General features: G+C 33.8%; 4 protein-coding genes and 1 pseudogene across 10 annotated transcripts; 4 read left to right on the forward strand and 1 right to left on the reverse strand.

Annotated features, from left to right (window-relative positions):
* The first annotated feature begins 20,374 nt into the window (after positions 1 to 20,374).
* LOC100802558 (uncharacterized) lies at positions 20,375 to 23,625 on the forward strand. Its single transcript, XM_006604146.4, has 5 exons — positions 20,375 to 21,021; positions 21,094 to 21,261; positions 21,487 to 21,952; positions 22,418 to 22,507; positions 22,595 to 23,625. The coding sequence occupies exons 1-5, from the start codon at positions 20,716 to 20,718 to the stop codon at positions 23,389 to 23,391; spliced, it is 1,827 nt and encodes a 608-aa protein (XP_006604209.1). The 5' UTR covers positions 20,375 to 20,715; the 3' UTR covers positions 23,392 to 23,625.
* Positions 23,626 to 33,769: 10,144 nt separating this feature from the next.
* LOC102666608 (uncharacterized) lies at positions 33,770 to 39,174 on the reverse strand. 2 transcript variants are annotated; one of them, XM_006604148.4, is made up of 2 exons: positions 37,279 to 39,174; positions 33,770 to 34,290 (listed from the first exon to the last, which is right to left on the reverse strand). In XM_006604148.4, the coding sequence occupies exons 1-2, from the start codon at positions 37,654 to 37,656 to the stop codon at positions 34,258 to 34,260; spliced, it is 411 nt and encodes a 136-aa protein (XP_006604211.1). In that variant the 5' UTR covers positions 37,657 to 39,174; the 3' UTR covers positions 33,770 to 34,257. The 2 variants fall into 2 exon arrangements, with proteins under 2 accessions (XP_006604211.1, XP_006604210.1); XM_006604147.4 differs by having other exon boundaries at positions 37,284 to 39,173.
* A 7,227-nt stretch (positions 39,175 to 46,401) lies between these two features.
* Positions 46,402 to 49,716, forward strand: LOC100527087 (putative GRF zinc finger protein). 6 transcript variants are annotated; one of them, XM_006603612.4, is made up of 6 exons: positions 46,428 to 46,964; positions 47,070 to 47,249; positions 47,874 to 48,083; positions 48,184 to 48,310; positions 48,727 to 48,807; positions 48,899 to 49,716. In XM_006603612.4, the coding sequence occupies exons 1-6, from the start codon at positions 46,647 to 46,649 to the stop codon at positions 49,633 to 49,635; spliced, it is 1,653 nt and encodes a 550-aa protein (XP_006603675.1). In that variant the 5' UTR covers positions 46,428 to 46,646; the 3' UTR covers positions 49,636 to 49,716. The 6 variants fall into 6 exon arrangements, with proteins under 6 accessions (XP_040868313.1, XP_006603675.1, XP_006603676.1 ...); NM_001399877.1 differs by having other exon boundaries at positions 46,521 to 46,964; positions 48,718 to 48,807; positions 48,899 to 49,695; XM_006603614.4 differs by having other exon boundaries at positions 46,710 to 46,964; positions 47,864 to 48,083; positions 48,718 to 48,807.
* A 763-nt stretch (positions 49,717 to 50,479) lies between these two features.
* On the forward strand, positions 50,480 to 54,352 carry LOC100775805 (calcium-dependent mitochondrial ATP-magnesium/phosphate carrier protein 3). Its single transcript, XM_003553939.5, has 5 exons — positions 50,480 to 50,792; positions 50,919 to 51,366; positions 52,710 to 53,501; positions 53,588 to 53,678; positions 53,786 to 54,352. Exons 2-5 carry the CDS (start codon positions 50,994 to 50,996, stop codon positions 53,961 to 53,963), a joined length of 1,434 nt encoding a protein of 477 aa, XP_003553987.1. The 5' UTR covers positions 50,480 to 50,792; positions 50,919 to 50,993; the 3' UTR covers positions 53,964 to 54,352.
* A 1,261-nt stretch (positions 54,353 to 55,613) lies between these two features.
* LOC100803615 (ARS-binding protein 1-like) lies at positions 55,614 to 57,275 on the forward strand (annotated as a pseudogene).
* The last annotated feature ends 14,814 nt before the right edge of the window (positions 57,276 to 72,089 follow it).

Consider the following 72,089-nt stretch of genomic DNA (forward strand, 5'->3'; position numbering starts at 1 on the left):
GTTGGTCATGTTGAACGCTCTCGAGGCTATAAACTTTACAATCCCACCTTAAGATCCTTTTTCGAGACGGGAAATGCGAGATTTCTTGAGGAAGTTGAGTTTGAGAAGGAAGAGAACATAAGGAATGTTGTCTTTGAGGAAGAACCTATTATTTACAGTGATCAAGTCCTCGTACCTATTATTGTTCAAGACATAACTCCAGTAATAGAAGACAATGCTCAAACTATTGACATTGTTCCATAACAAGACAACAATGAGGTTCTCCCTCAAATACCTTTAGAGAAACCTCAACAACCTCAAGAAGTGTCATTAAGGAGATCCATTAGAGAAAGGAGAAGTGTAATCTCAAATGATTATATTGTATTTCCCCAAGAACATGAGGATGGTGTTGGTTTAACAGAGGATGATTGATGAGGACACAACTAAGGGCAAGGACCATGAAGCACTTGAAGAGCCCATGACCAGAGGCATACTTAAAAAGGCCCAACACAGTGATGAGGACGCAACTAAGGGCAAGGACCATGAAGCACTTAAAGGGCCCATGACCAAAGGCAGACTTAAACAGGCCCAATATGTCATAGAGAGAAGGCTGGTCATTTGTATAGTTGCCATTGATGATGATTGAAGACCCATGTTTCCATAATTTTTATTTTTATTTTATTATTTAATTATTGCAATTAAATAAATGAATTGGTGGTTGTGGCTGAAACCTATGCCTTTTCAGTTGTACCAATTTATTTCGTTTTTAGGGTTTGGTGAACTATATGTATTTTCATCAAAATGAATGAAGGGACTTTTGGCATTCTTTTCAAATACGTGAGAAAGCTTCTCTCAGGGTTCCTGTTGAACCAAATTCTGACTTATCAAGGTTGATTCCTTGTGGCGTCACCGTGACTTATCTTCCATCTCTAGAAGTGGCGTCCCTCTCCGTCAACAATTCTGTGTCAAACGTTCCGCCCCATAAGATTCACATCAATGATCCAATCAACTTCTGTCAAGCTATGCGCAGTTCTAACTCTCAAAAATGGATTGACGCCATGAAGGATGAGATGAAGTCTATGAAAGACAATGAAGTTTGGGATCTAGTCGAATTGCTTGAAAGTGTGAAACCTACTGGTTGTAAATGGATATTTAAAACCAAGAAGGATTCAAAGGGTAATATCGAGAGATATAAGGCTCGTCTAGTTGCTAAAGGCTTTACTCAGAAGGAAGGCATTGACTATAAAGAAACCTTTTCTCCAGTATCTTCAAAGGATTCTTTTAGAACTATAATGGCACTAGTAGCTCATTTCGACTTAGAGCTACATCAGATGGATGTCAAGACTACGTTTCTAAATGGTGACATTGAAGAAACGATTTATATGGTGCAACCAGAAAACTTTGTGTTAGGTGACTCAAAGTCCATGGTATGCAAACTAAAAAAATCCATCTATGGCCTTAAACAGGCTTCTCGTCAATGGTATTACAAGTTCCATCAAGTCATTACCTCATATGGTTTTGAGGCAAATGTACTTGATGATTGTGTATATCATAAGTTCAGTGGGAGTAAATACATATTCTTGGTATTATATGTCGATGATATACTGCTTGCTAGCATAGATATAGGCTTCTTACAGGAGACCAAGAGATTTCTAGCGAAAAATTTAGAACAGAAATATCTTGGGGAAGCTTCTTTTGTGTTAGGTATTAAGATACAACAAGATCACTCTTAAGGTATCCTAAGGTTGTCACAAGAGAGCTATATCGATAAAGTACTTGATAGATTCAGCATGTAAGATAGTAAACCAAGAGATACCCCAATAGCTAAAGGAGATAAATTCAGTCTCAAACAATGCCCCAATAATGGCCTTGAAAGAACTAAGATGTAGAAGATTCCCTATGCGTTAGCAGTAGGAAGTCTGATGTATGCTCAAGTTTGTACTCATTCCGACATAGCATTTGTCGTAGGAGTTTTGGGCAGATACTTGAGTAATCCTGGATTGCAACATTAGAAGGTAGTGAAACGTGTAATACGTTACTTGAAGAGAACAAAAGGCTACATGCTCACTTATCAGAAGTCTGACAATTTGGAGATCATCGGGTACTCAGACTCTAATTTTGCTGAATGTCAAGACAACAAACACTCCACTTCTGGATACATATATATGTTGGCTGGAGGAGCTATCTCTTGGAAGTCTACTAAACAGACTCTTGTAGCTTCTTCAACCATGGCTGCAGAATATTTATTGCTTGTTTTGAGGCATCTAATCACGAGATATGGCTGCGAAACTTTGTCACTAGTTTGCCTGTGGTCAATGGCATTGAAAGACCATTGAAAATTTATTGTGACAATAACTTTGTAGTTCTTTACTCCAACAACAATAGGAGTACAACCAAGTCAAAATTCATTGACATCAAGTTTCTGGTTGTAAAGGAAAGAGTTCATAATAGGTAGATTTCCATAGAACATATAGGGACTGATTCCATGCTAGCTGACCCACTTACTAAAGGTTTGGTACTTAGAGTTTTTCATGAGCACACTGTTCATATGGGTGTAGTTCCTAACAGTACCTTAGTTTAGTGAGAGTCTCATTTATGTTTTATATCTTATGTTTTCCAAATATTTGTATTATTTTGATTTTCTGTAGAAATAAAGTTGATGTTTATCATTCTATTCTGAGCTTGTTTTGTGTGCAATATTTATATTGCACTTTGGATTGATTTCTATAAAGAATAATAAAGTTTGGACTAGTTGGAAATAAACATGATTAAGATCACATTGTATGTAATTTCCATGCCGCTTATTCATATTTGATCTTTTTCGTCGAGTATGAGTAACAGTAGTATCATTGTGGCTTAGTCACACTAAATTGTGATGAAAATTGCAATGGTTTCCTGTTGCTATATGAGATGGACTAGATTGTATAAAAGGAGTCTAAAAGTAAATAACATATGGTTACACGCCTAAAGAATTTTGTGATATAAATGTTTAAGGTTAATATGAAGCCCAAGTGAAAAATTGTTAGAAATTTTATAATTCTTAATTAATTAATATTGGCTACATATTATATTATAACATTTATATTAGTTATTTACATTTAAATGGGTTTAATATAAAGTGATTTAATTCAATGAGCCCATTAGACTGCCAATAGAAAATTGATATAGGCTTAATGAGAAGAAGCCAGTTTGGCCCATTAGGGGATAATGGGAATCCTAATAAGTTAAAACATAAGGCATGGTTATGGTTCCCAAGACACAAAAATCAAGAAACAGTTTCTTCTCTCTCCATCTGAAGAGAAAGCGAAGGTCCCATAAGGAAGAAAATGATTTAGTTGAGGAAGGTCATTAAACCAATTATTCGTGACCACTGTAAGATTCCGCTGCGTGTTGATCAAGCTTTATGGATTCAGATATTCCTTAAAACCTCTTGATAATCTGACGTAATGTGTTTTGGTACTCATTTGTTATTTTATAAGGTTTATTAAAATTCCCAACGGCTTCCACCTTTGGAGCAAAGTCACATAATTATTATTATTACTTTTCCTTGGTTCTTTACAAATTCAACCATAGTCCACATGTCCTTGCAATCATTTTTCCTTAACTATAAAACAAACCGTTTTAGTATGGATCAAAGTAACGATTCTACTTTTTTTAGCTATGGACCACAATCATAATAGTATATAGGGTATAGGAAAGACATCTTATAGGCTTGCTTTGTGTCTTTCTCGTTCATCTGCATCAACTCAATGTTAAATTCATCTCAAGTTATAATCAATTTAATAAGTTGAATCTAAGAAATTTGTTTGTGTTAAAGTTATATATATATATATATATATATAATGCCTTCTTTTCTCGATCACCGAAATAAATTGACAGTAGTTTAAGCATATAGACTTTGAAAACTGAATTTGACGAAGAAGTTGTGTGTGAAATTCTCTTGATCTTATTGCAGGTTCTTGTCCAATAGGTTGGCTTGGCCGTCTTCTTTTCTTCTGTCCAACACAAAGTTTGAAACTCCCCACACCTAAGCCATTTTTCTGCTGTGAGTATGATTTCGTGAATTTTATGTGTTTGTGTCCACTTTGATTAGCTTCATTTAGATTGATTGATTCTGTCTCCCATGCTTAGGCGTTTTCCCGTCCTATAATCCAATAGCTAGTCCCAGTAAATCACAGGTTTGTTAGAGAAAATCAATAATGTCAAAGGCATAGAGAAGTGGTCTTGGAAAATTCCCTTACTATGGAGAATATATTCTTTGAGGAGGAGAAAATGATATTTGCTCAACTCCCAGACAAGTATGTCAAGACCGAAGCTTTGCTTGAAGCATCAAACCAGCATAAACAATTGCTTTGTGAACAGGTCAATATTCTCAAGACCATGCTTGATTTATAACAAAAACAGTTAAAAAGTTGTGAGTTGGAGACCTTGAAGATAGAGACTCGTCTTGGTGATCAGAAAAGAAGAATATTGAAGACTGATATTGCATTGAAGAAAAGAGTTGAACCAACATAAGTGGCAAGGAAACCTAAGTGAAGAAAGACAAGCAAAGCAAATTGCAGTTAAAAACATTAGAGAAGGTTGAATTTGAATAGAAAATTGTTGGGAAAACTCAGACTTTCCCGCTTCGTGAAGTTAAGATAGACACTTAGTAATTAAAGGTAGTAATGGGAGCACACGATTATAATTCTCTAATATGGAGATTCTTCCACTATACAAAAAGATAGTAGGGTTACAAGGATGTGTTTACAAAATTGACTCACTCTATGGTGGCTCACTCAAGCTTGAGGATAGAGATTTCCCAAGCTATTTATCTTCTCTCTCAGAGAGGCTCTCTACTTGGATTGACTCATTCTACAGTGGCTCACTCAAGCTTGAGGATAGAGACTTCCCAAGCAATTTATCTTCTCTCTCAGAGAGGCTCTCTACTTGGATTGAGTCACCCTATGGTGGCTCACTCAAGCTTGAGGATAGAGACTTCTCAAGCTATTTATCTTCTCTCTCAGAGAGGCTTACTCAAGTTTGAGGATAGAGACTTCCCAAGCTATTTATCTTCTCTCTCAGAGAGACTCTATACTTGGATTGACTCACTCTACGGTGGCTCACTCAAGCTTGAGGATAGAGACTTCTCAAGCTATTTATCTTCTCTCTCAGAAAGGCTCTCTACTTGGATTGAGTCACCCTATGGTGGCTCACTCAAGCTTGAGGATAGAGACTTCTCAAGCTATTTATCTTCTCTCTCAGAGAGGCTTACTCAAGCTTGAGGATAGAAACTTCTCAAGCTATTTATCTTCTCTCTCAGAGAGGCTCTCTACTTGGATTGACTCACTCTACGGTGGCTCACTCAAGCTTGAGGATAAAGACTTCCCAAGCTATTTATCTTCTCTCTCAGAGAGGCTTTTTCTCACTCTAAGAAATGGATTCACTCTTGTCTTGGATGGATAGGAATGAAGGCTCCTACCCTTATTTATACTACTCCACCTCCACAATGAATGGTGGAAATTACTTGTATCCTAGGGTGGAGACTAATTCTCTAGAATGCTCCACACATTTTAGGAGTCTCTACACTCTTCTACTCTCTTCCATACTTTTTCATAAGGTTCCAGAAGGTTTCACACATCTCTAGAATATTTCAGAGGTTTCCACATTCTTCCACAAGCTTCTAGAGAGTTCTACACTACTCTAGAGTTCTCCAGAACGTTCTAGAAAATTCTACACTTTTCCAGAAAGCTCCAGAATTTTCTAGAACCTCTCCAATTAAGGAGGGATCCCAACAAATCTCCCCCTCCCGACTTAATTGGGGGGTAGTAGCAAACCGGCTCCTTGGATACCTTATGTCAATGTGCTTTGGTCATCATGCAAGGATTGCTTCTCTTCTTGCATGGCTCTTCTCCACTCCACCAATTCATAGGTGTTATTCTCATGCAAGGATTTCATCTCTTCTTGCATGGCTATTCTCCACTCCACCAATTCATAGGTGTTATTCTCATGCAAGGATTGCATATCTTCTTGCATGGATCTTCTCCACCACCAATTCATAAGTGTTATTCTCATGCAAGGATTTCATCTCTTCTTGCATGGCTATTCTCCACTCCACCAATTCATAGGTGTTATTCTCATGCAAGGATTGCATCTCTTCTTGCATGGCTCTTCTCCATTCTTCAATTTTCTAAACACATCCTTGAACATGTCTCCATCATGAGTGACGTTATCCTCTATCTTGAACTGCACGAGCTAATGACGGCTCCGGATGAACCTGACTCTTGATACCACTGTTGGGAAAAACTCGATGGGAGGAAATACCGGAGAGATTCCTAATGTGGGACTTCACCTCACACTTGTAATCCAACACATCTCCCCCTCAAGTGTGAGTCTCTTCCACATGGTAGCCTCCCCCTTCGAGCGAAAGTCATCATCCACGAGTATAGCCATTAGAGCCTACATGCTCTAGCTACATGCGGTACTTGCACCGCCGCTCCATCTGCGGGACACGCTGCCTGGACTCACCACCAGGAAGACTTTCGATACAAGGGATCTCCAAGGCTGAGATCCATCACCGCCATCTTACTCGTCAGAGCCGGTCACCAAGTCGAACCATCTGGCTCTGATACCACTGTTGGGAAAAACTCGATGGGAGGAAATATCGGGTAGATTCTTTTACCCGATGTGGGACTTCATCTCACACTTGTACTCTAACATATCTCCCCCTCAAGTGTGAGTCTCTTCCACATGGAAGCCTCCCCCTTCGAGCGAAAGTCATCATCCACGAGTATAACTATTAGAGCCTTCATGCTCTAGCTACCTGCGGTACTTGCACCGCCGCTCCATCTGCGGGACACGCTGCCTGGACTCACTGCCAGGAAGACTTTCGATACAAGGGATCCCCAAGGCTGAGATCCATCACCGCCATTTTACTCGTCTGAGCCGGTCACCAAGTCGAACCATCTGGCTCTGATACCACTGTTGGGAAAACTCAGACTTTCCCGCTTCGTGAAGTTAAGATAGACACTTAGTAATTAAAGGTAGTAATGGGAGCACACGATTATAATTCTCTAATATGGAGATTCTTCCACTATACAAAAAGATAGTAGGGCTACAAGGATGTGTTTACAAAATTGACTCACTCTATGGTGGCTCACTCAAGCTTGAGGATAGAGATTTCCCAAGCTATTTATCTTCTCTCTCAGAGAGGCTCTCTACTTGGATTGACTCATTCTACGGTGGCTCACTCAAGCTTGAGGATAGAGACTTCCCAAGCAATTTATCTTCTCTCTCAGAGAGGCTCTCTACTTGGATTGAGTCATCCTATGGTGGCTCACTCAAGCTTGAGGATAGAGACTTCTCAAGCTATTTATCTTCTCTCTCAGAGAGGCTCTCTACTTGGATTGAGTCACCCTATGGTGGCTCACTCAAGCTTGAGGATAGAGACTTCTCAAGCTATTTATCTTCTCTCTCAGAGAGGCTTACTCAAGCTTGAGGATAGAAACTTCTCAAGCTATTTATCTTCTCTCTCAGAGAGGCTCTCTACTTGGATTGACTCACTCTACGGTGACTCACTCAAGCTTGAGGATAAAGACTTCCCAAGCTATTTATCTTCTCTCTTAGAGAGGCTTTTTCTCACTCTAAGAAATGGATTCACTCTTGCTTGGATGGATAGGAATGAAGGCTCCTACCCTTATTTATACTACTCCACCTCCACAATGAATGGTGGAGATTACTTGTATCCTAGGGTGGAGACTAATTCTCTAGAATGCTCCACACATTCTAGGAGTCTCTACACTCTTCTACTCTCTTCCATACTTTTTCATAAGGTTCCAGAAGGTTTCACACATCTCTAGAATATTTCAGAGGTTTCCACATTCTTCCACAAGATTCTAGAGAGTTCTACACTACTCTAGAGTTCACCAGAACGTTCTAGAAAATTCTACACTTTTCCAGAAAGCTTCAGAATTTTCTAGAACCTCTCCAATTAAGGAGGGATCCCAACAAAAATTAACTGTTGAACAAAACTTAGACTTGGTTCCTTATAAGGTGCTTTTAGTACGATTCTTCAATAAGAATTGAAGTTTTACCTTGGAAATTTGTGTAACAAAGCTTTGCCATAAAGATTAACACTAGTTACCGAGGTAAACTCCAATTTTAATTAAAGAACAACACATAAATGTATATTATGAAACTTCATCTAAGTGTTATCGGTAGGCTTTTGCTTGTAACATTGGCAGCTTGGTCCATGTAATTAATCCTAAAATCTTTTATATTTTGAGATGCTTTCCAAAGTAATTATTCTAGGGAAAATACTGTGTTAAGTGACACAAGTTGCCCAAATTCTTAAACCCACCTTGATTAAATGATAAAAATAATTACTTTGGAAATAATATTGTATTTCACAAAGAAATCAAATGATAAAAATATTGTTAAAAAGAATAATAATGGAAAATAAATAAATCAATGAGACATAAAAGGATTGGATGGACAAAGTATGATGTTCACAATTATCATTAAAACTAAAAGATTTGTTGAATTTTAGGCAGCGTTTGGGTAATGAGGTATCAACATAGTTAGGATATAGTTCATTTTGTGTCCCTCTCCTTCCTTTTTATTCTAAAAAAATTAAAAACAAATATAATCATATCATTTTTTGAGATTTCAGTAATAAAAAATACAATTATATGTATGTTTTACATTTTTAATATCTTTTTATTGCTATAAAAATAGTTTTATACCAATTAAAATAAACATTTAATTATTATTTAAATTTATTTTTTATAATTTTATAAAAATACCAGTCCAATTTACAAGATATTTATTAGTTATTTTGTAGTAAAACTTAATTTGGATGGAGTACATCTAATTAATTCTTTAATCATTTCATTTTTTTAATGACAATGATTTCATTCTTTTGAAACTTGTACTAACGCGTATTAAAAAAAATTAATTACATATTTTATCCTTTATTTTTTATTTTTCACAAATTTTGCTTTCAATAAATTAATTTGACATATTTTATCTTTAACTTTTAAAATATTTACAAATTTTACCTTTTCTTATTGAGCTGACGTGATATATTGGCATCAAAGTAAAAATTGGGATTCAAATTCGCAAAAAAGTAAAAAGTTGGAGAAAAAAAATTGTCTAAAAGTGAAAAATTTAGAAGTAAAATTTGCCAAAAAATAAGTTGAGGATAAAACGAGCAATTATTTTAGTATGACACGTTAGCTCAATGACGGAAGATAAAATTTGTAAATATTTTTAAAAAAATAAGAGCAAAATGCGCCAAATTTAATTGTAGGAAGTGAAATTTGACAAAATATAAAAAAATTGGAGGTAAAAAGTGTAATTAAGAAAAAAAACTTGGTAACAAGTTTCTTATCTCTTTTTCAATTTTCAGAGTAAAACATATTCGGTAGACATGGCAAGAAAACCCGTATCCATAGGTACCCGTCCGAATTCGTTCCGACTTTGACGGATAATACCCGAGTTGACCGGGTATGGATTCGGGTTAGGATTTTCCCCGATAACCAAAAGTCAAGTACGGGTATGAGATTATTAGATTCGTCCCGACCTCGAACCCGAACTCGCCCCGCCACTTAAAATCTTTAAAATTTTTGCATAATTTAATCAAAAGGCATAGAATTTTTATTGCTAGTTAATTTTATTTTAAATTTTTTACATAATTTAATATTATTTTCTTAACTATTTTTGTAGACACATGCGCTATAATAAATTTATTGATATATAAGTAATTAAAAATAAATATTTAACAATCAATTTATTTTTTCTAAAATCAAATTTTTAATATTTTTTTACAAAAAAAATATTTTTCTAATTTGAATGGTGTATGGGACGGGGTCGGGGATACCCGATATCCGACGGATACGAGGATGGGACAATAAACTTAAACCCGTCAAGTATCGGGTACGGGTATGAGGATATGTTGGAGAGTCGGGACAAGGGATTGGGGAGACAATACCCGTACCCGTCCCACTCCATTGCCATGTCTAATATTCGGTGATCTGTATTATTTTTATTCTTATTTATAAAACATAATTACCTAATTTATTAAGATTACAAAAAATAGTTATTTTGACTATATTTGGTAAAGCATTTCAGAAGCTTATAAGCTCATTTGATTAGCATAAAAACTATTTTGATACACAGACTTATTTTGTTTGTGAATTGTCATTGTCACACTATTTCTTAATATTAAAAATTATTTGAATCATATCAACTTTACAATTATTTGCTGAATTATTTTTATTTTAATTATATAATCTAATTTAAACAAAATTTCAAGTATATATGATGAGTTTTAAATAAAATATTTTATTTGTATCATGTTTTGTGGTCATGCAAGCGAAAGATATATACATCCAAGTTATTTTTGTATAAATAGAAAAATAAATGTTAAAGAAAATTATAAAGAAAAAACACTTTTTATTTTTTGTTTTAAAATAATATTATTAATAAAGTATTTAAATGTAAACAAATATTTTAAACAATATAATTCTAATAAAATTTATTTTATTTTATTTTACCTTTTTTAAAAATGAAAAAAAATTAAGTTTAAACAATAAGTAAAATCACCAAATCTTTACCATTTTCTTATAATACAAAATTAAAAAATTATTATCCTACTTTTTAATAATATAAGTTATTAAAAATAAATTCAAATGTAAAAAATATTAAGTATTTCATTTTACCTCATTTGATATTTTTCAATTAGTGTTACAAAATTTCAACAACTAAATAAATTAATTTACAAGCTTTCCACTTGGCTTCTAACTTTTCGACTCTTAACTTATAACTTATAAGCTTTTAATTAAGTTTATAAGCTAATTTTACTAAATATAATCTTAATAGTTAATTTGGTTTGATAAATTTATCTTAAATTTACATTTTATTTTAAAAGAGTAATAACATTTTAACACCCTTTTTTTTTCTCCATCTCTTTCTTCTTATTAAATCATATTACCTATCTTAGATATACTTTATACTTTTCTTTCTTCTCTCTCTTCTTTTCTCGAAGTGTTCCATAAAACATGAATCTCTTTTTATTTTTTATTCTTTTTAAAAATGTCATTATTATTAATATTTTTTTCTCTTATGATTCTCAATATAACCTCTTTTGTCATTTAATTAGGAGTATTTTATTTAAAAATAATTAATATAATTAAATATGAGAAACATTCGCCACTTTTAATTTTTATCTTATAAAAGAAAAGAAAATGAAGGAGTATCTTCTATAAGTTTTATAATATGAACCTTCTATACACATCCAAGGGTCTAAAACTTGCAGAGATGCATAGAGTCGCTTGGGCTGGTGAAACACAAATCACGTAAGAGAGAGAGAATTCTTTTTATTATTATTTTCTCTCTTCTACATAACTTTGGGATCACCGAACTTTACGTAACTGAACTCTCCATGTTAATAACTCATTTTTTTCAAATTCTAACCGGTGCCCATAAAATAATGATATTGATTAAAGAATTAAAAAAATATTTTTATTAGAATATATAAAATTATGTTGTCTATAATTTTTTTTAATTTTTCTATCATTTTCATAATAAATATTTTTTATTTTTAATTTCTTAATCAATATCTTAAAGATTTAATTTTTAAAATTCTTTATTTTTATCTCTTTGTAGCACGCACCCTATAAAGCAAGAAAGAATTGTGCAAACCAGACGTAAACATGGCTCAGGGCTTCTCCTTCAACATCTGAAGTTGATATTCCCACAAACTGCTCCCATTACCTTGTGAAACGAATGAAACAAGATACCTGCTACGTTTGTAACCAACGAGGACATTGGTCCTGGTACTGTCCTTCTTCCAAGTCACCCAAGCAAGATTCAAGTACCCCCTGAAACTGAAATTCCAGCAGCAACACTGTGTTAATGCATCTTGTTCGGCATCTTATGTTATATGTATAATGCTTGTTTCATGGCTTCCTGTTCTCATCCTAATTCAAATCTACTTATTTAACTAAGGAAATCTGCTTAGTTAAGCCTTTTGCTCTCTGTGGAGACAAAAGAATAATGTTTAATAGTTTGAATATGCTTTTATTTTTTCTAAAATGAGTTTCATTTTTTGTCTTTATAATTTTTTTTCTTTGATTTCTATCTCTCGAAAAGTTTAAATCATTGTTTTTTTCTGTATTGTTATGTCACAATTGTTAACTATTTATGTGTTTAACACTAGGTCATGTAATAATTTCACGTGACACCCGCTAGTGTTTGTGATATCATGTTAACATGAGGTATGTCTAATTTTTTTCTAGATTCATAAAACAAATGTTACTTTTCAGTGCGATCTCAGTGTCACTTAGCACACCAATAGACAGCAAACCTCACCGTCATTCTATTGGCGTACGTTTAACATGAAACTTCGATTCCCATGCTTACATACCTCAGCGGGAACACTATTACATTGTTTATGTAAGAATCCACTTAACGATTTCAGTCAAAATAATCAATATTTTTGTTGAAATATATGACTAGAGTTTTTGGTTTTTTTATACAGGATGACTAGGGTTAAATATCACATTTGTTAAACAAATTTTTTTAGTGCCTTTTCAAAAATATGAAATATGATTAAACTAAAAGGATAATTTAATGAAACTTTTTAATTTTCTTTAAATATTAAATAACATTCTCCTATTACCAAAAAAATAACATTCTCCTTATTTTGAAGGGAAAAACTATTATAAAAAAAGTATGGCTATAATGAAAAGGATGAAAAATAACTTCTTACATATATTTTTATAGTTTAGAAAGAGATAAAAAAATAATTTAATTTTCAATATATATATATATATATATATATATATATATATATATATATATATATATATATATATATATATATATATATACTATCAACAAATAAAAAGTCTTAATAAAAATGATTTTAAAGATAATTATATATTCAATAAGTGTGTATGGCTCAATGGGCACACATACTTATTTTTCTTAGTTTGTAAAGAATAGCATGAATTTGATTTTTAGTTTGTAAAGAATAGCATGAATTTGATTTTTGCATAACACATCTTTGAAAATGAATAAAAAAAATTTTAAGTGTAATTAAATTTCGAATTAAGGAATAGTGTCACAATAAATTCAATACTTTCATAATTTAGAAAGAGACAAGAAAAGAATTTAATTTTCATTAAAAATATTTTTATATTATCAACCAATAGAAAGTTCTACTAAATGTGATTTTAAAGATGATTATTATACTCAATAAGTGTGGTTTTGTGGGTTCACATGACGAATATTTGTCTAAATTTTTTTCTCACTAATATTATTTATAATAGTGACAAAAAAGAATTACTTCTAATTAGACTTTATTCCAGTATGTCATGGTTTGGAAAAATAAAAAAGCATTTTTCAATTTTTGTGGGATGTTTTCAGATCCGAAGAAGAGAAAAAACAAATAAAAAAAAAGACATGTGTAAAAGAGTAATGGTGAAAGAATAATGGTGTTAATGCATCAAATCTTTACAATAAACTATTCATAAGAAATTATACACTCAAGAGATGCGAAAATAAATAAAAAATTAAGATAAGAGAAACATTTTTTTTGAAGAAAAAGGAATAAATCTAAAAAAAATACACAGATTTTTATCTCAAATATATCCATCAAATGTGAATGTTAAATATGGACTGCAAACATAAATCTCTAAATCAAGGAATTACCTTCTGATTTTTCAAGTCATGTTCATGATTCTTTGGATGTGTCTTAAACGTTTATTCTTTTGATGTGTCTAAAACCTTCTCATAAAGCTCATCGGCCTTGATGCTTTCGTGAATGAGGAGGGTAGCGTCACCACCGTCATCGACGATGAGGTTGGGTCCTTTGCTGAGGCCCAATCGAGGGCACACTCGGTGCACCACCAGTACTCTTGGAGGGTCTCCCTCTTCCAGGCAAAGACGACAACACTGTCACAAGCAGTAGCGGCGACGTCGTGGTCCTAGGTGGAGAAGATGTTGCAGGAGCACCGACGGACTTCGGCCTAGGAAAGGTCATTGACCTTGTACTCGAGACCACTTGTGTGGTTTTCTCCACCAACAAAGCCATGGTTTACGCGCTGAGAAAGAAAGAAAGAAAGAAAGAAAGAAAAAAAGAGAGTGGAGTGGTGAGGAAAGGCTCTGGAGTCGTGGAAGACGAAGACGAAACGAAAACGACAGAATGTGATATTTTGAGTGAGGCTAGCTAGGGCAGAAATAAAAAGGGGGTGTATACACTAATTTTAAAAATGGGTATAGAAAGACCGTCTTTGAACACTCTATTTTTAAGACGTTTTTGATAAAGTCGTCATAGTTCATTTCTTGTTATTTATAAAATTGCCACTGCTGAGATTCTAAGACGGTTTTATGATAATCGCCTTAAAAAGTGTGTCTTAAAAAATCATTTTTTTTAGTAGTGAGTTGTCATTGTAATTTTATTATTAGTGACAAAAAAATATTTGTCACAAAAGACTTGTCACTAATACTTATATATTTTACTTTGATATTTTAAAATTGTCACTAATCCACATTTTAGTCAAGTAGTCAACATTGTAAGAACCAAACTAAACAACTAAGCCACCTTTCTTCCTTGTAAATTAAGTGACAATTAATTTATTTACATTCTATTTATGTTATTAATTTACATATTGTATTATTGATATTGCATTATTAGTATTTTATCATTTATATTTTTTAGTTATATAATCTTATTTATTTTTTATTTCATTTATAAATAATAAAACATAAATAAGATCATATAAACAATAAAAATAAATAAAAATATAAAAAATATATATAAATAATAATATATAAATAAAATATAAATAAGAAAGCATAAATAAGATAATATAAACAAGAGCATATAAATAATAAAAAAATATAATGTTAAAAATAGAAATAATAAAATGTAATCAATGAAATATTGGTTATCTTGTAAATGTAAATTTTAAAATTAATTACTAGTCATGAACACGAATATTGATCAACATAGTACATTGTGTTCATATCTTAGATAAGTAATTAAAATTACTTATGATGCTTAAAAAACCTTAAAATATTAAAATCTTTCAATTATATATTTGATATCACATGATCTATTCAAACTTCATCAATTCCCTTCCTTTTCCTTACCACCTATCAGCGGTGGATTTGAGGGTAGTTAAAATACTACCTACCTTTTAACATTAGCCTATTAAATCAATTTTTTTATCTATTATTTCTATCAAACTAAAAATATAAATTAAAATTTTAAATTTGATTGTATTCATAGAATTTTTTATTTAAAATAAATATCAAGAAACAAAAGTATAACTTTCACAATAGCAATTATTATAGCAAGCAACAAACATAATATATGATTAAAAAAATACTACAAGTAACTAATAATAAAGTTTGGTGTACAAAAAATAATATATACAATACTAATAATCATCATCATTATTATTAGCTTTATCAATATAATTACTTTCTTCATCTTTTGTTAAATCAATAATTTCGTCATCACTTTCTTCTTCTTCACGGTCAACAACTCCTGAATATATCATCAGTTTTCCATCAATTATAGGTCGGACTAAATCATTCCTATCCAAATACAATCCTCGATCATTATCTAAGGAATTAGATGTAAAGGGATTGAACCAATATCATCATTTTTTTTACAAGCCTCAAGTGTAGCTTTCTCAAGCACATCATACAAGTCTCGAGGCTTTGTTTTTTCAACAACTAACCAATCAGGATCTTTGATATCTTTAACATAATATACTTGTTGAGCTTGAATGACCAAGACATATGACTCATTAGTCGTGAGTAGTTTATGATTATTATTAATGAGAAATAATCCATACTTGTCTATCCAGCATCTAGTATCTGATCTTGGAGGACACATCCCACCAATCACATTTAAACAAAACAATGTTAAGACACCAAAGTAATCTAAATTACGTGCATTTTTATCACCTTTAACTAAAACTCCACTATTTTATGATTTCAAATGCATATCATAATCCTTTATATTAAACCTCCAACCATTTATAAGATAACTTGTGTATCAGATGTATCAAGTCCACAAGCTAAGTTATACAATGATTCCTTCATATTTACCAAACTTCATACATTTCTAATAAGGTAATTAAAAGAAAATACTTTTCTTCTTCCAATTCCGAGGCAGTTGAATCTTTTCTCCCCTCTTTCTTTTTTTCATATTTACCAAACTTCACCTAACATTTTAAAAAAATAATATTAGAATTTGATATAAAATTATATATATATACATATATATATATATAAACCTATCTGTTCAACGATAACGATATTCGATCTTTAAAAATTTTAAATTAGAATTTCACTAAACTTATTTATAACTATGATCATTTTTCACCTAATAAAATAATAACTAAATTAATTATTAAAAAGTTCATTTTATTTAAATAATTAATATTACAATAATTTTGCATTATCTTTTATCTATAACAATATATAAAGGAGATAACATTTTGTGTAATCACTTTGTGTCCACAATTCTACACTTATTCTATCCTTTATAACTACCCACTATTAATTATTTTTTCATATTTTTTTAAACAAAATTAACTTCTTATTTTTCTTTCTTTTTATTTTATTATTATTATTTAAAAAATTTAGAGAGGCACAAGGTACCTCTTCTCTCTTCACTAGTGTCTTTTAATTTAATTTATATGTTATTCTTCCATCAATATTTAAAAAATTGAATTTTGAATGAATTTGAATTAATATAACTAAATTTGACCAAATAAGTAAGTTTAAATTTTATTACGCTAACAATATATATTATGGCTAGAGAGTTAGTATAATAAGTAAGTTTAAAATTTTATTTTCACTGAAAATATTTAAATTTATTGATTATATAATTAATTGTAATTCTAATTATTATAAAATTTTTTAAAAGATAAATTTTTGGTTAGAGTTATCTTTTATCATATAATTAATTATAATACTAACTATTATAAATTTTTAAAAAATTTCAAATTTTGGTTAGAGAGTCTTACCTTTTATTATATAATTAATCATAATTATAACTATTATAAAATTAAAAAAAATGGTTTTCAACTAAGCCAAATAATATTGTGGGATCTATATAGGTAATCTCATTTAATGGAATAAGATTTTGTTGTTATTGTTATTATTTGTTGTATTATAAAATTTAAGAATTGAATTTGATTATGTAATTCACAAGTTAAAATGTAGTTACGTTAATTTTATAATTTTATTTGAATGACTGTCAACTAAGAAATTCATATACATTGTAAATGACTATCAATCAAAATTTAGGGTAAGCAATTAAAAATATTAACCTCATCAAAATATTGATATTGTTCAATTATATCATAATGGACAATGGTTTACGGGTGGATTGTTTTTCTTTATTGTCATCAAATGTTTTTACATTATTTCTCCAAAAATGATCATGTGACAAAAATCGACCACTTCTCATATAAGAAAATTTTCCTCCATTTAGTAACCATAAAAACCATGTATCCATGTTACAACAAGGACAAGCATATCACCCTTTAGTGCTCCATCCTAATAGATTTTCATATTCTGAAAAATCATTAATAGTCTATAAAACTGATCCATATAACTTGAACATTTCTTTGGTTGACGCATCATATGTCACTATACCTTTCTCCCATAATTCCTTCAGCTCTTCAATTAAAGGTTGTAAATACACATCAATATCATTTTCAGGATTCATAGGACTTGGAATAAGTAGTGACATCATGAAAAAGGTTTTTTCATGCACATCCAAGGCTATAAGTTATTAGGAACTAAAACTACTGGCTAAATAATGTTTGAAGGGCTCATAATTCCAATTGGATTAAAACCATCACTAGCTAATCCAAACCTTACATTATGTGGATCTGCAACAAAAGATGAATATTTTGAGTCAAGAGTTTTCTAAGTAATTGAATCAGCTGGATGTCTCATTTGCCCATCTTCAATTTTTCTATCTTTGTGTCACTCATCTGTGTAGCAATTTGTGAAGTCATGTATAACCTTGGTGCTAGAGGAAAATATCGCAAAACCTTGTGGGCCAAATTTTTTATTTGGATCTTTATAACAAGAAGTAGTACAAGTTGGACAAGATGTAGATTCCAAATAATCAACTCGGTAAAGGATGCAATCATTCAAGCAAACATCTAGTTTAACATAATCTAGCCCAAGTTCACAAATAAATTTTCAACCCTCATAGTAAGACACATGAACTTTATTTCCCTATGGAAATGCTTTTGCCAACAAAGAAAGCAAGACATCAATTGCTTTCCCACTCAAGCCAAAGAAACATTTGATATTCAATAGTTGAACAATAAATGATAGCTTAGAGAAGTTCTCACAATCGGGATATAGTTCTTGTTCGATGATAAAAAAAATAGTTTAGAAAACTTATCTTTTTCTTTGTTCACACTATTAGTGTTTGTGCTAGTTGTATAAGTTATTTCCTCAGCTCCTGTGATGTTTTCAATATTCATAGCACTTCCAAGATCATGTAACATATCACGAACCCCATCATTGCAATTATTTTGATCATCATCATCAAATTCATTAGGCTCACTAATCACTTCTCCATGATGCTCCCATATAATAGAGTCCTTTTTTATCCCATTTATGATCAATTTTTCGTACATAACTTTCGGACCACAAAAAAGATCATACTATTTCATTTAGTAACTAGTTGTGACAAAAAAATTGACACTAATAATATTTGGTCATTAATTATTTTGTCATTATAAAGTCTTATCGGACATTGGTGATGATTATATAAAAATACAAGTGACGATATTTGTTTTCACAATAAAATATTATTTTTTTGTGACAATAAAAAATATTGTCACTATTATAAGAGTGACTCACGTATTAGTAATGACATCGTCACTAAATTTACTGACAATTTTTTAAGTTTTTAATGACAACTTTTTTCATCACAAAATATATATTTCCAACGGATAATAAAAATGACATGAATGGTTACAAAAGTTTCATAATACATTATTTGGTGGAGACAAGAAAATTACAGTGAGTGGAAATAAAAAGGATGAGTGAATATAAATAATAAATAAATTAAAAAGTTAAAAGTGTTCAATTGAATAAAAATAAAGAAAAGACCACGAGAGAGATACAAAGATACATAAAAAAAAATTAGTGGGCTTAAATATAATTTTGATTTTCTTATTTCTTAATATGTAATTTTGGTCAAACTTTCAATATTGTCTACACTTTATTCTTTTTATTTTGGTTCAATTGAATCATAAATCTAATATGTTTATTTATTTGTAAAAAAATTATTAAGTAACATCAAGAAATAATTTAATTAATTAAATTATAAAATATAAAAGAAATAAATGTAGACAAAATAAATTATTAGACCAAAATGAAAAAATTCCTATAAAAAGTTAACTAAATATCTTTATTTTGAAATAGGGGATGCTATATTTGGCAAACTAGTTGAAAAGCTAGCCGAAAGTTAAAAATATAGTTGAAAAATGAAAAAATTAATTGGTAGTTAAAAGTTGTTAAGCTAACTAATTAATTTTTTTAAATTTTTACTAAAACTATATGTTGAAGTAGTTAAAAAATATAAAATAATGGAAATTAAATAAACATATTTTTATATAAATTTCAAATTTATTTTATGGATAAAAATATATTTTGAGGTGTTATAATTAGTTTCACAATTAATTTTAAATTTTGTAATTTTTATTTATACATAAATCATTTCTATTACATTTTTAGTTTTAATTTTTATATATTTTGCATATGAAGTATTCTACTATTAATTTTATACTATATCTTAAAATATTTTTATTCAAGTTTAAAATAAAGTTAAAAAAAAACACTCAAGCAGGCATTATGTTTTTATTATGTTAATTGGTGTAATAGTTAAATAAATCATTCAATATAAAATTATTTTTTTAAAAATATAACATTTATCATTATCAATTATATGAAGTGTAATGTTGAAATAATAAGTTAAATATTATAAATAATAAAATGATTAAAATAAATAGTATAATATAAAAAACATATGAAAATTAATAGTGCAGTGGTTCGAATAAGTAATATGAAAATTAATCTAATCATCAACCCAATAATACTGGATCAATAGATTAAAAAAAATCTAATCGGTAAGTCACTTATTAACATGATATATTTTATTAATTTTTCAATTGATAAAAAAAATTAAAAGTTATTGATTTGTGGAAGGTAACTTTAAACTTAATGGTGAAAAAAAAATAGATAAACTAAAATTATATTTATGTCAAAGTAGTATAGTGAATTGCACTCATTTATTTTTTCTCTCTGATTTCCACAAAAGAACCGTATTAATGTACACCAAAAAAAGAAAAGAAACCCTCTTCTCCGTCACTTTTCCACCAAAGTCAGCCAGCCGTTGCCCTATTTTCTCTCATTTCCAATTGCAAACCCTACGAGCCCGGAAATCCGAATCGGATACTTCACCCGTGTACACAATTTAGCCAACAAAAACTATTGGACCAAAATCAGACGGCTCGTATTTTAAATCTGATTTATGAGATACAACATGAGCCCTCTGATATTCATAGTACACTGTACACTTCTATTAATACTAGAAAATTCCACTTGTGCCTAGTCCATCATCATATACACAGCACCAATCACTCTCTTCACTCTGCATTGGGAAGAAGCAAAACAGAGCAAGAAAGAAAACGTGTGATCATGTCTTTCTCACATTCCCCTTCTTCATCATCTCAAGCTCATAGTCCTCAGAGTAACCCTTTAATCCCCGCAAACTGCTGTCTAGAACTTGGCAAACGAATGCAGCAAAGCACTTGTCACAACTGTGATCAACGAGGACATTGGTCTTATTACTGTCCTTCCAAATCCCCCAAAACCAAACCTTTCTCACCCGGAAAAGATTCCACTGTTCCCTCCAACAAGAAGATACAGTGCCCTTGTGGCCATGGCTCTTGCGTAATCAAATCACGCTATGGCAGGGACTACTATGCCTGCCCCATCAAAAGGGTATGCTTCTAACACTTCCAATTTTTTAATTTTTCTTTTCGTGGTTATTATTTTTATGATGATGATGTTTAGGGGGAAAAATGTACTAAAGAGGTTGTTAAGTGGTGCAATGAAGCAATTGTTGAGAGAGATTTTCAGCCTCCACCTTTTAAGTATCCTCATTGTGCATGTTCTGCCGGAGTGTGTAAAAGGGTTAAGGGTACATACTCTAAGTACTATTTTATTTGCCCTATTAAACAGGTATGATTACAACCTTCATTTTCTAATTACTATTATAGTTTGACTTGTTATTATAGTTCTTTTTTCTTTCTTTCTTTTTGAGTTGTTGATTTTCTTCGAAAAGATTTGTTTAGTACCAAAAGATGGATCATTTTGGTGCCTCTGAGCTGCATGATGTATATAGGAAGTATCTTTTTTCGGTTATCTTGAATTTTATGGATCATGGATCTAATTATTACCAAACAGGGTCAGGGATCTTGTGGATACATTGTGTCAGAAGATGACGTTAAATTGCTTAGTAGAAAAAGCACTGTTCCTGTCCAGCAAAGTAGGCAAAGAACTCATGATGATTTTTGGGAGGGATGCCTAAATGATGAGATGGGTGATGAATTGGGTAAGGGAGATGGTTTGCATGTACAGATCAAAAGGATGAGAATCGCAGACAGTCCCGCGAGTCCATTTCCGGTGAATTTATCCGAGACTCTGGGAAAAAAAGATGCAGGTGCAGCACTAAATGCAGCCAATTCAAAACGTGATGGTTTTCCGGATTTGGTGTTTGATGATGATGATGATCTAGAATTTGCAAACTCAGTATCATGGGAGACTGTTGAGGCAGAAGCATTTCTGTTATTATCCTGTCTATCAACACCTTCAAGGATCTGTTGGCGACAGATTATGTTTCAGAGGCGCATTTTCTCTAATGTTTCATTTGGTAATATGTACTTTATTCTTTCTTGCTTCCTTTGTTTTCATAATATGTTCCTTTCTTTCATGTTTCCTTTATTTTTCTGCTTCTTTTGGAGCAAAGTTACATCATTTTGATTACTTTCCTAATTTCTATACTAATCCAATAGCAGGTCCTTGTAATTATTTTCCTCAAGTAATGGTGCTACTTTTTTAGCTATGGACCACAGTCATAATAATTTATACTTGTAGGAAAGACATCCTTTAGACTTGCTCTTTGTCTTTCTTGTTCAGCTGCATCAGCTCAATATTAAATTTATCTCATGTTACAATCAATTTAAGTTGAGCCTAAGAAAATTGATTGTGTTAAGTTATATATAATATCTCTTGATCACAGAAATAAACTTTGACAGTAGTTTAAGCATATTCACTTACAAAACTCTATCTGATGGAGTAGTCTCATATGTGAAATTTGCTTGATCTTATCCTATAGGTTCTTGTCCTATGGGTTGGCTAGGCCGCCTTCTTTTCTTCTATCCAACACAAAGCTTGAAGCACCCCACACCTCTGCCCTTTTACTGCTGTGAGTATGATTTCAATAGTTTTATGTGTTTGTGTCCACTTTGATTTAGTATTATTCAGGTTGATTCTGTCTCTCTCATCATTACAGGCGTTTTCCCATCCTATAATCCAATAATTGTTCCTAAAAAGACAAGTATTCCTGATTGTCCTGTTGAATGTAACCAGCTTGCTATCAGCAGAGTCAGTCAACACACCCAACTTTCAACTGTTAAAACTGAGGTTTCTGGAGATGTAGTTAGTCCCAGTAAATCACCAGATGGTAAAAGAAAGTCAATATTGTCAAAGGCACAAAGGCATAGAGAAGTGGTCTTGTTTACACAGCAACGACTTCTCATTGATCTAGAGACTTTGGCTCCTCATGAGCACGAGTCCATGAGAGAGGCAGCAAAGAACACTTTTGAATTATTAAATGTTATAGGGGTTGATTATAAACAATTTTCTGATAACGTCTTGGACTATATCAACTTTGTATCATCAATTGCAGAAATAGATAGGTCCATGGAAAATTCCCTTACTATGGAGGAGCGTATTAAACTCTTTGAGGAGGAGAAAATGAGATTTGTTCAACTCCAAGATGACTATGTCAAGACCAAAGCTTTGCTTGAAGCATCATATCGGCATAGACAATTGCTCTGTGAACAGGTCTCTAATCTCAAGGCCATGCTCAATGAAAAACAAAAACAATTAAAACATCGTGAGTTGGAGACCTTGAAGATAGAGACTCATCTTCGTGATTTGAAAAGGAATATATTGGAGACTGATGCAACGTTGAAGGAAAGAGCTGAGCAAACAGAAGTGGCAAGGAAGCATAGTGAAGAGAGACAAGCAAAGCAAATTGCAGCTAAGGAAGCGCTTGCCAAGGCAAAACTTGAATTGGAAAACTAATTACTCAATATTAGTGAAGTGTATGTATTACAGTTTTTGTCAATAGTGTATAAGTAAGCTCTGTCTCTTCCTCCTCCAGAACTATGTAGGGTTTGTCTCCTGTTTGTATCAGGTGTTGTTGGTAGGTTTTGCTTGTAACATTGGCAACTTGATAAATGTAATTGTTCATCGTAGAATCATGTCCTATGTGTGTAATGTATGCATCATATAATTATCTAAGCCTTCTTCTCTAAACTTGTTGCTCTCCACCAAATCCAACCTTTGGGTCGGCCACACTTCATATCAAGCTTAAGTTTTTACACATTGCACCCCCTCTTAATTTGTTATGTTTGTTTCCCATCTTTAAAACTTTGGTCACAACATAGGAAACTAATCATGTTACTTGTTGGACGTTATGCAGTCTTTGCAATCTCAAATCTTAAATTCAACTTCCTTTTTGGTTGTCATTTATTGAGGAAGAAACACTACATTGGTTGTTCTACAGAGAAGGAACTATACTATCGTGATTCATGGGCAAACCAATAATATATCATTCACAATTTTTCATCAATAAAGGATTGACATGGAGGTTCAGAGAATCAGAGTAAATGACAGAAGAGAACATAAATTGAACTAATACAAACAAAGAGAATGAGTGGAGAAAGAAACAGTAAGTGAGAGAGAGTTAGGACTAGAAGGAAGAGGAGAGAGAGTGCCTGAGAAAGATTGAGGGCGGGTCCCTGTTTGAACTTCGTCGGAAACAGGAACGGACATCAACACAGCTACACGAGAGCAAACTGGAGAGACCAAAAGGATGTAACATCTTTCTACTTCACCCGGTTCCCTGAAGATGCAACAAAGAAAGATTTGTGGCACCATTTCAAACAAGCGGGCGACGTGAGGGAGATTTTCATCTCCAGAAAAAGAAACAAAAATGGTAGGAAGTATGGATTCGTAAGATTCAAAGGGGTGGAGGAAGTGCACAAATTAGAAAGGAAGTTAGACAATATCATCTTCGGTGGGCTAAAGATGTATGTCAACATCCCAAAATTTGGGAGAGCTAAGTCTGGAAAGTCACAAACAACAACTAGGGGACGAGAATATGTCGAGCAAAATGAAGAGGAGATTAGAGGTGCGTACCCGAGAATGAAGCCAGGAGTGTCTGCGGAAGTGAAGCGATGATCGTACGCAGATGTCGTGGCGAGGAATACTCCAAGACCAGACCAGAGGAGAACATCAACCAAGGAGGATTACACATGCCATAGTTCGCGATCATCGGTGCACCTTGACATACCTTTGAGAGGGGAAAATGGCTCAATGAGGCATGGGTAGGGTGACTAAAAAACTTGGCCTTGTTTGACAGAGTTGAGGATGACATCTTGTGGAATATCGGAGCTAACATATCGAAATACATAGGTGACGACATGGTTTTGCTTCTTGGCCTCATAGATGACAAAACATGGCAAATGATGGATGAAGAAGATAAAGGAGGGGTTTCGCTGTTCCACTCCTTGGAGACGAGGAACCTGAGGATGCGCTCCGGTTATAGGCTGACATGGGTCCATTGTTGGGGAATACCTTTAATAGCTTGGGACACGCAACAAATTAAGAAGATAATGGCCAATATCAGCGACATGGTGGACGTTGATGACGACGTGGAGGAACTTAGGAAGCTGGATATGGCACAGATCCTAATCAAAACGCCATGGAAGCCATTACTACAACATACCGTTAATGTACACATCTAAGGGGAGAAATTTACGGTACATATAATGGAGGAAAGTGGAAGTCCCTTTAACACTTGCCAGTGCCGGCGACGGACCGAGTTCAACTCATCGGAGGAAATCCAATCAGAGGACAGCGATGCCGGCACACCGCGGAGGGTAAGTTCGCTGACGAGGCAGAACGAACATGGAGTGCAAGACATGGCGGCGTCAATCGGCAACCCCACCTCATCGTCAGGAACGACAGACAACAACCGCGCGCCGGGAATGGAAGACAACGATTGTGTGACGTTAACCACTGGACGCAACAACAAGGTTGACCCAAAGGACAAAGCAGTTGTCTAGTGGGTCTGTGCGTCGGTCCAAGGAATGATCCACACTGACAATGCGCAGGCTACCCTAGCGGAAGCACTGATGAGTTGTTGTGGGGTCACGGATGCCCAAGAAGGTACCATGCATGAAAACGCGGGAGCGCAGAACAAAGGGAATCGAACCCCTATAGGGAGGAGAGAGAACTTGCATGAAAGGGGAAACATAGAGGTGGAAGGGGATGTTGGAGCTTTGGGGAAGAAAACTTTTGACTTAAAGAAGTCACATGACCAGGGGGATGAGGATATAATGGGGTTGGGCTTTGCTAATTACACCCTCAGCAAAACATCATTTCAGCACATTGATAGCCCACCGAAACCCGAAGTAGCCCCAAATAACTCGTGTAGAGTTTATTCCCCAAAAAAAGGGTGCAAAAAGTAATCAGCCCAAACCTGCGTTGAATGTCTCCCAGACGCAGCCACTGTTCAAGACGAAGCCACACCACATCCACACTTGCAGGAGATCGTACGCAAGACGACTAATGACCAAGAAAAAATCATAATCTGCCATGACCACACATCAACACAAGCAGTGCTTGAGGAAGCAAAGCCAACAAATAATCATATTCAAGAGGCAAAAAATTTATGGAAGGTGGCAACATATTTGGGGGTTACCTGTGGGTCTTTGCAAAGGAACTATGTGCAGTAAATACTGGAAATGGAAGAAAAAGATATCAAAAAGGCAGAGAGATTGGGAAATAGGAGGAGGACCCCATGAACATTATCACATATAATGTCAAAGGGTTAGGGAGGGAGGTCAAATGGCCAGCAATCAGAAGGATGGTCAACAAACAACACATAAACATGTTGTGTATCCAGGAAACAAAAAAGGAGGTAATTGAGAGATCTATGTGTCAAGCTCTATGAGGGGACTTCGAAATTAGTTGGGAAGCATATCCCTCATCTAATTCAGCAGGCGGAATTCTATGTATATGGAGTGAGAAAACTTTTAAGGTAGAAAGAAAGGTCATTGGGATAGGTTTCATAATGCTGGTAGGGAAGTGGCTTCAAGAGGCACAACCAGTTCATATCATCAACATCTATTCGCCTTGTGATATTCAAAGTAAAAGAGTGTTATGGGATAGGGTTAAACAATTGAAAAATGTAAACCCTGGGGGATTATGGTGCATATTAGGTGATTTCAATAACATCAGGACTCATGCAGAGAGATTGGGTGCATGTCAGAAGGGGTTGGTGGATGGTAGCATTATGGAGTTCAATGAATGGATTGTGGAGCTGGAGGTAGAGGAAGCGCCATGGATGGGTAGAAAATTTTCATGGTTTAGACCAAATGGAGCAGCTAGGAGCAAGCTGGATAGCTTCCTGGTATCCCCAGAATGACTTACCAAATGGCCTGGAACCACACAATACACATTGGATAGGAACTTCTCTGATCATTATCCATTGTTGCTTAGATCTAAGTGTGTTGATTGGGGTCCCAAACCTTTTAGGATCCTTGATTTTTGGCTCTCCGACAACTCATTCAAGAACACTGTTCATGAATGTTGGACCTCTTATCAGCATAATGGTTGGGGAGCGTATGTGCTAAAAGGAAAAATTAAAAGACTCAAAGAAAGGCTCAAGGTCTAGAATAGAGAACAATTCGGGGATACTTTCAAGAAATATAAAAAGATTGAGGAAGATTTAAACAAGCTGGAAGAGGACACAATTGACAGACACCTAGTTCCTCATGAATTGGTGTCTAGGAAGCAGCTTCAGGAAGATTTATGGGTAGCAGCTCAATCACATGAGTCCTTGCTAAGATAGAAGGAGAGATCTAGGTGGATTAAAGAAGGGGATTGCAACTCTAGATATTTTCATCTGATGATCAATGCAAGCCGTATAAATAATTGTTTGAAAAAAGTGATGATTGACGGATCTTGGAATGAAGAGCCGACAACAGTTAAAGAGGCAGTCAGGCTGTTCTTCTTGCAGAGGTTCCAAGAATATGATTATGATAGACCTCGATTGGATGGTATATGTTTCCAGACCATTGGTAGCCAACAAAACGATATGCTTGTGGAGCGGTTTCAGGAGGATGAGGTAAGAAGGGTTGTTTGGAACTGCAAGAGTGACGAAAGTCTAGGCCCAGATGGACTTAATTTCAAATTCATCAAACAATTCTGGCACATTATTAAACCTAATCTCCTTCGGTTCTTGGATGAATTCTATGTTAATGGAATTTTTCCAAGGGGCTCCAATGCATCTTTCATAGCCTTAATTCCTAAGGTAGTGGATCCACAACTGCTGAACGATTACAGACCCATTTCATTGATAGGTTGTATATACAAGATAATGGCTAAGGTTCTGGCTAATAGATTGAAGAAGGTCATGCCTCTTATCATACATAAAAGGCAATCAGCATTCATAGAGGGAAGACATATGCTACACAGCGTGCTGATTGGAAATGAGGTAGTTGAAGAAGCTAAAAGATGCCAAAAGCCATGCATTGTATTCAAGGTTGATTATCAGAAGGCGTATGATTCTGTTTCTTGGGATTTCCTTATTTATATGATGAGAAGGATGGGTTTCTGCACCAAATGGATTCAGTGGATAGAAGGGTGCCTAAAATCAACACGGTTTTGGTAAATAGCAGTCCCTCATCTGAATTCTTACCTCAAAAAAGACTTAGACAATGGGATCCATTATCATCTCTATTCTTCAACATTGCGGCTGAAGCCCTAAATGGGCTCATGTCACAAGCTATGGGAAAAAGGCTATTTAGGGGTTTCTTAGTTGGCATAAACATGGTGGAAATTAGCATCCTCCAATATGTGAATGACACAATTTCCTTCGGTGAGGCATCTATGGAGAATGTTAAAGCAATCAAAGCAATTTTGAGGACCTTTGAACTTGTATCAGGCCTCAAAATTAATTTTGCTAAAAGTAGTTTTAGTGCATTTGGTGTGTCAGATCAGTGGAAACTTGATGCAGCAAATTATCTCAATTGTAGCTTGATGTTCTTTCCTTTTGTTTATCTCGGAGTTCCTATTGGAGCAAATCCAAGAAGATATCAGACATGGGACCCTATCATTAGCAAGTGTGAGAGAAAATTAGCAAAATGGAAGCAAAGACATCTGTCTTTCGAGGGAAGAGTGACTCTCACACAGTCAGTCCTAACATCCATTCCTATCTATTTCTTTTCATTTTTCAGAGTTCCTAAAAAGGTGGTGGACAAGTTGGTCAACTTACAAAGGAGTTTCCTATGGGATGGGGGATATGAGCAGAACAAGATAGCTTGGATCAAATGGGACACAGTGTGCCTCCCAAAAGAAAATGGGGGTTTGGGAATCAAAGATATCAACACTTTTAATCTAGCATTGATGGGTAAATGGAAGTGGAACTTATTTCAGCACCAGGGGGAATTGTGGGCCAGGGTACTCGAATCCAAGTATGGTGGTTGGAGGAGTCTAAATGAAGCACCTCGAGACAATAGTGAATCCATATGGTGGAGGGACCTAAAGTTGATGACTCAACATCCGCAACATAGTGAGACAATGCAAAATTCAACACTATGGAAGGTCGGCTCTGATGACAAATTTAAGTTTTGGGAGGACAATTGGATAGGTGGAAAGGGTTCGCTATTAGCTAAATACCCTAGGTTGTATAGCATTTCTTCTCAGCAAAACCAACTTATCCAGCAAATGGGAGCTTACAAAGACACAGGATGGGAGTGGGATTTTAGGTGGAAGAGATCATTGTTCGATAGTGAGATAGACATGGAGGTGTCATTCCTAAAAGATGTCGAGGGCATTAGAATTCAGCCTCAGGCTAGTGATGAATGGGTGTGGGCGGTAGATCCATGCGGTCAATACTCGGCTAAAAGTGCTTATAATGTGCTTAGGGAGGAGACATCAAAGGAGATCCACAAAGAAGCTTTAGAGGATCTGTGGAAACTCAAGGTTCTAACTAAAATTTCTGCTTTTGCATGGAGGCTACTCAAAGATAGACTACCGACAAAAGTAAATTTACGAAGGCGACACATTGACTTAGATGATACCACTTGTCCTTTCTGCAGAAGCATAGAGGAGAGCGCAAGTCACTTGTTTTTTCATTGCAGCAAAATTCTTCCCGTATGGTGGGAATCGTTGTCTTGGGTGAAATTGGTGGGTGTTTTCCCACATAACCCAAAACAACATTTCCTCCGTCACATATATGGAGTGACCGAGGGTATAAGGGCGAATAGGTGGAAGTGGTGGTGGCTAGCATTAACATGGACCATTTGGAAGCAAAGAAATTACATTATCTTTTCCAATGATACCTTTAATGCCAATAAAATGCTAGATGATGCACTTTTCTTACTCTGGACATGGCTCAGAAATTTGGAAAAGGATTTTGGCACGCACTACAATCATTGGTCTAGTAATCTTAGTGCAGGATTTCTTAAGTAGCTGAGGATAGGAAATTAGACTAATAATCCACCCTAGTCTCATCTATGTATCCAGAAATTGGCTCTTGTCAAGACTACACTAAGTCTAACTTGGAACCAATTGTTTCATCTTCAATGTATCTTTTAGTACCTCTAGTACTCAATTAATATACATATTATCTTTTGCTGATAAAAAAGAGAGTAAATGATAGCTGATAAATTGTCATTAATTTATGGTGAATTTAATTAGTTAATGAAAGCTTTGCAAATATCGATCAAGATAAAAATGTTTAGGTTCTTCACTGCCATATATCATCTTTGCATCATCTTAATTGTTATATTTCCTTTGCTTTGCAAAAAAAAAAATCTTTGTATCATCGTGATTGTTATTGTTTGGGGTTAATGAAGGGAAGGATATTGTAATACATACTATGCACATTGAAAAAGAGATAGGTGAAAATTTTGTTGAGTTTAATTTTGATATATTATTGTAAAGAATCTATACTGTCAACTAATTAAAAATGACTTTTATATAAATTTGAAAGTAATAATTACAAAAATAAACTTTGTTACCTTATATGGCAATGCATGATTAGATTAATGTGTAAAATACTTTTATACCATATTTGCATTCTAATTGGGGATTTAGGATATGAGTGATCATTAATAATCCGAACAAACACATGTCAATTTTAGACAAAGTTCTTTTTAGCGATAAATTATAAAACTATAATTCCATATGTAGAATCATCATGGTTACAATTTTTCTAAAATGATTATTTTTGGAAACTTCCGAGTAACATACAAAACATTTCATTTGGGTTCTTTGAAACACTTGATAATTATATAAAAGTGTTCCTAACACTTGCAGTGAAAAAATTAAGATCTATTTTACATTTAAAATATACAATAATAATAAATAGAGAAAATTATAGATTTGTGTACCTGGATGCGCGTTCATGAAGTACTAATTTCTTTTCAACGGTGTTGTTGAGGTGTTTGGCAAGTGTATCAAATCGCTCTAAGTAGTAATTCTCGGAAGTCCGGGTATCGTTTCCACAGGGATTTTATTGCACTTTATTGAATACTCTTTAATTTGTAAGTAAGAGGTAAATAGTAAAAATAGAAATAGGCGCAAAAGTAAATTGCTACTACTAAATCAAATAGTTTAGAAAGATAATTGATAGAAATGCCAAGACTGGACAAACTCAATTGGCCTACGATGCATGTAATTATGATATTCATTACCAATGCAATTGTATTAGTTCTACCCACATCTATTAATTGTACTTGTCCCAAATGCCTCACGATGACAAGCCTATTTTAACTACCTATCTCCCAAATGCCTTTGTGAAGATTCAATAATTAAAATGCATTAAGGTTAAATTCTAGATGTTGCTAAATGCATGGGCATTGAGTTATCATTCTATGCCTAGCAATGCTAACTCGATGATCCTTTTCTTAATGTGTTCTATTAGGTGTTACCCTTTCCCAAGCGTATAACCCCTAAAACAGATGCATGCATTAATTCTTAAATCCTTACTAGGAAATACCCTCTCCCGAGCGAATAAAACCCAAAAGAAATTTAAGACATAAATGCAAGATAAAAAGAAAAGAATTAGAACATAAAACCTGGAATGAATCCTCTTTGCATTGATAACTCTTGAAGTATACCAGGCCCTAGCTAGGGGATTAGCCACTCATGGTCATTGAGGGCTTACAACTGGGGGTGAAAGAAAGAAAGGGTAATAAAACAAAGAATATAAAGAGAAAAGGGAGAGCTCAGGCTTGGAATGCTGAGAGGAGTGCTCTGAGGCGAGGTGTATGTTCTCCATTGGTTTGGATCTCTATTTATAGGTGCAGAAATGAGCTTTGGGCCTTCGAAGGCGCGCTTAGCGCGACACCGCGCGCTTAGTGCATTCAGATCATGCGCTTAGCGCCTGCCACAGGCTTAGCGTATGCTTCTGTTGGATTGCGCGCTTAGCGCGTGTAACGAATCCTGCATCTTCGAGCTTAACGCCTCGCTTAGCGCCTATACTACCTTGCACGCTTAGCGCGTGACGCGTGCTTAGCACGCGTGTTGGGCTAGGCCTGCTTCAGATTTTCTTCTTTTTCCTCAATTTCTGCTGCCTTTTTGCTTATTGTACCTTCAGTTTTCATATCTACGTCCAAAAATTCAACTTAATTAATTTTCTAGCTTTTAATCACAAATAACTGCTAAATAATAATTTTTTAAGCCAAAATTTGACTAATTTTCTACTATTAATTCACAATTATTTAGCAGTTATCAAGTGTAAAGACTCTAGGTGTATCTACACCGAGACTTTTAAGGTCTAAAACAAGACTTGAAATTTTCTAGTTTGTATCTTGTGTATTTTGCCTTCAGTAGATGTTTCTATTTATAATGTAGAAGAGAGATGAATTTGAGTCTTTTTCAAAGAAAAAAAAAGATTTAAAATAATTTTATATCTCTTTATCTTTGTAAAAATTAGCATGATCTCCTATATTTTATTTGAAGAAGCTTCCTGGTATAAGACAAAGATAATTCACAATTAATCACACGACTAGTTATGACATATAGCAATAGAATATTATTTTTATTTTATGGACAACTTTCACATTTATAAAATAATACTCCCTTTTTTATATTAATTATATCCTTGGTGCGACCATAAAAGTATAATAATATTCCACTAAAATATTTATGTGATTAAATTAAATTCTCTAATTTAATTATCAAATAAATTATTTTCTTTTGCAAAGATTGAAACACTCAGTTTAGTGTGATCCCGTAGGTTCAATACTAAATCAGTACTAAATTAATCATAATTAATTTGCTAATCAAGGTGGGCGTCTAACAACACTCCTTGACCTCTAGATAGCATGAAGTAACATCTTTTATCTATAAGAACCAATAGAAGAATAATGTAATATTTCCTTCCATCATTTATAGTTTAAGATTAACTCTAGAGTATAATATTATTGTCAAACTCTAATAAGCTAACACATTTAATCAATGAATGACTTAAGAAACTCTTTTCTTCTTTCATTCAATTGTCCTGACCAAGGTCTTAATTCTATCATAGAGCTCAAATTCATTACCTAGGGTTGATGGATTCTTTCTTGGTTAATCATTAATTTTACAAGTATTTAATCATATCCAATATTCATTCAACTAGTGCCTTAAGACATCAGGTGTTCAAAATTAAAATATAACAAATAACTTGGATTGGATCTTGGGAACATGTTAACTCATTACAAGTGTACCAAATTGTTGTCTCAAGTAGTAAAGTACTCGAAGGTCCGATTGTTGAATCCACATGAACTTTGTTAGTACTTAGATTGATGCAAACCCAATTTATATGCCAAGGATCAGAAATTTAAATGTAAAACTTAAAGAAAGTCAGAGACAAGAAGGATAAAAAATTTAAAATAAAAGATTAGGAGATAAGATAAAAATTTAAAGAGATAAGAGATTTAAAGATAACAAAATAGAAGATAAAATAGATAAGAGATTTTAAAGTAAAATATAAGAAATGTAGAATATAAAAATAATGATGCTTAAAGATAAATTTAGAGTTTAAATATGTTGGGGTCTATTGTGCCAAAACTATTTGTTATGCAATGTGAATGATTTTCTCTATCTAATGTTATCTCAGTTCCCACCCACATCTACCGTGACACTCTATCTTTGGTTTCCCGCATGAAGAGCCTAATTCATCTATTTTTCTCTCCCATTTTTTTTGCAAAGATAAAAATAGTAAATCGCATTAAGATTAGATATGCATGAAAATAGATTAAACAAATATCAATCTATTTCTAGCAATGATTTCATTTAGATGCCCTTTCCCAGTTCTTTAGAAAATAATCATTTTTCAATCCATTACCTCCTAAACACTATATGGGTGATCAAACCATAATAAACAAATAAGCACAGAAAAGACAAGATTGCATTAAATAGATAACAAGAAAGAGTTGCATTACAAGAGTTGGTCTGTCAGGCTCCCAACAATGGGGTTTAGCCTCTCATTGCTATGAGAGACTTTACACTTTGTGGATAGAAGAATGGAAGGGATGGATAAAGAAAGAGAAGGGGATAATGGACATAGAAAAAGGGTTTCCCCTATTTTAGATACTCAAGCTTAAGATGTATTCACTAGAGAGCTCCGAGTCTCGGCGTCTCGATGTATCTTTCTCCTTTGCTTCTTACTCCTTTTATAAGCCTAAGGTAGCTTAATTTTCACGTGACCTCGCGCTTAGCACGGGCTTTCGCGCTAAGCGCGCCTTTGGGCTTCTTTGTGTGTCTTCTTCATGCTAAGTGTGAGCTGGTCACTAAGCGAGGAGGCACGCTGGGCCTGTCTTGTGCACTAAGCGAGCTATTCCAATTTTCAACTTTTCTTCAAGGCTTTTTCTTCCAGTTTTTGTATCAATTTTCCTCCAAAACACTTGAAATTTTCTTCTGTTGATAAAAAATTACAAAGATATTAATTTCTTCATTATTTCATTAAAAACAATAGTAAAGTGAAGAAATTATAATCATTTTTAGCTAAAATTAACTCAAATTTCACAGTTATCAACATACATATTTATCCCCAACAATACTATCATGGCTTTAACCATTGTAATTTACTCCTCCCATTTTAACCACTTATAAAGCTAACAAAAATGTAAATCAGTAAATTTACGTGCAGGCAGGCAAGTGACACCAACAACTAAGAAGGGTAGAAGATAGAATCCTTCAAGCAGGAGAAGCTCTAAAAATAAGGAGATTTTAGAAGAATGTGCTCAGTTAATTCATTTCTATTTTATTTCCTTTAGATCTCAATACATATAGAGTGTTGATCAACATTTCTCAACAAAATGACACGCTCACATGTGCCACAAGTCTTAAAAATAGAATCTTTAAATAATCACTGAGTTATTACATTAATAAGGTAATTAGAGCTAAATCATGTTAAGCTGTTTTCAGGTCTAGCGGGGCACAAAGTCCTTAAGCAAGACAGATGGGACTCCATTGCATTGAGGCCTTTCACTTTTGGGTAGCTTGTCTTTCTCAGGCCTTATTCTCTTCCCTTCTGTTGGTGCTTCACTTGGGCTAGTAGGCATCTACTTCAAGTTCAGACAGGGCATGTATGTTTGTCTTGTATGTCTATATCAATACTTCCTCCTTCAAAGACAAAACCTTATCCTCAAGGTTGAATGTAGCTTAAATGTGCTGGTAGCGAGAGAAAATGACTATATTTCGTCCAGCAATCCACGATCACCCAAATCATTTTCTTCCCCTATGAAGGAGGTAAGTGTGTCACAAAATCCATTGAAATGTCTTTCCAAACTTGTTAAGGAATGGGTAAAGGTTGGAGCAAACCAAACTATTTTTGTGTTGAATATTTATTTTGTTGACAATTTGTGCAGGCACAAATGTGATCGCAAACATCTCTAGCCATGTTCAGCCAAGCAAAGGAAACAAACAACCTATTCAGAGTGCCCTTAATCCCAGAATGACCCCCAAGTAGAGAATCATGGCACTCACCAAGCAGTATGGCTCTCAATTCAGATTCCAAAGGAATAAAAAGGTGGGTGCAATACAACAACAGCCCATCCTGGCAAGTACAATCTGGTGTTGTTGCGTTGTCTAGTTTTTGTTGAAGCAGCTTTTGATCCACTAAATGATTTAGGTAAAACTGGTGGAGTTGAGCCGAAAACTCAAGTTGTCTCGTGGAAGTTGTCGTGTAGAGAAACTCAAGGGAGACATTAGAAGACTCCACCCTAGACAATGCATCCTCTACTCCATTGGAGCGACTCAGAGTATAGAGTATTTCATAATCATAACCTAGTAATTTGACGAGCCATTTTTGTTGTGCAAGTGTTAGGATATTCTAATTCACTAGTCCATGCAGATTTTGTTGATCCATAAAGACAGGGAAATGGCGACCCAACAGGTAATGGCATCATTTCTAAACAACATAAGTAATTGTGAACATATCACATTCATAAGCGGAAGAAGCTTACGTTCGAGGGGAAAGCTTATGGCTAAAGAAGGCAATGGGATGAGAAACTTGGGACAAAACTGCCTCAATGGCTGCTCCATACGCATCATCTGTGGTGACATCAAAGGTAACCAGAAAATCAAGAAGTTCGAGAACAAGGAGTGTCATCACAACCTGTTTGAGTTACTGAAAGGAATGGGTGGCACCCTCATCCCAAACAAAAAAGTGCTCTTGAGTAAGTCTGTTAAAGGTCCTGCTATGGTAGCATAGTGACACACAAACTGACGCAGTAGTCAATTAAGCCAAAAAATGCACGTAGATTTGTCATTGAATTGGGTTGAGGCTAACCCACGATGGTAGAAAGTTTTTTAGGATCTGCTACTACCCCAGTTGCAGAAATAGTACAACCCAAATACGCCACTTGTGACACTTCAAAATCACATTTAGCAAATTTAATGAATAAATGATGTTGCTACAATGTTTCCAAAACTTGTTGCATGTGGTCCAAATGAGACAAAGTATCAACACTATTCACCAAATTGTCATAAAAAAAAATACCAAAATGAACTTGTGAAGAAACGACTTAAAAACCTCATTCAAGATGGACTAGAAAGTAGAAGGGTCGTTGGTCAACCCAAAAGGCATTACCAGAAACTCAAAATGGCAGTCAATTATGTGAAAGGCCGTCTTAAGAGAGTCATCAGGGTTCAACAACACTTGATAATAACCAGAACGCAAGTTCAACTTGGAGTAAATCATAAAACCATGCAACTCATCTAAAAGTTTATCCATAGGTATGGAGAATCTATCCTTCACTGTTATGGCATTAAAGCACGATAATCGATTTAAAAATGCTAGGATCCATACTTTTTGTCAACCAATAAAACCAGGGAAGAAAAAGGATTGGTGTTAGGGAGGATAATACCATCTTGTAACATTTCTGCAATAAGTCGTGTCATTATGGTGTGTTGATATTGTGGACATCGATATAGCTTAATGTTGACAAGTTGGGAATGAGGCAAAAGGTCAATGTTATGATTTTGGGTTCGATCAAGAGGCAAACCGTGAGGCATAGCAAAGATAGGGGCAAACTAATTTAAGAAAGAAGCCATGGTAGGGGAAAGGTGAGAGACATCTAGAAGGCTTGGATTGGGGTCAACAGTAGGCTCATTCACAACCAGGTAAGTGACAGTATTAAGGACTTAATTGAATCAGTATATATATATATATATATATATATATATATATATATATATATATATGCAAAATTGAGAATAAGAGGCATGGGTTGAGGTGTTGTGAGTGGTACCAATTAATGTAATTAGTTTGTTTTGGTAGGAAAATTGAATGGAAGGTATGGAGAAATCAAACAAAAAAATGCCCAATGTTTGTAACCATTGAACACCCAAAACTAGATCAGTGCCATGAATGGGTAACATGTGGAAGGATATAGGAAAAACCTGACCCGCCATTATAACTGGAACATCTGGGCAGCACCTAAAGCATTGGATAGTGTTGCCATGGCCCACTATGATGGAGAAGGATTTGATAGCGACCAATGGTAATCCCAGAAACTCTACAACCTGTGGTTGCAAAATATTGTGTGAACTGCTCGAGTCAATGAGGATATTCACATTCAACTCCTTGACCTTGCCTGCAACATATAAGGTGCATGGTGATGGTTGTCCATGAAAGGCAGCTGAAGATAAATGAAAATGCTCTGCATGTTTAGCTTCTTCCTCCCTGACAGATTCCTCCTTTGATGATTGTCCCGGATCTGGTATATCCTCTGCAACAAGAGAAATTGCTTCTTCTGAAAGCGATGCCCAGGGCTCCATTTTTCATCGCAATTATAACACAATCCCTTATTGTGACACTCTATATTTCTTCAGATGAAACACAACAAATTGGCAATGAAGATGGCAAAGGTGGCCCTAACACCGATGATTGAGAGGTCGTTGTAACGGAAGGAGATGAAAAACACATAGAGAAATTGCTTCTTCTGGAAGCGATGCCCAGGGCTCCATTTTTCATCGCAATTATAACACAATCCCTTATTGTGACACTATATTTCTTCAGATGAAATGCAGCAAATTGGCAATGAAGATGGCAGAGGTGGTCCTAACACCAGTGATTGAGAGGTCGTTGTAATGGAAGGAGATGAAAAACACACAGAGCATGAAGAGAAGCGGGAGCCACGAAACTTATCTTCCATTAAACGCGTGAGCTCTTCTACCTAAGCCAAGATGGTGGGCTGATAGATGGTCAATTCTACCTTCATGTCCACACGTAAACTAGATATAAAAAAAAATTGAGAAGCAGATCCAAATTCATGCCTTCAACGCGATTCGAAAGAGCTTCAAATTGCATCTGGTACTCGGTCACCGTGGTGGTTTGCAGCAACTTAAACAATACAGCCTGGTGATTGACGTAAGATGATGGCCCAAATCGAAGTTCCAAGGTACGGGTGAAATCTGAACAGCTTGTGTAAGTTGGTGAGCAGCATGAAGCCACGTAAACCAAGCTAGAGCAAGCCCTGTCATGAAAAAGGGAACAAGAGCCTAATGCTGAGGAATGGCGACTTGGTTTAACTCAAAGTAACTTTCCGCTTGGAAGATCCATTCTAATGGATTAGATCCATCAAACGGAGCCAGCATCGCCTTTGTTGCCCGAACTGGAATGTTGCGTGAAGCAAAAACCGAATTCATAGTCACGAGTTGAACTTGTTCCCTAAACGTAGCCAACTCCTAAGTATCATGGGTGGATTGAACATCAATTTGCAACTGCATCTCCTTCATCTGTTGGAGACATTGCTGCAAACAGATCATCAATTTTTTTGAGTTTGGAAGGGGTCATGAAAGATCAATGAAAACACCAATGATACCAACAACAAAGAAGGGGAAATGATAGACTCCTTTCGAGTAGGAGAAGCTCCGAGAATAGGGAGGTTTTAGAAGATGAATTTGCTTTGGTAATTGATTTCTATTTTATTTCCTTTAGATCTCAATACGTATAAAGTGTTGATTAACATTTCTCAACAGAATGGCACACTCACATGTGCTACAAGTCTAACAAAAAATAAAATCTCTAACTAATCACTGAGTTATTACAATAATAAGGTAATTAGAGCTAAATGATGTTGAATTGTTTTCAGGTCTAGTGGGGCACAAAGTCCTTAAGCAGAACTGATGGAACTCTGTTGCGTTGAGGCCTCTCACTTTTGGGCAGCTCGTCTTTCTCAGGCTCAGTTCTCTTACCTTGTATGGGTGCTTCACTTGGGCCAATAGGCCGAGTATCCAATTAGAGTTCAAAGTGGACTTTTATATCCAGGATGTTTCCAACACGTAAAAAGTATTACTAATTGAATTATTAATTTTATCCTCTTGCTTACAAAAGATGACAAAAATTTACAAAGATTTATAGAAAATAATAATTTATCCATAGTGTTGAATACCAAAAACATAACAATTGCCTTAAACAAAAAAGTATACTCGGTCACCTAGGGTGTGACACAAGTGACAAGTAATGCGCATCCTTTAATTATATGTGAGGGGTTCAATTTTTAATTATGTAAATAGAACAATACATATGAGGATATAAGTTTTTTCTTAATTGATATTGGTTATATTATTCATTTGATCTCCATAGTTTCATGATTTTTATTTTTTTAGTTCTTATAGTTTGAAAGTGGTCTTTTTAGTCCCTATAGTTTTAAAAGGTTTTTTCAGTCTCTATAGTTTCATAATTTTTACTTTTTTAGTTTTTATAATTTTTAAATTAAAAGGACTAAAAAAGAATTAAAATATAAATTATAAAAAACTAAAAAGATTGTTTTTAAACTATAAAAACTAAAAAAATAAAAATCATAAAATTATAGGAAGCAAATGAGTAATTTAATCATGAATATTCTATTTTCTCGATATTAGACTCATGATTTTTTTTTTTGGTAAGAATACCTTGTTGTTAGAAGAAAAAAAAGAGAAAAAAAAAAAAAAGCACATTCGCGCAACTCTCGTACAAACCGTGCCAAAATCTTTCATTTCAAGTAACATTACAGGACTCTGACTACACAAGCGAGATTCCATGCCTCTGAAAGGGGTGTAGGCGTGAAGCACTGGCAGGTGAAACAAAAGACCCGTTACCCACATGGATCAGTTTAAAAATGAAAGACAGCACTTACCATTTCATCCACAAGAGCCACATCAGCCATTAGTCCCACGTGTCTGCATAGACTCCACGTGGTAGGCTGCAAGTTCGTGACATATGACATGACTCTGAAAAAACTGAGACGGGAATTCTATCATAATTAAATAATTTTACTTAATTTTTATTATCTTAAAATAACATGCAAGCAAAATAAATAACAAATAAACAAAATTAATCATTTTTTTAAAAGAAAGTTAAAATAAAACATATCTAAAATAAAAAAAAATCCTATTTAGGACAACACTCTCACTAATAATAATATTTTGAAGAATGTGTATATATAAAAATATATTTAAATAATTAATAATATATTAAAAATTTAAATAATATAAAAATTGTTTCTATAAATTATAAAATATAAATTTAATATCTAATGAAGACATGGGACTAAGCTAGTTTACTTTAAATATATATTTTCTTGGTCTAGTTGCAGAAATTATTTATTTATAGGATCTTGAAACCAATTATTCTTGGGTTAATAATTATAAGAAATCAATAAGATCTTGAAACCTATGATTCTCACAAATAATAGATAAACAGTGCATACCTTTTTTCATAGTGAGATTTCTCTCCGATGGATTTTATTTTACATTAGTGGGTATTAACCCCTCTTATAACCATTACTTTCATCAACTAACAGTTACTTTTAGAAACTTCTCCTATCTAACACAATTACAATTTAGTTCTTAATTATTAATTTTTTGTTTATTAGTCCCTACATAAGTCACATGTCTCTCACATGAGACATTAATTCTAACAAATGATTCTGAACAGGTGATGCTGAACACTTTTTCATCCTGAATCTTTCTAGTACTTTATTGATATATGTTTTCTGAGACAAGCCTAACAATCCTTGTGATCTATTTCATAATATTTTTATCCCTATCACATAGCTTGCCTTACCCATATCTTTCATTTCAAAGTTGCTAGAGAGAAACTTCTTAGTCTCATGAAGAAGACCAAGATCATTAGTTGCAAGTAAGATATAATCAACATACAGAATTGGAAAAATAACCTTACTCCCACTGACCTTCAGATACATATACCGATCAACAGTATTTTCCTTAAATCCAAAGAAAACAATGGTATCATTAAACTTCAAATACCATTGGCAGGAAACTTGCTCAAGACCGTATATTGATTTCTTTTATTTGCACACCATATGTTCCTTTCCTTCAACTGAGAACCCCATTGGTTGGTCCATATAAATATTTCCCTCTAAATCTCCATTAAAAAAGACAATTTTCACATCCATCTGATGTAGCTACAAGTCATAATGGGCTACCAATGTCATGATAATCCTAAAAGAATCCTTTTGTGAGATTGGTGAAAATGTTTCTTTATAATCAATGCTATCTTTCTAAGTAAATCTCTTAGCAACAAGTCTAGCCTTGTAATGCTCAAGGTTATCATAAGAGTCATGTTTAGTCTTGAAGATCCACTTACAACCAACTCTCTTATAACCCTTTGGCAATTCTACAAGGTCCCAGATACCATTATGTTCCATGAAATATATCTCTTATTTCATGGCATTTAACCACTTATCAGAATTATCATAGCTTACAGCTTATGAAAATGAAACTAGATCATTATCATTAATGCTTAAGTCTGTTTCTGTTTCATGTAGGTATACTACATAGTCATTCAAAATAGCTAGTCTCCTTTCTCTTTGAGACCTCTTTAATGCTACTTCTTGTGGTTCTTCCATAATAGGTTCTTTATGTATCATGGGCTCATTATTGTGTTGCTTTTCTTCATTATTGTTTGAATTAACAACTAAAGGAGTAATCACCTTACTCTTAGAGGCACAAGCTAAAGGGACTTGCACTCTAAACTCTTTAATTTTCACATCTCGTGGAACTATACTCCCACTGATTTCACCATTTTCAATGAACCTTGCATTTCCAATTTCGACAATTCTCATACTATGATTAGAACAATAAAACATATACCCCTTTGACTTTTTTGGATAACCAATGAAATATCCATTGATTGTTCTTGCATCCAATTTTCTTTTTTGTGGATTATAAATCATTATTCCTGCCTGGCAACCCCAAACATGTAGATGCCTTATACAAAGTGTCCTACTCATCCACAGTTCAAAAGGTGTCTTTGGAACTGCCTTACTAGGAATCCTATTCAACAAATACATGACAGTTTTCAAGGCATACATCCACAAAGATACAGGTAAAGTTGAATAGCTTAACATATTCTTAATTATATCCATTAAAGTTCTATTACACCTTTCTAATGCACCATTTTGTTGTGGTGTACCAGGCATTGTGTATTGCGCACAAATGCCACATTTCTGAAGAGTTAGCAAATGGACTGGGTGTTGCCCAGTTTCATCTATCTTCCGTAATACTCACCACCTCTATCAGACCTAACAACTTTCACTTTCTGTCTAATTGTCTTTTACTTCATTCAGTAAATTTCTAAGGCATCCACTGCCTGAGATTTCTCATGCAGTAAGTAGACATAACCGTAACGTGAATAGTCATCAATAAAGGTGATAAATATATTTCCTTTTCGAAAGAATTAACATCAAAAGGTCCACAAATATCAGTATGCACAATTTCAAGAAGTTGAGTGCTTCTTGTAGCTCCTTTCTTTGTATGTTTTGTTTGTTTTCCCTTAATACAATCCACACAAATATTTAGATCCGTAAAATCTAGATCAGGAAGAATTTCATTCTTTATTAATCTTTCCATCCTTTCTCTAGAAATGTGACCTAAACGTTTATGCCACAAGAAACAGATCGTTCATTCACTAAACTACGTTTAGTGCCAACATTATGATGCAGAGTTAAAATGGTTTCAGCATACAAACCATCTAATTTCAATTTATATAAACCATCACAAAGAACACCAGTACCATGAGATGATTATGCTTAAATAAACTGAAACATCCATTACCAAAATTAAAAGAGTATCCAGTAACATCAAGTTTAGATAATGAAACTAAATTCCTAGATAAACTAGGTACATAAAGAGTTTCCAGTAAATCTAAATGATGTCTAGTGTCGAGTTTTAAACGATAAGTCTGACTGCTTCCACTGGACTTTCACTCTATTCCCCATGAAGACGAACTTCTCATTTGGGCTTATGATTTGGATTGTAAGGAATCCCTGCATAGTATTAGAAACATGAATCATACATCTAAAATCAATCCACCATGTATTATGAGGTGTAGAAGCAAATGACTTTGGTGTTTTGATGATGATCATGATGATTTGATGCAAATGATGCAAATGAGCTTATCAAGTTTAAATTCAAGACAATGATTCAAGAATACAAGCCACAACATCAAGATGATCACTAGTATTTTAGGAAGGGAATTCCTAATTGATATAGCAAAAGGTTTGGCCAAGTAATTTAAGTTAAAAAGTGTTTTTCAAGAGATTTACTCTCTGGTAATCGATTACCAGAGGATGTAATCGATTACCAGTGGCCAAAAATGGTTTACAACAGCTACTAAATATTTGAATTCAAATTTTAGACTGTGTAATCGATTACACAATATTGGTAATGATTACCAGCAGTTAATAAACGTTTTAATTCAAATTTTAAAACCTGTAATCGATTACACAAGTCCTGTAATCGATTACCAGAGGAGATTTTCAGAAAATAACTTCCAAGAGTCACATCTATTCAAATGGTTTATGAATGGCCATCAAAGGTCTATTTATATGTGACTTGGAAACACGAATGGAGAGAGAGTTTTGATTGCTCAAAAAGTTTTATCCTCTCAAGAGATTAAGAGAGTTTTTCTGAATTGAAATGTCTTATCCTCTCAAAGATTCCTAGGTCAAACACTTGCATATTCAATAAGGAATTGTGATTGATCTTCATTGTACAATCTATCTCTTTTAAGAGAGATTTCTTCTTCTCATCTTCTTACTTCTGAAAAGGGATTAAGAGACCAAGGGTCTCTTGTTGTAAAGGATTCCTGAACACAAGGGAAGGGTTGTCCCTGTGTGGTTCAGACTTTGTAAAATGAGTTTTACAAAGAGAGTGAAAAATCTCAAGTGGGTTGCTTGAGGATTGGACGTAGGCACGGGAAGTGGCCGAACCAGTATAAATCAGTTTGCATTTCTCTCTTCCCTTAAACTTCTTTTATTTATTGCCATTTATCTTTTGCTTTAAAGAATTTTATTCTGAATTGTCTTTTGAGTAATTCATGTTAAGGGTGCATTGTTAATCTAAAAAGAGAGAGCGAAATTTTAATTGGGGAATAGTCTTTGTATCTTAATTCAACCCCCCCCCCTTCTTAAAATAACTGAGGTCATTTGTCTAACATGAGGAACTTCAGTTAAGTTTGATTCAAAACATACAAGAGCATTAAGCTCACCTTTCTTTTTGAACAAGACTTATGTTTTGGGTAATCCTTCTGAAAGTGTCCAGATTTCCCACAAAAATGACAATCATTGCTCTTTGATGCCTTCTTCTGGATTTGCACATGACCGTCATTTATCTTTAATGGTCATTTGCCTTTATCATGCTTCTTCACAAATTTCTTTCCGGCTCTTTGATTCCCTTGGTGGCTTACATAATGGACTAAGTGATTTCCTTGATTCTTAAGCCTCGTTTATTCTTGAACTAACATATTATGCCATTCATGCACATTCCATTTATCTTTCATGATATTATAGCTCATTTGGAATAGGCCATACTTATACAGTAATGAGTTCAGAATAAACTAAACAAGGAAGTTCTCATTCACTGTCATTCCCAAGGTCTTAAGTCTTACTGCAATGTTTGTCATCTCAATGACATGTTCATGTATAGTATGTAAACTATCAAACTTCATGATGGTCAGAGTACTCATTAATGTCCCAGTAAGAGACTTATCAGCTGTTTGAGATCGCTTTCCCACTAACTCCATAAATTCTTTAGCACTATCGGTCTTAGGGAGAATGGTCTAAATATTGTCTGCAACAGTCATTCTCATGAACATTAGGCTGAGTCTGTTAGATCTTTCCCAAGCTTTATAATGAACTTTCTCTTCATTGCTACTAGCATTAGTAATAGTAGCAAACTTCTCTTCCAATATAACAAGATCAAGATCCAAAACACCGAGATGAAATTGGACTTGCTCATTCTAGTCAGAGAAGTTAAGCCCATTAAAAATTGACACATATGATACACGATAGTTCAATGAATTGGGAACAGGTACTGCATAATAAAATTCACATAAGCATTTTGAAACATAAAACACATGTCATACATATAATTCATTCATATAACAATCAATGTATATTGATGTTCTCCTTTAGGTGATGCACCATCACACAACATACAAACATGATAATGCTAATAAAATTATTAACATTATTTGGCAATTAAATATACACTAATCAGTAGTACCTATTTCCTTTGGATATATAAATAAAACTAATGATACACACAAATTACCTACAATTATATTCATTAATTATAAGAACTAATCAACCTCTGGGTGATCCATAAATGACTTATAACAATGAATTTCAATTACTTATAAATTAATAATCATATAATTTAACATTCATTATTTTATAAATAATTGAAATAATAATTAATTTAAAATTAAATAACCTTATAAATTTGACCACTTTGATAACTAACAAATTCATCATATACTTAATTCCAAATAAATATACAACCTATATATATTTATTGATATTAACAATTTATAACCATTTTGTTAATTTCATTCTAGAGCACATATATACCATTCATTCATATTATAACCAATAAAAAAAAACTTTGTAGTCACGTTAAGTTCACGTATAGGTCTTTCAATAACATCTTATTTACATTCACAAAAAACTGCTTGCAGTCACTTTAACGCCTTATTCACATTCACATATATTTATTAAATGAAAAAGGCCCAACACCATCCACAAGAGTTAACAGCCGTTGACCATTTGTTGTCATCAAATCAAATTAGATATCACAAAAAGCAAATTTGGAATCTTTCTCCAAAAGGTAAAACTTAATTGCCATCTTTGGTCCCAGTAAAAGACACGAATTCTAAGCCTAACACAGAAGCCACTTTCTCGTGCAAATTGCTCTTCAAAAAATAAAATTCAACAATAATAAAATATCATACTAAAATATCATACTTGTAGTGAAAAATAAAAATTTCTAAATTTCATAATTAAGATTTATTTATAATTAAGAGAAAATAAATTATTTTAGGATAATCATAAATTTCATGTGAGATTTTTTTTATGCATTTCTTAAAAAAAAAAAAAAGAAAAAGAAATTTTGGCTTCCTTAATTATTATTTTTGTCACTCTATTCCTATTCCTATAGTTAGGAGTTAAAGAGAATATACTTTTATCATGAAGAGGACCTTACTTTACCTTAGGGTACTAACCTCTCTTAAGTGAGTGAGTAAGACTTTAATTCTAACAAGCTTCTCTTACAAGTTTTTGAAATAGCTTCTTCGGCCCTGTCAACCTTCTCCTCGATCATGTCTATATATACACCTTGCCGCAGCTCAAGGAAACGACATCTCAGGCTTCGGTCCACACAAGTCTCTCATCTCATTCCCTCGTTCTTTGCATCTTGCTCTTGTTGATCATTGTTTGGGTTCCAACCCATATCACTTCCCACACTGCCGTCATCAATTACGCATGGATCATGAGATAAAAGAGCCACCACCTCTCTCATCCACACTCTGTTCTCAACCCTCTCAATTCAGTCAAAACACTCAAGAAACTTATCCCCGTTACTTCCAACAAGACTTGAACGAAAGAAAGAAAAAAGGCACGTGCATCACGTGCGGCCAGAAGGATCACTGGTACCGGGAGTGTCCCTTCAAATCCTCTAATAACGATTCCCAAAATGCCAACAGCATATGGTGCCGCTGTGGCCATGGCCGTTGCGAAAAGAGAACCTCAAAGAGTGAGAAAAACCCCGGCAGGATGTACTACGTTTGCCCCATCAAAAGGGTATGCATGAAACAGCTCCAGCATTTTCATTTTTGTTCCTTTCTTGACTTCTTGATTATCAAGTTTTTGTTTTTTAACTGTCTTTTTGGTTGGTTTGGTTATTAGGGGGAAAAATGTACTAACGGTTTTGTTAAATGGTGCGATGATCCCGATGTCGAGAGTGATTGGTCGCAGCCTCCGCCGTTTAAGTATCCTGAGTGTAAGTGTCCTGCTGGAGTGTGTAAAAGGGAGAAGGCAACACATAATGGCGTTGTTAAATACTATTTTACTTGCCCCGTTAAAGAGGTAGTATCATATGATGTTTGTTTTTTTTTTTTTTTTAGTTAAAACTTAAAGGGCTTACCTTGATTTAAGAGCTTTTGTTTCGTAGAAATGGGAAGTTGTTGGATGATATTATTTGGTAGCATTGCTCGGTTGAGTAATCTTGTTGTTGGTGTGGAATAAAAAAGGCGTGTATGCTTCTTATTAATTTCTATTCTAGTTTTAACTGCTTTCTGTGTTGTGAGTTGTTGGTTTTCTAAGGAAAAAAAATTGAACTTTTAGTATGAAAATGCCTAAGGTATGTTGGGTATGGCAAAGAGAAAGTGAGAAAGGAGAAAAAAAATTGAAATTTGAATCTTTGTTTTTTAGAAGTGAACTTTTCCCTCTCTTTTCTTTCCACTATCGTGAAGTTCGCCTCTACTTTCAGCATACACCTAGCGCAGCAGAGACTTGTATATTTATGTGTCAATAATAGATGAGTATTTAGCAGATTACTCGATTATAGTGTTAGTGACTTAATATTGTTTTTTGTTTATCTTGGATTTTATTGACTTCTTGTTATGTAGAATTTATTTTGGTCCTCCATGATCAATGTATTTTGTGCGAATCTAATTCATACTAATAATTAATAAATTTAGTATCAAACAGGGCCATGGAAATTGCGGTTACAAGGTATGGGAGGATGAGCTGCTACATATAAGAACTAATGATCAAGATGACCATGACTTCGATGAGGGTGTTAATTTGGCAGTAAATCATTCCAAAAAGATGAGAATCATGGACAGTTCCGAGGAGGATCCAACACCAATGGCTGTATCCGAGGCTGAGCTTTCACAGAGTGAAGATGAAGCACTCGAGGTATCCCCTTTAGTTTTCCAGTATCTGTGGTTATGGTGATTTTCTGGATCCGTATTTTACCTTATTCACTAATTCTGTGTAATGTGTTGCTATTGAGAAGAAAGCATCGCAGCTATCTTGCCTATCAGAATCAACACCTTCAAGGATCGGTGGGGATCGACAGCATGTGTTTCCAAGGCACATTTTTGCTGGTGCTGGTGCTGGCGCTGGCGCTGATCCATCATTTGGTAGTGTTTATTTTCTTCCCTTCACTTCTTTATTTTGCATTTTGTTGCTGCCATTCTCATTTTTCAAAGTCAAGTGACATACTTTTGATTTTATTTTATTTTTCCCATTATTCTTTACAATCAAATCTTTTTCCATGTTTTTAATTCTTTTTAGCCTTGAACTAGGTCAATTGTACATATAGAAAAGACATCTTAGACTTGCTATGGACTTTAAGTGTCATCCCAAGTTACAATTTTTATTTGAATATGTGAAATTTTTATTGGGTGAAGTTTTATACACTACCCCTTGATCACAAAAAGAAACTGTAACAGTAGTCTAAACATGCCCTCTTAAATAAAATTATATGAAATTCAGAAAAGCCATGTGTGAAATTCTCTTTATGTTATTGTTGGCTGACTTGGCTCAGCTCCATTAGGTCGGTTAGGTCGCCTTCTCTTCAGTCCACCACAAAGCTTGAAATCCCCCTCATCTCAGACACCTCAGTCAATTTTCTGCTGTGAGTGTGATTTCCTAAGTTGTTAGTGTCTTTGTCCACTTTGATTTAGCATTATTTAAAAAGTTAACTCTGTGGCTCTCTTTCATTACAGGTGTTTTCCCATCCTTTAATCCCATAGATGTCCCAAAACAACCAAGTATTACTAATGTTCCTTGTGCTGAACATAACCAGCTTGATGTTATTCGTCTCAGCCAACAAAGCCAACTTTCAAGCAGTGAAAGAAAACTAATGTCAAGGGCACAAAGGCAAAGACAATTGGCCTTTGCTGCACAAAAGCAGCTCCTCAATGATCTAGAAACCTCGAAGCCTCACGAGCATGAGTCCATGAAAGAGGCAGCACAAGACACTTTTGCTATATTAGACAACTTGGGTGCAAATGACACACAATTCTTTGAGCATGTTTTGTATTTCATAAAACTCACATCATCGGTTGTACAAATGACTAAATCCATCGAATGTCTTGAGGAGGACAACAAGCGTCTTGAGGACGAGAATGCCAAACTCGCCCACATTCGTGACCTCTACGCCAAGACCGAAGATCAGTTCCAAGCCTCTGATCAACGAAGGCAATTACTTTCCAAAGAGATCTCTGACTTTGAGGCCATGCTTGTTGAGAAACGAAACCAATTGAAGTCGTGTGAATTGGAAACTTCAAACATGCGAATCGAACTTGGTGGTTTGAGAAGAACTATGTTGGAAGCTGATACAGCCTTGAAGGCTAGAATGAAGCAAGCAGAGATTGCAGGTAAACTTAGGAAAGAGAGAGAAGCCAAACAAATTGCAGCCAAAACAGCACTCGAGAAGGCCAGGCTTAAATCAGAGTATTAATTAATTATCCAATAGTATTTGTGAGTTCTGTGAACTAGAGTTGTAAATATTAGTGTTTAATTTAACTTGCTCTTTATTTTCTCTATCAGTGCAAGTTAAGATTAATCTCACGTTTATATCGTGTTACTACTAGTATGTTTTCATTTACTTATCATTTGCCGCTTGCTACACGTCATTCACCCTAATCTTTTTCGGTTAGTTTGGTTGGAATGTTGGATGGAAGAAAAAATACAGAAAAAAAATTGAAATTAAATCGAAGAGAGTGAAAGGTAAAAAGAAAAGTTTTTATTTTTATTTCTAAAAATTAACTTTATATCCGCTAAGAAGATTATTCATATTCTTTTCTTAATTTTTGAAAAATATTTTATGGATATTCAATATGTTATCTAACAAAAAAAAAGCAAAAGAAAAAATATAGGTATTAGAATATTTATGATGTGATTAAAAAAATAAACAATCAATAAAAATTAATTCAATTGAAACAAACTTATATCTTAAAAGAATGGAAGTTGGATTATTCTTGTCAAGTGCTTTTTAAGTTTTATATAATTATAAATATTTTTTAAATTACTTTAAAATAATTATTTTAAAATGAAATAAATTTTTTATAAATAATTCATGTATCTCTCTTAATTTTTATATCTCCCTACCAAACATATCATTCGTTAGGCCGCAAAAATCAGCAAAGATCATGTGTACCACGCGTTACCACCGAACGTGCCAAAGCCAATACCAACAAGCAAAATAAAATAAGTTTAAAAAATAAAAAAGCAAAAAATAAAATGAAGTAAGAAAGAATCCTTCCGAACTCCAAACTTTACTACATCTCACACCGTCCGATTCATCACAATCACATCATTTATTTATTTGTTATTATTATTAATATTTGTGTGTTAAATAACTACTATTCGCCAACAAGAAGCATAAGTCTCTTTTCCGTGATGACGACGTGCGTATCGGGCATCATCGCCGGCGATCCCCCTCATCGCCGCCGGTAGCAGCAATCCCCGGAGCCATGGAACCGTAATTCCGATACGGAAAAAGTCTCTTCCCGTTCCCATCGTTTACGTCCTCCCACGGTCGTTTCCACGTTCCGTTGAATTCCTCCCCACCCCTTGACGGAAAAATCAAAAGTAAAAGCACGCACGAACGCACGCGTAGGCTCTCTCATTCATTCGATCTCTATTAAAGCCAATTCCGTTATTTCCATTTCCGACATTTAGAATCGCTTACTGTGTTACTTTATTTTTATTTCCGCTTTTTTCTTCTTTTTTTATCCGCAGGAATCGGATACAAAACAGGGACATCGAGTTTACAATAACTTGCAGAATTGGGCAAGCGTTTTTGTTTGTGTTTCAATGGGAATGAAGAAGGTAGCGTCGGGTGTGACGATGGATCACGTGCTGCTGGCGTCGCAGGAGACGAAGGAGGCACGTGAGGCTCGGATTCGGAGCCTCTTCGATTTCTTCGACAGAGAGAATCTCGGGTTCTTGGACTACTCTCACATTGAGGCCGGTCTCTCGGCGCTCCAGATTCCGGCTGAGTATAAGTACGCGAAGGATTTGCTGAACGCCTGCGATGCCAACAAGGATGGGAGAGTGGATTTCCAGGAGTTCAGGAAGTACATGGACGACAAGGAACTGGAGCTTTACCGCATTTTTCAGGCCATCGATGTCGCGCACAATGGCTGCATTTTGCCCGAGGAGCTCTGGGAGGCGCTTGTTAGAGCAGGCATGTGTCTTGTACCTCTTGTGTTTTAACGGAAATTGTTCGTATTCTTGCAAATTCAGTTGATGTTTATGTTGTGTGTTTCGCTTTTCTTTAGGTAGATTAGTTTGAGATAGAGTTGGAGGTTGGAGATCTATGGCCAAAATAGTAGTTATGAGTAAGAATGATGGTGATCGTGATCCTCAACTCACCTCGTGAGCTGGCTTTGGGTTCGAGTTATCTAAGATGATATCAGAACCTATTGTCACGGGCTGTTATTAATTCGATAGTGATATAACCGAAATCGTGATGGGGACAATTCTCCTCTCCCGGTGAGCTTGTTTTGGGGGGTTTGAGCTAGGTCTGAACCCAATTTCTAAGACTTGCATCTAATTTGGGTTGGTCAGCAGGGCAGTGAATTACAAGTTTAATAAAAAGAAAGCAGATTTCAACCAGGGTACCGAATTTAATGAAAAGAAAAACGTTCATTATCTTAAAAAAGGAAAAACTATTTAGTACTTTTTAAAAAAATAAATTGAAATCTAATAGTGTATTAAATGGTCCCTAACTTGAAAGAAAATACGTACTTGCCATTGTTTGAGTTGTTTGACTGGTTAAAGTAGTGGTGCAAGCTGGCATCAAATGTTCATCTCAAGTCATAAGAAAAATTGGAGGTTGGGCTATGATTCTGTTATGTACATTGCCTTGCCAGGCTCTGATACTAGGCTATGTTTATCTTCTTGGAAACTTGTGTTAAATTCAGAGAAGTCCTGGCTACATTTGCTGATGTAGAGTGTGTTTGGTTCCCTGTTGAAATTCCCACTTTCCAAGATGAGAAAGTAGAAGCAAGTCCCTTGTTGCTTTAGAATGAAAGCTAGTTATGTTCAACGTAACTGTTATCCAAACACACTCGCAGTGGTAAGAACTTTCACTTTTGGCATATTTCTTCCCGATGAAAGCAATTTAACTAAAAGATTTGCTACCTGTAAAGGATCTAGTTGGTTGCATTGTAGAAGTTGAACGGAAGAGGAAAGTAAAAACTACCTAACAACCTTATTTACATGATGTTAGGTTTATTCCGAATGGTAGTTTTAACTAAGTACAGTAACATAAACCCATGTTAAACATTATTTCTAACTCCATCTACCCTTGTTTGATTGACAGAATACACAATTTTGCCATTTTGTTTTAGTCTGCCCCTAGTAAACATGGTCAGCATACACTATATAAGTCCTTTGATTGAAAATGTCGAATTTGGATTGCAGGACTCTAATTTATTTGGTGTATTATTGTTACGTGATTTTGATCGTGTGATGTACTTTGGTGGTTGTTTCATTCAATAAGCCAAACTAGTCTCTCTATTGTAGGTATTAAGATTGATGACGAGGAACTCGCTCGTTTTGTTGAGCGTGTTGATAAGGATAATAATGGTGTTATAACATTTCAAGAATGGAGGGATTTTCTGCTGCTTTACCCTCATGAAGCAACCATAGAGAACATTTACCATTATTTGGAGCGGATGTGTATGGTTGATATCGGGGAGCAGACTGTTATTCCAGCAGGCATTGGTAAGCACATTCATGCAAGCAGGTATCTGATTGCAGGGGGAGTAGCAGGTGCAGCATCACGCACAGCAACTGCACCCCTTGACCGTCTAAAGGTTGTATTGCAAGTCCAAACAACGCGAGCTCAAATAATGCCTGCAATAAAAGATATATGGAAGGAGGGTGGTTTGTTAGGATTTTTTCGAGGCAATGGCTTAAATGTTCTTAAGGTGGCCCCTGAGAGTGCCATTAGATTTTATAGCTATGAGATGCTGAAGACCTTCATTGTGCGTGCCAAAGGGGAAGAGGCAAAGGCTGCTGATATTGGAGCTATGGGGCGGCTACTAGCTGGTGGTATTGCTGGTGCTGTAGCTCAAACTGCAATATATCCCATGGATCTTGTTAAAACACGACTACAAACCTATGCTTGTAAAAGTGGAAGAATTCCTAGCCTTGGAACCCTTTCAAAAGATATATGGGTTCAGGAAGGACCCCGGGCATTTTATAGGGGATTGATTCCTTCTCTTCTTGGGATTATCCCTTATGCTGGCATAGATCTTGCTGCGTATGAAACCTTGAAGGATATGTCCAAGCAATATATTCTTCATGATGGAGGTAAAAATAAAAAACTAGTTCACATGTAATGTTCCATATGAGATATTGCCTTCAGTTTTGTATTTAAATTCTGTGACATTCTGTAGAACCTGGCCCTCTAGTACAATTAGGATGTGGGACTGTATCTGGAGCTCTTGGAGCAACATGTGTTTACCCACTGCAGGTGGTTAGAACAAGGTAAGCTTTGGCTGTAATGTGTTTTAAATTGTTGCTTAAATATCTAGTAACTTCAACCGTTTCGGCTTTCTATGGAAATTAGAAAATGAAAGACATGTTGATTTCAGAATGCAGGCTCAACGCTCATACAAGGGAATGGCTGATGTATTCAGGAAAACCCTTGAACATGAAGGCTTGAGGGGATTCTACAAAGGAATATTTCCTAACTTGCTCAAAGTTGTACCGTCAGCAAGCATCACCTACATGGTTTATGAGTCTATGAAAAAAAATTTGGATTTGGAGTGAAGAAATTTACTGCTTGGTAATTAATCTTATTGACATGGCTGACCGTTGGCAACTATACATTGGGAATGGTTTTTCAGTGAAGACATTGATGACAAGAATAAAAGTCTACAAATACAATTGATTATTGTGACAATTGTCTAAATTCATTCTTATTAAAATAGTATTAAATTCTTCAAAATTCTTGAGAGGACAAAATTGGTTTGTCCCGCATTGTGCTTCATTAAACTAACATGAAGCTTCATACCAATTAGCTGAATTTTTGTATGATAGAGAAGCACACTATATACTCAGTTAGGATCCGATTTTGTAATTGTAATTTGTAATATTTAGTGGCTCAGATTAATCGTCTTACTCTTAAAATTAATAATTCCATATTTAGTGGCTCAGAATATTAACCTGTATATTTAATTTCTATTATATGAATTATTATTAACTACTAGAATAGTTACAGTATTTTATATATAATTTCATAAAATTTTATTAATGAATATAATTTTTAATATTTTAAAATTAAAAAGATTTAAATACTGATATTTAATATTATTTTTTAAAATTATTCTATAAAAATAAAATTAATTTTTCATAATTCTATTTTTATTTTATAAATATATTTTGCCTGGGATGAGATAATTACTTTTAAATAAAACTACATCACTGTAAAAAAAAAAAACTACATTTTAGAAAAAATTACCAAATAATTTTTTGTTTAAATGGAGCTTCTAACTTAACAAGTTAAAGTTGACAATTTTTTTAAGTTTTTAATTTAAAAGTAACTTTTAAGAAAGAAAAAAATAAGTTTAGCTGAACAGACCTTAGCATGACCGGGGTGGAAGGCAACCCAAAATTTTAGAAAACAGTAATGTTATTTTAAGGGAATCGCGATCAATTTTATTTCATTAGGAAAGAACTAGAAAATTTTACAATTTGACTTGACTTGACTTGCACTTTTATACTATTCCATTTCACATGTTTCGCGTTGTCCACTAAGGCACAAACTCCATATTTATTTTTTGTCAATAGGGAGAGAAATTTCGCGACTTTTGAACTCTACCATCATTAATGTCTCTTTTCCTTTCCTTAACAGTTTTATTCATATTTTTTATTTATTTTTATATATATCAATCTAAGAAGAGGCACCCTTGGAATATATCATGAAGCCACCAAGTTATAAAACATAAAGAAAATCACGCGGGATCCCATTCTGATGGTAACTCAGTCCCCTCGTATATAAATGGCTTAATTATAAAAATGGTCCTCCTTTTTATGTTAATTCATTAAATCGGTCATCCTGTAAAGTTAGAACTCTATACATTAATAATGTTAGGACTGAAAAAATTTATTAATTTAAAGAGTTATTAATTTATCGATAAATTAATAATTATTAATTTAAAGAGTTTTTAAGTAATTATACTGTAAAAATCAAATAAAAAGACAAATTAGTTTATGCCTCTTAGAATTACGTTGCGGCGAATCTTAGGACCCAACGTAAATTAGTATCTAGTGTGTTCATATGCATTGGAAATCAATAATGACTTTTGAAGTACAGTATATGTAAATAAGATGAACAAATGTGATCAATGTATTCTCAAGCAAGTTTGGCATATATAAATTACATGAATGTGTTAGAGTGTTCAAAACATATCTCACTAGATGGCTTCTCATCTAAAAGGTGTTGCAAAATCAACTATGTCAGATCAAATACCTAAGGAGTTTTGTGAGTACAAGAGAGATAATCCTGCAAGCACACAAAAAGACTTGCAGAGATGGCTTGAGGGAAAATTTGAGTTGAAAGATAGTCAAGGAACAATATCAAACACACTTAAGCGGTCAGATGACTATCTCTCCGCTGAAATAGAAAAGGGAAGAGCAGAGATCAAAAGACATAAACCAGCAAAATATCCTGACATGGAGAAGGTTGTTTATCAGTGGTTTCTCCAGCATCAAGAACGTGTGAATATCACAGGAGAATTAATTATGCAGAAGGCAAGAGATACAATGAAACTCATGTACCCTCATGATGATTCTGATTTTAACTTCTCTATAGGATGGCTTGAGAAATTCAAGCACCGACATGGCATAAAGTCATTTCGTCATTTTGGCAAGAGTGGGTATGTTGATGTACAAGACATGAAACAGAAATTGGTATCGATTCGGGAGAAAATTGATCAGTTCCCTATGAAAGATGTTTTCAATATGGATGAAACTGGGTTGTTTTATAGGCTACAAGTTGATCATTCACTGGCAACAAAACAACTTGAAGGAAGAAAATAAGATAAAGAAAGGCTGATGGTAGTTATTTGTTGCAATGGAGATGGCTCTGAAAAAATCCCTCTATGGATTATTGGGAAATATGCAAAGCCTCGTTGCTTCATGAATGTCAACATGAATAGCTTGGATTGTCAGTATCGAGCTAACAAAAAAGCATGGATGACTAGTGTGCTTTTTGATGAATATGTTCGTTCATTTGACCAAATGATGCATGGTAGAAGAGTTCTACTTGTGGTGGATAATTGTCCAACACATCCAAGAAATATTGAAGGGCTAAGAAACGTTGAGTTGTTCTTCTTGCCACCCAACATGACATCAAAGATTCAACCTTGCGATACTGGGATAATAAGAACTTTCAAGATGCATTACCGTAGAAGGTTTTACTGCAAAATATTGGAAGGTTATGAGGTGGGACAATCTGATCCAGTGAAGATAAATGTCCTTGATGCTATCAATTTGGCAATCCCAGCTTGAACGATAGATGTTCGAAAAGAAACAATAGCAAATTGCTTTCGACACTATAAAATTCGTTCAGTTAGTTACGTTGCAAGAAATTTGGATGAATCCACTTTTGATGAAGAAACTCTAGATCTCAAGACTATGGTCAATCAATGTGGCTATCGTAATAAGATGGATATCGACAATCTAATGAACTACCCAGGTGAAAATGAAGCATGTTCGGAGGTTCAGAGTTTAGAAGATATTGTGAGTACTATCATTGAGAACAATGTAGAGGATGACGACGAAGATGATACAGTATCTTTGGAGCCTGTTACGCGAAAGAAAGCACTTATGGCGTCGAACACTCTTCACAACTTTATGATACAATACAAAAATACAACACCTGAGCTATTGGATGCAATAAGAAAAGTTAGATATGAACTCCAAATAGACTTGAACTTTAAAGGAAAACAGACAACTATTGAATCATATTTCAATAGAGTGTAATATATTTTTTTTTCAGTTTCTATGAATTATTAATTTATGATTTTCTTGGGACCGAAAATTATAAAGGGATCTCACGAAAAATTATTATTTTATTATTTTATCGAGTTTTTCAATTTTTTACATTGGCCCAAGTCGGGATTGGACAAAATTATTATTTTAGAGAGTTTATTAATTTATCGAGTATTAATTTAAAGAGTTTATACTGTAATTTAATTTACCAATTTAGTATTTTATTTTTATTTTTCATTTGACTATTTGTGTTTTCAATCCCGAAATTAGATGTTGATTGTTATTAGATAGCATTGTCTGTCACATGTCATAATCCCTATGAGAGTTGATTGTTGATGGTGACAGTCAATGTTACCCATTAATGATCAACGTCCAATTTTAGGATTGAGAACTTAAATAGTCATATTAAAAAAAAAATAGGAATTAGATTGATAAATTAAATTAAAGAGGACCAATTTAGTGAGTTAGGATAAATAGGAAGAATATTTTTACAATTAAACCTATATAAATCTCAAACTAAATATGTGAATTCCCATCCCAAAAGATGCTCACCACAATCACTATATATCCATAGTATCTCTATCTTTAATTATAAGATATTTTTAATTAATTTATGTTTCTTAAAAAATAATTAATTTAATTAATTGCATTAAATATATCAATTATTTATATTATTATTTTTAAATTATTTTTTCTTATCCTTCTATTTATTTAATTATTTTTTATTAATGTTTAAAGAAAAAAATAATTAAGTAAGAATATATAGAAAAAAAATTAATAATCTAAAAATTAAAAGATCTTATAAACAAAAACAAATAGATTTCTAAAAATGATATCATTATAAGGGAAGGAGTATAAAAATGTTTGCCACAGTACCAACTTTATTTGTGGCTTTCCTCCAAACAGAGAATTGAATTTGTTACCCACACGAACCACGCAGCCTGGAATTCCATACCACTGCTAGCCAGGTTGCTTTCCACGTCTATCTTGCTTTATTGTTAAGCTTCTCCACCTCATGTTACAAAAAATGTAGTTGTAGCCCCTGAATGCTGAGGTTGAACCATCACGACACCTTCCCATTTATAGCATTTGGCCCATATTGCCCGAGCAAAATTGCATTCAAAGAATAGGTGTTGAACTGTTTCCTCCTCCAGCGAACACAAAGGGCACAAATATTGATCACCAGGCAGAACCACATTCCTCTTTTTGAGATTTGATCTCGTCTGGATTCTGTTCAAGATCAACTTCCAACCAAACGTTGCTATATTAGATGGTGCCGCCAGTTTCCGCAACCCATTGAACAGACCTGAATCATCCCCTCATATTCAGTTACTCCTCTGTGATGTAGAATTTTGTAGGTATCGCTAACAGTATATTGACCTTGCCCATTTGACTTCCAACACCAAGAATCTTTTTCATTCTCCTTTATGTTCAAAGTATTTATTTCCTTCTTGAAATTCCCCCCAATAGTATCTCCCATTCAAACAAATTGTGTGTAAGTTTTTATAAAATAAAAGAAAAAGAAATAAAAAAAGGGAGGAAGTTGGACGGAAGAGAGAGAACAATATTGTGCACAAGTTTTTATAAAAAAAGTTTAATTATCTATTTAGTATCTATAGGTACTAAACTTATTCTTTTTAGTCCTTATAGTTAATAAGTTGATCTTTTAGTTCCTAAAATTTATATTTTAATTTTCAAAATATTTTTACCGTTAAAATTCTTTAACTAATAGAGTTAAAAAAATTTAACTGCAGGAACCTTTCGAGAATTAAAATATAAATGTCAGGGATTAAAAAATTCACTTATTAAACTTTAGGAACTAAAAAATCCACTTATTAATTATAAGGACTAAAAATAATAAGTTTGAAAATTATAAAAACTAAATAGATAATTAAACCTTATAAAAAAATAAAAAAAGTGAGAGAGAAAAGAGAGAGTTTACTTTTAAAAAAAAAAGAAAAAAAGAGGAAGAGAGTGGACATAAGTTTTGTTTTTGGAGGAGATGACATTCCTAAAAATAAGACTTTTAAAGACTGTTATTTGATATTTCCACAATGATTTTGAATCGTTTTTGAACTTGTCGTCGTGAAAAGTCAACCTTTTTTTTTACATTGGATTTCATAGAAATCGTCTTAAAATGTTTTTTATTTTAAAAAAATGTAAAAAAAGAATTTGAAGATGATTTTTCAAAAAACTATCTTAAAAAGTAAACTTTATAACAATCATTTCATTTGTTGTTTACTGTATAATTAAAAATGAAAACATAAAATAAAAGTAAAATTGAGGCAGATGGAAGAAAGGAGATCGGGTAAAATTGAGCACAAGATTTAACCCCCAACTACATTAGTATTTGTGTTATATCACCTGGCGTGGCCTGCAACTCATGTGGCACAACTAGCAAGCGCTTGAACTTTACATTACACCTAGATTATTTAGTAAAAATGTAAAGTTTCATTAAAAACAGTTCTTGAATAATGAATAATACAATTATTAGAAATAAATTAGACTTAATTTAATCCAAAAGTTAACTCAAGGAGAAGGATGACCCAAGCCTGTTTTAATTTTAACCATATACCATTCTTATATCATTGTATGACCTAGATTTATGTTTCTTACATTCTTAAAATGAGAACTATTCTTACTATATATGTCCCTTATAAACTATATATAGGTTGTTTGCATCACCTATGCATGAATCATGATTAATTTACTTTTGTTTAATTCTAGTAGGTACTGACCTATGCGTTGGTTATGCCTCATTTGCTTGTCTATTTCAATTATAGATATGACTGTTTTTTATGTGATTGCCTTGTAATGTGCACTAATTATTAACATTGAATTAAGTGCTTTCTTGTTCATTCTTAATTTCCAGCATCTTTTGAAGGTTCACCACTGCACATTATACATTGTAGTTTCTCTATAGTCACTGTTCAATATGAGTTTTCTTAAAAGCTCGACACTTTCACCGTTTCAAAAGTAATAATAATTATTTTTTATTAATTGGGTTTTAATTATTAATACCCTTACCCTTTATCTTAACATTTTATATCTATTTATAGATAAATTATTATTTCATTATACGTATGTTTATATTTTGTTTCGTTTTTTTTATAAGAATGTCTCCTTTAAATTAAAATAAATAATTAGACATTTAATATTTTAGAGGGAGGACATGACATATAATTGGATGGCTAGCTATGGGCCTCACTAACATATAATTTATCTATAAATATGTTGAGATGAGAAATAATAAATAAGTATTTTATCCGTAGGAAATGCGTTGAAATTAATATTTGGGATCTTGACAATTTCACTAAGATCTGAAATTCCAAATCTATGAGTCTTTACTTCAAAGTCTCCTACATTTATTTCTTATAGTTTGATAATATATTTGAGTAAGTTGAAAATGAATAATATTTATATGTTATAGTTTTATAATTATCATTTAAATTTGTTCCTAGATTAATAATGAGATCATAAGTAATGTGATATCGTAATAGAAATAATATTTTTAAATATTTTAATTTAAAATTAATATATTTTTTATAAATTAGTTCAGGTTGGTTCATTATAAAATCAGACAAAATATTAAAAAAATTTGCAAAAAATAACATCATTTGATCTAAAATCGATGTAAAAAGTGACATTTTGGCAAAACCTATGTTGTAAGGACACTTTCTATATCGATTTTGGCCAAAACCGATGTCGTAAGCACATTCAAAACTAATGTTGTAAAGACACCTTTTTAAATAGGTTTTTTCAGAATCGATGTACAAAGTGCTTCAGAATACACAATTCAACATCGATTTTTTTAGGATCGATGTTGTTTTTGCAATTTTTGCTTTTTTTATATTTCTCAATATACGACATTGATTTTCGTAAAAATTAATGTCGTGTAGTATATGTTAACATTGTTTTTTTTTAAACCGATGTTAATATTGATAATGTTAACATCAGTAGTTTCAACATCAGTTTTTAACCGATGTTGAAAGTAAAAAACAATCAATGTTAAAAGTCTATTTTCTAGTAATGTATGTACATATAACCCATGCATGATGCATGTATTATCAAAACTAAGAATACCATTCCATATTCTTCAATCTTTGAGACTAACACGGGTCGCTTTACATCAGATTAAGAACTTGTATTATACATGGAAATTAAAATTACTTTCTTCTTTATTAAGTTTTACAATCTACTAGGTAGATGATAACAAGAAGTTCGGTAGATGTGCATGGGAAATGGAGAGGGGGGCAAGTTTTAGTCATATACCTCATGTTCTTTTGATGCAGCTGGAAGAGCTTGCGCCTATAAATCCATTGAAGCCCTAATTTTCCTTGCCTTTTCTAGTTTTGGCAACATTGCAGCAGATCCACTTTTCCACTTTTCAAAGAATGTGCTACGCAGCCACAAAAAATAACTTCTATTTGATGTAAAATACAACATTTAAAGAATCAAAGATGCCATTGCAAACTAGATAGGGGAAAATCAAATTATTTTGGAAACAAATGAAGTCATATATGTGTTTGGAGTTTGTCTAGTCACCCATTATACGTAGCAATCAAAAAATATATCATAATGAGGGGGGGACTGGAGGAAAAAAGAATTAGTTAAGAAACATATCGGTAATTTTGATCTTAATTAGTGTGTCCTGGTCAATCAGATAACGATTTCCATATGATAACAAATTTACATATAACAAAAATCACATTAACTTTAAAAACTCAAAGTCTAATATGATGCCAAACTCTAATTGCGGTTAGTTTGAGCATAACTTAATAGTTAAATATAAGTATATGATATGTATAAATTAAAATCAGTATTTGACATTTTTACTAGAGGGTGATTCCTAGTGCAAGGGTGACCTGGAGGTCACAAGCTCAAATCCTGAAATTAGGCTCTCTACTTATAGGGCTAAGGCTACATACATCTAGGTGGGAGCCTCGTGAACTTTTTTTAACCAACTGAAATATTAGTGGATAAAGTTTTCTCAATTTTTTTTGTAACTTAGCTTTTATCACTACTTCTGATAATTCAACTATTGAAATCTAATATTTAACAATATATTAAAGGATACAAGCCGGTTTACTTATGAGAAATATTCGTAGCAATATCACTTTATCCCAAAGAAGGGTTTATACTTTAAATAATAAAAATGAGTAAAATACACTTCACTCCCTTGAGAGATGCTTAAATTAAAATGTCTTCCTGTTTATTTTAAAATTGCATTATCCTCTCTAGAGATCAATGTGCTATATTTAAATCTATTTTAAATTTTAGATATAAACAAGTTTGCTAGTGGTAGTAGCAAGGTTGTCAAATTGGGATTCATATGGTGAATCAGCAACAACAAGTATATTTTTAAAAGCATAAATTGTAAGATTCATGATCAATAATTAAAAAGGCCAAAAATATCTATATAAGTATTTTAAAGTCAAATAGATCACTATATAGCTAATAAAGTGAAATATAAACTTCAAAATAATGGAAAAAAATAAAAAAACTAATCACTCAAATTCAGCTCTATAGCCCCTAAAAGTGTTTTTTTAAAATATAAATTAATTACTATTTAAAAATTTAAATAATACTTAAATGGCTTAATTAAGTTTTTCATACTTGGAAAATTGGTCGTTTTCAGATTACTATCTAACATTCATTTTCTTCAACTAAGTACTTGAAAAATTTTGATGTTTCAATTTAGTATTTGTCGTTAGTCTCATTCCGTTAAGTGATGACGTGACAGACAAAGGGTCACGTCATCAAGCCTTATCACCACCATGTCCTTGCCACATCATCATCTTCTTTCCCTTCTCCTCTTCTCCCCTTCTTTCCCTTATTCTCCAACAGAAACCACCACCACCATGCTGCCATCATCGCCGATCACCACCACCGTGTTGTCCAACCCCTTCTCCTTCTTCCCCTTATCCAACAGAAAACAACCCATCCCACGCCACTAGCAGAAAACAACTCACCTCACCAACAAAAAGGAAAGGGACCCACAAACTCAAAAGGATCAAGTCCACCACCCCAAGCATCATTGAAACCTTCAAAAGCTTCTCCTATAGAAGCTTGCTCATGCCCAAACTCAACTCCATTGTAGTTCCTTTCAAAACCCTCCACATTTATTTGCGTGGATTGAGTAACCTTAAGAGGGGGCAATGTGGTCACATTAAGCCCCTCCAAAGCTGAGGTTAAATCAGTACTAGAAGGATCCTTTGTTTTCTTGAACCCCTCAACAAGCTCTTGTTGTTTGTTAATTTCATCACTCATTGCAAAAGGATCCTTTTCCACCTGAGATTCATCTTGCTTCTATTGCGGCTTCTCCCGAGGCTATGGTGCGGCGGGGGTGAGGTTGGTGACGACCTCGTCCCAGGCCTTGAGCGTCTTCGATGACAATTTGAAGGTCGTGGTGGTGAAGGCACCGATGCTAGCCTGGTAAAATGAGATTTGAAAATAATAACTGCAAGTTCCAAATGACTCTTGGTAAAAGTAGAACATTCCTCTTTCAGGCTTTAGCACTAAAGCTTTCCCAAAAAGCTTACTTATAGCTGGAATTTGGTAGTGATCAAGTGTACTTCTAAAAACTCTAAGAAGAAAGAGTACATAGTTTTGATTCTTGAAACCTGAAAAATCACACTAGAAAAGGTAAGTCACAGCCCCACTTGCATGTTGTTTGCATTTACAAGGCAATTTAAATAACTCTTGACAATAACTATTTATCCTAAATGTCTGTCAACTTATAGTGAGATGCATGCGCTTTAATAGTTGGTACATGAAAGTAGGTTGAAAATGAACTATTCTAGTTTTGAACATGCACCTCAAGATGAATTATTCCTTGTTTGACTATAATAATCTCAAGGGTCCTGAGAATTACTCCCGTTCTTTGTTGATTCAAGCCTCTACTTGTTGCACCACAATATTGAAAATAATAAGTTAATAACAGAAACTGAAAAATATATCTACATTACATTTTTTAAAATTTATTCCTTGATTAGCTAATACAAGGTGGAAACTTCTTGAAAAACATTTATGGTCACAATGAAGGAGCATGGGCTAACATAATGCTTAAATCAGATAGCAAGAACATTAATGGTTTTGAGTTATACTTTAAAAACAATGCTTCAATTTTATGCAAAGAAAAAAAGGGGATGAATGAATTGGATTAGAACTCCTAAGCACATGCCTGCCATAGTTTAGTCGTAACACCTTTATATAGTTAACCCCTTTAACCATTGCCTTTGCTAGTCTTTCTACATGCCCATGCACTGTGTAGTACCTATCAAAGTAATGATAAAAATTTCACTTTGTACATTAAGCTTGTAGAAACTTTCTGAGTAATTCAATTGAGATTAAAATGAAAATGGGAAATTAAGGAGCCACATTATTGGGAATAATACAAAAGAAAGGAGAAGTGCTTATCACAAAAGTATAATTGCAATATTATTAGGAGCATTAAGGTTGTCATTTACCATTAGATATCCTATAAAACACAAGATGGTTGAACTATTGAAGTTAGTGTTGTAGTCTTTTGTAACTTTATAATTAATTTGTAAATCTATTTGCATAAAAAAATTCATATATCTCACTCATCAAATTCTTGAATTGTTCTTTAAAATGAACATCACGCAAAGAATGAATGATTAGTGAAAACAATAAAGGTTGAAAAGTGCGTACACAATATAAACTTTGAAAACCATTAATAATTGATACTCCAAGATCTCTCTGCTTCTCTTCACTTTCTCACCTGGTAGGAAAAGAAAAAAAAACAACACAATTAAACATGGCCATTGGAGATGTTGGATCACCAAACCAGCAAACGCCTAGTCATCGCCGTCTTCCATCACTACAGTGTGCGCTAGTCCGACAACAGCTTTCGAAGTGTGTGTTGGCCATTGGAAAGCGTGACACCTCAAGCTTGGAGTTCGAAGCTATCACCCTACTCCTCGCCCACATAAAGCTCCTCCTTCATCATCGTGTCATCGTCTGTCCTGGACATCAATCTCCACTCTTAAGCCATTTGTCACTTCTCCAAAATCCTCGAGGGCCACTGTGGTGCCCCTCAAGGCTTCCTCACGGAGTGTTACATGCACAGAGCCTCCGCTCACCGCTCCGCCAGCCGAATCGTCGACTACAATGAGGGTTTTTACCTTCCTCAAAGACAATGACTCAATTAAGAAGGGGCATACGAGTGAGGTATAGAGATTCGAGAGAGAAACAAAAAGAGGGTTTGACGGTGTTCTTACCTTCGCAGATAGTGAGAGAGCTTCGAGTGGAAACATTGGTGATGTAGGAGACAACTTTGACGGTGACAATGGATAGAAGGAGAGCGTGAGAGATGACTGTAACAACAACGATGAAAGGAGAGTGATTAGGGTGCAAGAGAGAAGTAATGAGAGGACGCAAGAGAGAGGGAGTGATCTAAGAGTGCAATCATTCAAAAACTCATCTCTTTCAAAGACGATTGTTGAAAACTGATGTTAAAACTCTTGCTTTCAACATTGATTTTTGAAGAAACTAATGTTAAAATGCGGTTTCAACGATGGTTTTGTGATAACCGTCATTAACAAGTTGCAATTAATTACAAAAATGTCATCACATTTTTTACATTGGTTTTCATACAACCGTCATTAAACCAATGTTGTTGAAGGTCATTTTTGTAGTAGTGTGAGGAAATGACATGTGATAAAGAAAGAAGGAAAAAGAAAAGGTAAAAATTAAAACAACTTAAAAGACCAAAATATCCACACAAAAATGACAATTTTAGACAATAAGAAAATGTTGGTTTATGTAATTTTCATAGCCTAATTTTTTTATATAGATAGTAGAAGATAGATAATAGATAAGATTTTATTATATAAACAATAGACTAGTTTAAAGCACACGGTGAGTCAAAACTTATACATCGTCGGTACAAATGATTGGTTCAATGCAAAATAAAACAGTACTCCAAAGTTAAGTCCAATAGACATTAATAAACAAATTCTGCATTTCAATCTCTCTTTTTCTCTTTAAAAGTTTTTCCATGTCCTCCTTCCAAATTTGTGAACCACTCATGCAAAGGCAAAAATTATGTTCACTAAGACATTTAAGTTCAATTTTTTTTTATTAGTTGAAAATCTTGTTTGACTATTCGGTAAGAAAAATTAATAGCTTTTAGCGTTTTTTTAAATACCACTTGAAGTAGCATTTTTAAAACGTTAGCTTCTAATTTTTTATATTTTTTTCATTTTTATCTTTTATATATTTATCTAATTTTCTATTTATCCTTTTTAAATAAATCATGATTTTATTATTTTTGTTATTTTACACTTTTCAATTACTCCAACGATTAATTTTATCAAATACTTATAATTTAATAAATTGATTTTTCAACTTTCAACTCACTTTCCATTAATTTTATCAGACATAAAGTATGCCGCACACATATGCACCAAACAGCTCGTCACCCACCTTCACCAGAAAGAAAGTATGACACGTTATTGCATTATTGCTTTGCTCCAATCTTACTCTGTTATTGGCCAACCTATTTGTGCTTCCTTTAACTACTAGCGATAACAACTTCCCAACCTTGCTTTCATCCATCACGTGATCCTAACCCACTACCTACAAACAATGCTTCCTTCATGTAACAACCATAGCATATTTGTCACACAAAACTTGTTAGGAACAAATTACAACAACGACCATCCCATGTATAGAACATGACCTTCTCTTATATTGTTAAATCGCCTGTAAGATGATTCATACACCAGTACAAACAAGGCACAAAGAACCCACCATGACTTTTAGCCACTGTTCCTTGTTTTGGAACACTTCACTCACTAGTCTTTAATACTAGTGGGAGGGTAAGTTAAAAAGGGCTATTGGGAATGACATCTTCTCAAGTGTTTGTACAATAAAGGAAACATCACCATGAGATTAGAATAGAGTTTATTCTTTATTTATTCATTTATTTATTTATTGAGGGTGTATTTGTCTAGTCATCTCAACCTCCATTCTTCACATTCCAAAAATTTAGTGTGATTGAACAAAATTTTGGATTCTCATTCATTTGAAGTGTCTAACAATTGCACACTCTCATTGGTATGACACGTCATCCCAACGGTGTTGCTTTTGCTAAATCTTATAACAGCTTCCCTGATCTTTAACACTTGCAAGTCATTGAAACTATTTATTGATGATTTAATTTCGTTTACCCAAGTGTTGTAGCATTTTCTTCTCTTTTGCAATTGATTTTTTTTTGTCTCTCTTTAGTTGGGGATGTCTTATATAATGTAGACATGTATGTAAACTATACCTTGTGAATAATGAGTAATCTATTTCTAGTATTTTATTTATACAAAATAAATTTCTTTTGAAATGGAGTTACCATTGGATCAAGTTCTACACACTCGTTTGACAGATTACACCAAAACATGTGTGACTTAGACAACGGATTTAAAGACCAAACTAGGCCTATGACTACAATTAATTAGGTTCAATTTAGAGAATAAATATGCTTTATTATTAATTGTTATATGTGTTTTTTTTTATAATTACTATTTCTTATTATGCATCAACCAGTCCATTGTTATATGTATCTTCTCTTCTTCTTCTTTTTTCAGGTGTTGTGACCATATGAGCCACACGCTTGTTGATTTCCAAATTCATGGTCTTACTCACCAATTTTATGATTTAAAATCTACTATTACTGCTTTGGTTTCAACTTTCAATTATTAGGCATTTCTCTTAAAGAAAATCCTTTGTTTTTATTAGTTGGAATTTCAACTTTCTATTTTTGTCTGTTAAGTATATGGATCTTGGAGTGACCTATGCAAGCTTAACTGTATGTTTGAGCAAGTTCAAGGTTTTTATATATGCTTAGATAACTGTTTGTTTGCGCATATGTAGAAGTTGTCTATACCTTGTGAACACTCTCCTATTGAGCTATTATATTTCCATGTGTGCCAATGATCAGAATTAAATATTTACCTTGGTTAATATTTTGTTTAGAGCATTTTATGTTATCGTGGATCGGTAGCTTCTGGTGGTAAGAACTAGAGAAGGCATCTAATATTTTAATAATCTTTTATCTTTTATGGAGATGTAGGGAAAAACTATAATCTTTATTATATATTATTTGGGTTGTTTGTGGATACATTTTTTACTAATTCCTTACTTACTAGTTATTGCATTCTGAGCTTATACTTTTAGTAGAAATGCAAACTTAGCTATGATGGATCATCATCCTAAACTCAGTTTTTTTCTTATTAGATGACATGTATTTCACTATTTTGTAGAGAAAATAAGGAATCTTTAAATTGTAGAATGTATGCTATCTGTCACTTAGTGTAGTCTTGATTCTTCAATTAAGAACTAAAAGTGCTTTATATTCTTTATTGTTTCATTATTCTTTTTTTGTTATGAAAAGTCAAGGAGCAACAAACTGGTTTGCATGCAAGTGATGCAAGACATTCATTACGCTTTGTTCTGTTTTTATTGCCGGAACATCATAGCATTGTTTGATGTCCTATTAGCCTTGAGATCTTTATGACCCAAAAGAGAAAAGATCCAACATTTTTGGGGCTTAAGGTTCTATTCTATTAGCCTCTCGTATAAAAATGATATTTGTAACTTATATCTTAGATGAATAGGATTTTACAATTGAAGATTAATTTTATGGAAAGTGTTGGCTTGTCATGGTTTTTTCTTACCCTCTCAAGTTTTTCCCCAAGTTGAATGATGCCATGGAATCCATATAGTGAGATAAGGCCTTCTCGTTGTCGTCTCAAATTTGCAGGCATTAATAGTCCTCATTGCATTGGTTAAAGAGTGTAGAGTTACTTATGCTTCCTGTTTGAAAAGCTGAGAAAAATATTTATCTGGTGGTGTTTAATGCCTTGAATTGAATGTAAACGCTTGAATTTTATGCTACTTGTTATTTGCGTTTGAATTAAGATTTTGTGCCTCATTTTTGTGAGTCGATAGCAACACATTGCCACTTATATTAGTTTTTGATAATTCTATATAGAGGTTTTGTCTTTTGACTATGAGAATATAGCCTCTTGGGATTTATGTTTATTTTCTAATCAACAACCAACAATGTTGTTTCATTAAACAACAAATTCATTTGATTATATGTCAATTTATTTTATTGTCCTATTATCCTATTCTTTACTTCAATTTGTGGTGATATGCTACTGAATAACTGTTCAATTCTCTGTATCAGTATTTGTGTTCCAAGTCCATGATATTATGTTCCTAATTTATGTTTTGTTCATATTATTACATTTTATGTGGATTTTCTTACACGTTATTGTCCTCTGAAGATGTGTGGCTCAGTGGTATTAGTCTTTGTCTTTATTTTCACCCGCATTACTCATTTGATTGCATTTTTTGGTTAATGCAATGAGAAGCAACGTTGATAAGATGAATTTTGAGGAACTGTATTCTAAAATTATTTGAACATATGATCCTTTAATCGATTGGTTTTGGGTATGGTCTTAAAATTTATGTGGGCAAGAAAAAGGTCATTAAAAGGAGTTCTTATCTTTGTTACTTGATTACACTGAGTGAGCAAAGGTTGATGGATAGTAAGCAATAAAGGATCAATGTGTTTGGTTTCTATTATCCCAATACATGTCTTCCATCATTATTTAATAACCTTTTTAAAAGGACTTGTTTTAAGTCTTGTTCTAGTATACTATAGTAGTGGAACACTCATACTAACATAACTATTTAGGATCATCTTCCCCCTTCTCCCCATGCCTTTCTCTCCATATCTCTAGTATATATATCTTACACTACCAACTATTTATTCTAGTGACATTTGTACTCTTTTGTCTCTCTCTCTACACCATACAATTATGTGTATAGAGACACATGTTTCTTTATTCCATTGGATATGAAAAAACACCAATTACCTTACATCATACATCATTTTTCAAATTCCCAATCAGCCTATTTGATGAGGATCACAAGTGCCCATCAAAGACACACAAGACCCTCCCTTCCTTTCCTTCCTTCTACTTGTTTTCCTCATGCATAGAATCACTCAATTGGTGAGTATCTTTGCCTTTCTAAAAGGAAACTGAAAACTGAAGAAACTAGCTAAGTTTCTCACCGCACAAGGGCAAAAAAACTTAACTTTCTTTCTCCTCTCTCACCAATTTTTCCTCTCATAAAAGATGTCACCCAATGACACACCACCTCCAAAGCCTGCCACAACAAAATACCAAAAGACTCAAAGTTATAGTGACTCACCTAACACCAAACCCTGCTACTACAACAACTACAGCCTCACACAGCCAATCATTTTTGCATGACATGTAAGAGATATTGGACAAAAGGTAGGGCTTTGCACAATGTCCCTATTGGCGGTGGATGCAGAAAGAATAAAAAGGTGAAGTCATCAAGGCTCTCATGTGATTCCAAAGACTCTGGCTCCTCTTTTTCAGAACTTGGTGGCCTCAAATTCCTTCATTCTCTTTCTCTTTCCATGAACTTTCACCTTGGAGGGTTACCCTTCCCTAGGCTTCACCATCATCATCCTCCAACCACTTACAACCATTTCTTCTCTTTTGGAGACACTTCTAATGCTTCTTCATGTTTCAACCTTGACCCTTCTCCTGGAACTACCCTATCACATTCTTTTGTTGTTGTCAATAATAACCCTTTTCTTACAATGGTGCAATCCAAGGTATGATTTCTCTGAACGTTCATAGTGGCCTTGCCTCTTCCATTGAGTCTTTGAGTTCTATAAACCAGGACTTGCACTGGAAGCTACATCAGCAATGATTGGCAATGTTTTTTGGTGGAGACAACATCCAAAAATGTCATATTGGTGTTAACCACAATGAGAACCAGGCAAAGAAACCACAACCCATTATGTTATAAAACTATCAGATTTCAAAATAAACATTACATTTGTTTAGCTTGAACAACTCATTGACGTGTTTACTTGATATAATTTAAAAAGTGTTTGTTGATTTTCATGTCAAGCTTAAATCCATTTTTTTTAATTTTGGTTTTATTTTTCATTTTATTGAATAGAAAGGTTATATGAATTGTGTGATTGTCATCTGAGTATGATGCTTGTGTCATCAGGTGGAACATTTGCCCCCAAATCATTTCAATTGGTTTGGTATAAGGGCCAGAGATATGTTTATGCACACGATTCTAAGCAAGATCCACCCAAACTAGTGTCTGGTCAGTACTCAACTTTGCTTTGCTTTGCTTTAATGGTTGGTAGGTGTAACTGAGAAATAATATTGATGTTTTTAAGTGAAGATACTAATATTAGTTTAGAACATGAAGGAAAAGTTAATTGTTCATGTTTTTAGGGAGAGTTTGTTTGACTTGATAGTCGTGTTTGTAGCTCTGGATTGTTTGATTGTGATTGGGTTATTGATTCCATTTTGTGTCTACATTCTAAAGTATATGAGACTGAATGTTGGCAAGATATTAATTATCTTAAATGATAAACATTCTCCTCTTAAATTTGAAATTGTCAAAGTCAAACCAAGTGATGTCGCAAGTTACTCTTATAGCTCACAGTTAGTAGATGTTTATTATACTTCAACTACATATAATATGTAGGCGATGGTTATACTATGCTTAATAATTATGTGCATACTGTAAGTGGAGACAAACTCCTTTAAATTTGATCTTTATGCATAAGTTCATGGAAGATGAAACTGTGGTGTATCTTGATATAACATTGTGTTGTCATGAAGAAGGAATGAGCTAGTTAGTATAGCAACAAATGTAGTGTCATACAGTCACTGCTTCTATGCATAGCTCAAAAGTTTGTTGTTTAGAACTAGCAATAACACACAGGATGTAGGGAAACCTTACCATGAATAGAGGCGGGGAGAAGCAGTTGCTGAACACTTACTTGCTAAGAGCATGTTAAAAAATAAG

The sequence above is a fragment of the Glycine max genome, chromosome 19, assembly GCF_000004515.6.
Source record: "Glycine max cultivar Williams 82 chromosome 19, Glycine_max_v4.0, whole genome shotgun sequence".
Classification (NCBI taxonomy): Eukaryota; Viridiplantae; Streptophyta; class Magnoliopsida; order Fabales; family Fabaceae; genus Glycine; species Glycine max.

Excerpts from the sequence above, each read along its gene's own strand:
- LOC100775805 (XM_003553939.5), top strand. The coding sequence starts at position 50,994 with ATGGGAATGAAGAAGGTAGCGTCGGGTGTGACGATGGATCACGTGCTG. Across the intron at positions 51,367-52,709 it reads GGAGGCGCTTGTTAGAGCAG|GTATTAAGATTGATGACGAG; the intron begins GCATGTGTCTTG and ends TCTCTATTGTAG. Across the intron at positions 53,502-53,587 it reads ATATATTCTTCATGATGGAG|AACCTGGCCCTCTAGTACAA; the intron begins GTAAAAATAAAA and ends GACATTCTGTAG.
- LOC100527087 (NM_001399877.1), top strand. The coding sequence starts at position 46,647 with ATGGATCATGAGATAAAAGAGCCACCACCTCTCTCATCCACACTCTGT. Across the intron at positions 47,250-47,873 it reads TTACTTGCCCCGTTAAAGAG|GGCCATGGAAATTGCGGTTA; the intron begins GTAGTATCATAT and ends AGTATCAAACAG. Across the intron at positions 48,311-48,717 it reads TGGCGCTGATCCATCATTTG|CTCCATTAGGTCGGTTAGGT; the intron begins GTAGTGTTTATT and ends GACTTGGCTCAG.
- LOC100802558 (XM_006604146.4), top strand. The coding sequence starts at position 20,716 with ATGTCTTTCTCACATTCCCCTTCTTCATCATCTCAAGCTCATAGTCCT. Across the intron at positions 21,022-21,093 it reads ATGCCTGCCCCATCAAAAGG|GGGGAAAAATGTACTAAAGA; the intron begins GTATGCTTCTAA and ends GATGATGTTTAG. Across the intron at positions 21,262-21,486 it reads TTATTTGCCCTATTAAACAG|GGTCAGGGATCTTGTGGATA; the intron begins GTATGATTACAA and ends ATTACCAAACAG.
- LOC102666608 (XM_006604147.4), bottom strand. The coding sequence starts at position 37,656 with ATGGAGCCCTGGGCATCGCTTTCAGAAGAAGCAATTTCTCTTGTTGCA. Across the intron at positions 34,291-37,283 it reads TGTTCCAGTTATAATGGCGG|AAGAAAATTTCAAGTGTTTT; the intron begins GTCAGGTTTTTC and ends TTTTATCAACAG.